General features: G+C 41.5%; 1 protein-coding gene across 1 annotated transcript; it reads right to left on the reverse strand.

The window, feature by feature from the left end:
* Positions 1–9,836: 9,836 nt before the first annotated feature.
* Positions 9,837–45,279, reverse strand: Col1a2 (collagen type I alpha 2 chain). Its single transcript, XM_028869796.2, is given in 52 exon segments — positions 9,837–10,318; positions 11,104–11,346; positions 12,022–12,206; positions 12,793–13,051; positions 13,378–13,485; positions 13,609–13,662; positions 14,148–14,255; positions 14,780–14,833; positions 14,960–15,067; positions 15,155–15,208; positions 15,568–15,675; positions 16,336–16,443; positions 17,277–17,438; positions 18,345–18,398; positions 19,110–19,163; positions 19,517–19,624; positions 19,706–19,759; positions 19,856–19,909; positions 20,641–20,694; positions 22,097–22,150; positions 22,797–22,904; positions 24,044–24,142; positions 25,296–25,340; positions 26,303–26,356; positions 26,618–26,671; positions 27,066–27,119; positions 27,585–27,638; positions 28,152–28,250; positions 28,705–28,758; positions 29,692–29,790; positions 29,902–29,955; positions 30,303–30,410; positions 30,532–30,585; positions 31,002–31,100; positions 31,224–31,268; positions 31,404–31,502; positions 31,989–32,042; positions 32,328–32,372; positions 32,476–32,529; positions 32,797–32,841; positions 34,350–34,403; positions 34,849–34,902; positions 35,248–35,301; positions 35,594–35,647; positions 35,742–35,795; positions 35,969–36,013; positions 38,876–38,929; positions 40,073–40,110; positions 40,113–40,182; positions 41,274–41,309; positions 42,582–42,592; positions 45,015–45,279. Coding segments are annotated over 52 exon segments (4,101 nt in total). The 5' UTR covers positions 45,085–45,279; the 3' UTR covers positions 9,837–10,171.
* Between the last annotated feature and the right edge of the window lie 26,810 nt (positions 45,280–72,089).

Genomic DNA, 72,089 nt, shown 5'->3' on the forward strand with positions numbered 1-72,089 from the left:
CAGATGAAAGGTGGAGCTCGTAGAAGAAAGGACTGGAAGTCCAAGTTCCTGCTGAGGAGATCTCTGAAGCTCCATTACATACCTGAAGCAGAGAGTCAGCCATGCCTCAGGCCTGGGCTCAGCAGGATGTCCTCAGCTCATTTCCCTATGCATGTTCTATCACTGGAAGTCCCTCAAGTGGGTCTCTGTTATCTACAGTTCAATAAACCTGATGAAACAGAATGATTCTAAGCAAAAGTTGGATATGGATTTGGATATGAGTTAGTATAACTCTATGAACTTACCACTGTACGGTCATTTTCATGGCTAGTTCTTTCACTTAACAATAGCTCAATATCAAATCCTTGAACACACTAATGTCTGTATTTAGTTGTTAGGCAACGAAGATAAATCAAGCAATCTCCTGAAGCATATGGTTGAATCACACTTTTCTACATGGTTGTCAGTGGCTGCAGATTGTCAGATCAATGGTGACCAGCAAGTTGCTAGGCAACTTGAAAGACAGTAATACCGAGCAGAGGAAGCTTCATTCTGAGCTGAATTCTTACTTGAAATGTTTATAAAAACTGTGAAAGGCCTGACATTTTCTGGACTTCTAACACTAAGATAGATATTAGCCTGCCACAGTTTAATAAATGCTGGCATAGACATGTGACTTCAGGGGTCACCGAGATGAAGGACTTGATTTCATGAAGACAAGGAATGTGAGCTTTTTGCTTGCTTTAGGATTCTGAGCCCCCATGTCCCATGGGGACAACGTTGAGTAACCCAAGTGGACGTGCCTCAGTTGAGTAACACCTCACCTTGGAATCTGTTTTTTACAATGTGCTCTGAGCAGGCCTGTCTGGCGTGACCTGAAGGGAGGCGTTATCGTTGATGAACTGGACAGTCACTGTCCTTTGCTCTGGAGATGAGCCCTATCTCTGCCTCCCAAGGCTTTTCTCTATCATTATCTAAACATCGTTGAGCAGATAGTGAGGGACAAATGTCGTCAATGCTGCCCCTGCTTGCAGTAAAAGAAAGAATGACAAACACCCAGGGAGAATTATCTCCGAAAAAATGCTCTTTCTCCGGGTGTTTTTTATCTTTGCAACCATTTCAAAGGTCGGCTCTTGTTCCTGCTTGCTTGAATATTTCCTTGTAGTCGATATTCCATTTACTTTAAAACCATTTTTGTTTTATTCAACATCAGGGAGCTTTTTCTCACCTAAGCAGAAAGGGGAATTAATGGAATGATTCCAAATTATCCTATAGTTTAAGGAATAACCCGAGCCTAGTGCCGCTCAGGGACCTTTGGAGTGAAGGTTGGCAGTCACCTGTAGAGTGCTGCTACCTTCTCAAAAGTGGCTCCACGGTCCCCTGCCATTCTCCTCTCCCAACCTTAAACGATTCAACGTGGCTAAACTTTTCCTCTTGATGTACACTCATGCCTGGGAGGGATGGTCCTCAACACACAGACTTAGGAAATCTGTCTGTTTCCCTTGGAGGGCTGGTTTCATGGGAGCTTGGCGGCCTTCCCAATTGCTTTCTATTATATCTGGATTCATTTTGATTGGTATTTCATTGCTCATACAAGAAATGAGATTACTGTTTTGAGCTTTGTTTCATTTCATTAAAAAAAAATCAGTTAAGCCCTGATTTGCTTTGTAAGTCATTTTCTTGGCTATCTCCTGCCTTTTCCTCATTTCTTGGAGTCATTTTGTGAGTTGATTTTAGCCATTTCAAGGGTTTTGAGTGAAAAGAAGGGACCTCTGGATTTGGGAGGGAGATAGTCATGGCTTCTCCTGAGGTCTTGTTACTGAGTAGTGTCTTGCCAGTAGATCAGGATAAGGATTATTATGCTAATTCCAAATAGCTATTAGTTAGCCATGTATTTTCAAGACCATTATTTGAATAAAAAGTGTTACTTCTAAATATTTGATGTAAATGAACACATCCTTGGATGTAAATTTTAGTAATTCTTTCAAAACTACCAAGGTAGCCATCTCTGAAGCTGTGAGTTTCCTAATTGGGATTTTCCCAAGATGACTTAATCAAGCCTGGAGTGAGGACTAATGTTACCTTATCGTTCACGCGCACGAACATACATGAGACTTCCCGAAGAAGAACTCTGAAAGTAAATTACCAGACAGACAATGTAATAAGCTCCAATTTAGGTACTTAGTCATGCACTCATGCTAATTTTCATACTCCTTTGTAATTAACATTCCTCCTGACTGGATTAATTGGGTTTGCAATAAGTAATCACATTTGTAATACTGCAACTGTTCCAAAATTAATTGCTCACATGTTCAATGAGCTGTTCCATCTCCTTTTTAAAAGCCACTTAGAGAGTCCACAATTTGAGAGCAGTCTTAAGTGTTTTGGGGAGAGTGACACAGGATCATTTAAGAACCTGGGGACAACAACATGCCAGCATGGATCCCAGACTTTGATAGTACGTGAGAATTACCTTGGTACATTAATTAACAATGCAGGTATCCTGGGCTCACTCCAGAAATTCTGGTTTGGACAGTATTTGGTGGGGTCTGGAAAAGTGTTGCAAAATATTCCACACTGCTGTGGGAAAGGGCATATCTGCAGATGTCTGATTTGCCAGTGAGCTGAAGGACGATTCCAGAGCCCTGCGGCGGCGTTAGACTAATTTTGTCAATATAGCTTGCAAATTATAACTGACAAAGGGACTTTTAAAAACAACACTTCGGATCAATTAAATCATAATATTTGTGATATAGGGCAGGAAACCATTTGCATCTTTTCTAACCTGAAAAGGAGACTAGAGATTTTTTTTAACCACCCTCCAAAATCTAGCAATCTATTTTACTGAATTAGTCTCAAGTTGCAAATTCCTCACAGCGGTGAGAATAGAGAACGGTCTGGTAACCCTGAAAATCTTAAAAAGCACATAGTTTGATTTGTGCGTTGGTGAGAAAGCACACCTTTTGGGCATCAATTTGCCTTTCTCTCTTCAAAGCTTCAAAGGATTTAGTGGAGTTAGCGCCGTTTGTGATAGATAGCCCTCTCCCGCTCCAGGCAGAAGAATTGAGGTTCCCTCTTAGAATTTATAGTGTTCAGGTGGCTGTTATTGTGATATTTTAGCTGAAGGAAAATCTAAGAAAGCATGTGGATTTGAAAATTTTAATATATCACTTTAAGCAGTAACTGAGAGTAAATATTCATTGTGAGCAATCTGGAGAAACTTGTAAAGTGATAAATTTTGTAGATATTATCTGAGGCAGTTCTTCTTCTTTTTTTTTTTGAAGGTTCATTTGATTAGGAACAAATCTTATGGTGATGAGCAAAATAGTAAATGGAAATTTTAATTTAGTTACATTGATAACAGTTTAGAAATTATTCCAGACCTCTGTATTATAAGGGAAAGTTAGATCTATAATCAGTGATCGAAAAAGCATGATGGAAATAATTATAATCAAATCATCTATGTTTCTTTGAAGTGGATACATTTATAACATTACCCATATAGCCATGCAAAGCACCAGTGATTATAGGTGATTTAATGGTGTTTAAAGCCCTTGAGTAAATTCATATAAGCCAAGAGAGTTCCCCGAGGACAGGAGTTTAATAATTATGATTATTTCTTGTGCTGATAACACTTGAGTTAGTATCTCCTCTGCCACAGTTTTAGAAAAAAATCAAATTGTAAAGCTTAAGTGTCTGTCTTCTGGTAGATACGTGAGTTATAGTTCACTGTGTGCAAGCTAGTCCTCAGGAAGCACAAAAGCTGTGTCTCCATTTGGGAACCTTCTTTTCAAAACCGAATGTGCCCAGTGGTACAGTCAGCTTACAGCAAAGTCCCTCTTTCTGCCAGACATTTTACTTTAAATTTTTTTTTTAAATAGTGAAGAAGGGATGGATAGTATATTTTTATATATTTAATATTTGAAACTGTTAATAAAAGCCAAGTATACTTTTCTTAGATGTTGGCACAGAACTTACCAGATTTGGGAGGGTTTAGGAATTAGTAGGTCTCTATAGTAGGAGAAATTGATGTGTAATTGAAATCCAGACATGTTATCATTTCATCTCACGATGACCTGAGAGGATGGTACCCATGGAAAGGTGATTACTAATTTTGATGGTGGAATTGAAGGTCTTTAGGGGAAGATTCAGCCCTTGGGGGGCTAATGGCACAGTGCTCCTGATGGTGGAGTACCTAGTCTTTACCAACCTGACAAGCAGCTCTGTGGTGCTCTGTCTTATCCTCACAGTGCCGCCACCATCACTGTGTACATCAGCACGCCAGCTTTTTACAAATGAATATCACAGAGAGGAAGAAAATGCAGACAGCTCTGTGCCAAGCCCTTGGTTTTGTTTTGTTTTTCAACATTCTCTCCTCTTCAAAATAACCTTTGCAGCTCACCCCCCCCCATCCCCTATCCCTTCCCCTTGTTTAAATCTTCAGAGGCTGGTTGCTCACTTCAACTCACCGCAACTTGGGGCAACTTCTGCAGAGTTGGTCAACTCTACACCTAGAAGGCTGTCCTTGGGACTTACCTCTGCCACTTTGTGACTGCTTATCAGTTCCATGGGAGAAATACTGACAATGGATAGAGAAGGCTACTGAAAGAGGGGCTAGGAAAGAGTTAGCGGGGGAAAGAAATGCATGGAAGTAGACCAGAAAGGGAAACTGGACAAAGGAGGTGCATCTGGGACAGGTACTGAAGAAAACTTGTTTCTCTTGTAGAAACCGAGTTTCCATTCAAATGGTGTGCATTGGGGTATTCTATGATCCAGCCAGCAGGGGGAGCAGTGGACTTGAAGTGCCGTCCTGTGGGTAAAGTTCCTCGAGTCGGTAGTGTCTTTGTCCGTGATTCTTTCTTGCCTCCCGTTAACAGAGTCCATTCGAAAAAGATTGCTTCTGTTTTCTTTTCACCTTCTTAATAGTTAATTAAGAGGCTGGTCACCATGAGAAACACTACCCTCGAAAATAGCCCTCACTTCAATGATAAGACACATTTTTGTATTAATGAATTTATTTTAATACTTGGTCATTTTCAGTTTGAAATTTATCTTTTTAGATTCCATCAAGATCATTAATTCTGGCCAAAATTGTCTTTTTTTATCATGGACTCATAATAATAGTATTGTTTAGGAGCAGTAGGATGAGGAGGCTAGGTTACTAGACATTTGAACATCCCTGGGAAGCAATTATTGTCTTATAAAAAACAGAATGCCCTTGGTGTTCTTGCCTCTTTTTTCCCCTTCTTCTTCTTCTTCTTCTTCTTCTTCTTCTTCTTCTTCTTCTTCTTCTTCTTCTTCTTCTTCTTCTTCTTCTTCTTCTTCTTCTTCTTCTTCTCCTCCTCCTCCTCCTCCTCCTCCTCCTCCTCCTCCTCCTCCTCCTCCTCCTCCTCCTCCTCCTCCTCCTCCTCCTCTTAGGCATAAACTACCAGCATGGTTCTTACAACACTGCAGTCTTTTTGTAGATTAAATATGTTTGTTTAAAGTTAAATATTGAACAAATTTTTATTTTATCTAAAAGGGATATATAATAGTGATTGACCATTATTCACTTTTCTTTACAGAGGTTCTAGCGATAGGTTCGTTTTTATGTGACAGAGTTTGAGGCTGCTTTGATCAAGCCTGTCTGGGTTCAGAACAAAGATCTTACTCCAGGGAAGTGAAGGACAAAAGGGAAACTCTAATTTGGGTGGTGCTGGTTGACTACCTCAGACCTTAGGCGAGGAAACACGTTCTGTGTAAGACATTGGAAGCCACATGGTTCTGAGTAGAGGAGCAGCGCTAATTGAATTTAAAATTCAAGACTCTCCCTAAATTGGAGGTCCAGGAGTAAGAAATTAATTGAAGATGCTCATGTGAGTGACTGGAAGTCAAGTGGCGTCGCCTGCACTTTACACAGTGCCTCCATGAGTGCTTACTGGGTTTCCCAGGGTTCTGTGACAGGGGTAGAGTAGATGTGCCAATGCAAGTGTCCAAAGGCCAGAGTGTTTGTTTGTTTGTTATGTATACAGTGTTCTGTCTGCACGCCAGAAGAGAGTATCAGAACTAATTATAGATGGTTGTGAGACACCATATTGTTGCTGGGAATTGAATTCAGGACCTCTAGCAGAACATCCAGTGCTCTCAACTTCTGCGTCACCTCTCCAGCCACCCAAAAGCCAGAATGTTAACCCCATCTTCTCCTAACTAAAGAGGCTTCCCAAAGGCCTCCAGGCTAGTAAATCTAGGTTCTTGACCACCAATGACCTGCTCATTTTCCTGACCTGCAGGGATAAGCCAGTCGTTTGGGGCTGTCTACAGTCCCATTATTGCTGCAGTTACTGGCGCCCCCTGATGGTACAGAACTGTTGAGTCCCTGGCCAGTCCAGCCACAGGGCTAGAAACGTATTTTAGTTATATGATCAGAGGGTCAAGGAACCAAGCCAGGAACTCAACATTAGCTCTTTCCTATTGGTACTGTAATAACAAAATATTTCAAAACAGATAGAGGGCTCTGGAATGGTTTAGATACATCTATGTACAAAGAAGATTTATACTTGGGCTATTAAACAGGAGTTTTAAGGCTGGTTTCAAGAGATGTGCCAAACATTTTCTCCCAAATTTTTTTCTGGTGCCACGGTCACAGGCAAAGCCTTCCCCTAGATCAGCAGTTCTCAACCTGTGGGCTGTGACCCTTTGGGGGTTGAATGACCCTTTTCCAGGGGTCACCTAAGACCATAGAAAAGCACAGATATTTACATCATGATTCATAATAGTAGCAAAATTACAGTAATGAAATAGCAACAAAAATAATTGTATGGTTGGGGGTCACCACAACATGAAGAACTGTATTAAAGGGTCACAGCATTAGGAAAGTTGAGAACCACTGATCTAGATGGATTGTTGTTCTGACCCAGAATGACATTTCCAAATTTTCTTATCTGTAATACAATTTCTGAACTTCTTCAGTGATACTAGGTAGAACAGCATTAAAAAAGTCTTTTAGCATTATAGATAATGACTGCATCCAGCATTGCTCAGACATCTACTCTTTGCCAGTACATTAAGTATACTGATTTTAGAATTTTAAATGACTTGATTAATATCACCTCCCAGGACCCCCCCCCCTCATGTACCATCCTCTTCTCTAGCACATTTACATGAGATAGAGGTGGCTAACCTTCATTTGGCAAAGGGTCAGAAAAAGTCATGTGAAGAATCTGTTAGAGCTGATGATTAGCCTGGAAGAAAGGATTGATCATGGAAAGGTCAAATCTTCAGGACATAACTCTATGGCTATTGTCTTAGCCCAGACTCGAGGAATATTCACAGTGGATCAATTGAGTTGGTAAGTACTGGTGGGTGAAATGAAATCTGCAAAAGAGACCAGTTGTCCAAATACCCCTGTTTTCTTTGAGACTGAGATTGTTCTCTCAAGAGGCGCTCTAATTTATTAATAGTGTTAATAAATTATCCTGTTATCCTCACATGGCACCTTGTCTAAAATACTATCCATCCATCCATCCATCCATGCTGAAATACATCTTAGCAACTGGGCTGTACAGGCCTTGAGGACATTGCTGTCAGGTTCAGCTTTGTCGTCCTTCCAGGTGTTACTCAAAGGGACTGGCACATGCCAGAGACCAGGAAAGCGCTCCTTGTTCTCTTCAGAAGATGCTGAGTGCAAAAGTGGGCACTTCATTTCTAGAGATGACCACTCTTCCATCAAGATTGTTATGGTTTGTTGACTACTAATTTCTTTTGAGATCATTTGTTATACATGACACAGGTCATAAGACTGTATCATAGCAAATTTGGAAAGTTTAGGAATTAAAAGCCATGACTGTCCTGAGACTTTTTTTTTTCACACATGTTTAATGTATCTGTAAAGACAGGCTTTTTAAAGCAGGTTTTCTTCTGTTTAGACATCCTCATAATTGTTATTAGGGTATCCAAACTTCAAGTACTTATTGTATCATTATCTTGAATATAACATTTTCTCATTCTTGCCTATTAATGTGTTATTTATTTGTTTCCTCCTTTTATTTTGTGATGCGTTGGTGACAGAGTGTTTACTCAGAGACCACAAGCTTGGACACTGTTGGCCCAGGATGCTCAGATGTGATTATTCTCACACGGTCTTTGAGCCACAGTTGGTACTAATGAAATGCTGGTTTTCTTCCTGAGATCACAAGCAGAAGCCATAATTATATTCAATACAGAGACTTCTAACAATTTTATCATGCACCTTTGCCCTTGCTATTTCAATTGCTAATTTAAGAGAGTCCTAGTATTTGGATGACAGGGGCTTTATAGTTTTCTTTATATTGTGTGATTGAGTATATTGACTCATTCTTGTCAGACATAGAATGTTAGAGACATCAAGGGTATGTAGAGACTTTAGGGAATGGTTTTCTACTCAGCACAGAATCTGAAGTTCACAGGATAAGTACAAGCACTGACTCCTTAGAAGACCTGGACTTGGTGGATGAGGAATGTATACCTTAGGTGGCATCCCAGTGCCCAGATTCTTGTGGGTGAAAGGCCTCAGTTTGATGTTTCCATTTGGTTAGTAGACCTTGCTAACTTTTTAGAGTTAATGCTAAAATTTTCCTCATGTTCAGTCTTTTGCTTCTAAACTAATTGAATCTTGAGATGACTTATAGCAGGTGGCAAATATTACAATAACAATTACATTCTGCAACAGGGAATAAGTACTAAATGAATCTTAACATTTTACTTGACACATTACTATGTTTAAGGGTGTTAAAGATGTCACTGAAAGGTGCAGGGGAGGGAAATGAACTTGATTTGGCAGGTAGGTGTTCTTAGTACTATTATCCACAACTGTCTATGATGATTGACAGCACACACATCATCTCTTAATAGGCATTGTACTCAGTTGCATCATATTTAAGTGTGTGGCATTTTTACTGAATATTTGAAACTGTTTTAGTTAATAATATTAATTGTGCATAGACCAACTTTCAGGCACGGTTACAAAATGCTTGGTGGATAATAAACCAAAGGACCTTTGCTTATAAAAAACAGGGATCAACAATATTCTGTTGCTTAGGTACCACATATTTCAAGTAGGACAAACGCATTACAGTGCAGAAAAGAAATCTTCCCCGTGTTATCAGTCTGGAAGCAGAAACACGGGCACAAAGGCTGACGGTCATGTAGCTCCAAGGAACACAGCAGAAACTGGAGCTCAGGTCTCCTGAGTCCTTCCTTGTTCTCTGCTCTGGCTACCATTTTGTATAATTTCTTCCTCATGAGGTACCCTTAATCTAATGGCTGGTAGAGATCTACATTCACATTGCAAAGATCATCGAAGCAAGGAATTTTACTCAATATTATTTTCTTTTGGAAAACCAAACATGCTTTATTTCATTTTTCACAATTTATTTAAACATCTCACATATACAAAATAGGTACAATTTAATTTTTCTGCTTGTCCAAGAAACAAGACTTCTTTGGAACTATGAAAAAGAGTGAAATGAGACTGGCAGAGAATAAAAGCTGAATCTAAAAAGAGAAAATGTTGGGCAAATGATCTGCATACCTTTAGTTGGGAAGAAGATGGGATATAGGACTGTTAAGTTAAAATTTAAAAACCCACATAATACACCTCAAGATGGAAGAATACTTTTTCTGTAACTCTTCTAGCACCGTTGACATTCTTCAAGTATCTGAAATACTATTAGCACCTTTGTATCACAAGCAGAACAAAACGAGTACCTCTGTCCATGTCTGTCTGGGTCGCTTCCCATCAAGGTGGTCTACACTCACAGGAAAGTGTCATGAGGTAGTTTAAACCTTTGGAAGTTTGGGTTTTAAACTTCCCCCTGTGGAAGATAGTCAGAAGCCACAAGTGGTGCAAATGTTCACGTTTTTTTTTTATTTTATTTTTCAATTTTTTATTTTGGTTTTCTTACAAAGGTTGACAATTTCCATAACAGGTGTCAGATTAAAAAACAAAAACAAAAACAAAACCACATCGCAAATATTTTGGAGAAGGGCCAGGGGAGGGGACTTAATTGGATCATATTGCACACTGCTCTGACCAGTCCTTCTCTTTTGCCCACAGTTTAAGATGTAGGTGCACAGAAGACATGGAATGATTCAGCTTTCAGTTAAAAAGAGGGAAGAAATGGCAAAGAGAAAGATTTTCAGGGTTTCTCGGTTGTTTAATTTAGGTTGAGTTCACTTATTTGAAACAGACTGGGCCAACGTCCACACTGAATTCTTGGTCAGCGCCACCGATGTCCAGAGGTGCAATGTCCAGGAAGGGCAGGCGAGATGGCTTATTTGTTTTGTATTCAATGATTGTCTTGCCCCACTCATTCGTCTTTTTCTGTTAAACAAAATGGAGAAGGAAGAGAATGCATAAGGTGACATTACCTCTGCATCTGACTTACATCTGAGCATCAGAGGGTAGGAGAGCCACTGTTCGGCAGGTCCACACTTTTCTGAGGATGTGTGTCCCTGATTAACAATGTCACTATTGACATCATTACAGGGTCAAGGGTGTATTTCAGGGGAGGGTTCCCACTTAGGATCAGTTTCAAATGATCAGTGTTCAATTTTGGACACACATTCTAGGGACATTTCTATAATATCATTTTTAAGGAGTGTGTGTGTGTGTGTGTGTGTGTGTGTGTGTGTGTGTGTGTGTGTAGAGAGCGCGAGAGAGCTGGGTAAATATATAGTAATTTTACATTTAAAATTTTATTCTACTTATAGCATATTATTTAAATAGGTTACATACTTTTTTTAAATAAAGGAAACATTCTACAAAAAAAAAATTGAATGTAAGCCATACTCTAAGGTGCAATTGAAGCCTTTTAAATCTCAAGAAACTTTAAATTCTGGTATATGCTAATCTCTCAATGTTGAAGGCAAAGCAAATGACTATGTGGACATAGGAGTCAGCTCAGTATATCAGAGTTGCTTAGAAGGCAGTATCTAATAATAATTTCTGTATTTATCAGAGAATCATTGGATGAATTTAAATGTGTTTATAAAAGAAAGGCCAAAAAGCTAGATCTCTCATTCATCTGTTCATTTAATAGTCAAACCTGGACCCCCTCACTCCATGTACTAAAATAAATGCTCTTCCTACATTTTCCTATTACTTACGGAGCAGCCATCTGCAAGGACAGTGTAGGTGAACCTGCTGTTGCCCTCAGCAACCAGTTCGACATCGTTGGAACCCTGCAGAACCACAGCCTTATCCAAGCGGCCAGTCTCCTCATCCAGGTATGCGATGCTGTTCTTGCAGTGGTAGGTGATGTTTTGAGATGCACGGTTGGCCAGCAGGCGCATGAAGGCAAGTTGAGTTGCCATCTCCTTGGAGGTTACCCCTTCCATGTTGTATTCAAACTACAGAGAAGAATAGTTGAATAAGAACTCCAGCTGAATGGAAGACTCGTATTAAAACTCAGTAAAGAAAGTCTTGTATAAAGAGAATAATGGAGTCATAGCTGGAACCTAGGAAAAGGGTGCTTTTTAAGGACACTCAGTGCACTTGTTAAAACTTCACTTGCCTTAGGGTCATAAGATCTACCCGGTGAGGGCAAGGTCATCAGAAAAGAGCACCTGACTCAGGTATGCATTCTTGTGAATGTCCCTTCATTAGAATTAGCGACCTTGAGACGGAGTCAGATCTCATTCTGTTTTCTGTGCTGTACTGAATTTTTGTGCCATTCAGTAACATTGGTGGAAAAGTTTGATTAAAAATTCAGAAAAGCTGCTCACGTTCTGAAATACATATGCATAGCTGGCGGGTATCTGCTGGCCAGGGCACCTTTACATGAAATGACATTAGCCATTTCTCCAATGATTACCCATTAAGTCAAATTTGAATAATAACGTTGAATTAGATGGATGTGTCCATTGTTTGAATGTGCAATCTAGGATAGAATTGGAACTGTAAAAAGTGCAGTTTCTTTGAATAAGCCCATGTGGGTAAAGGATTAAAGCACAAATAATTAAAAAGCAAATAATCCCAAGAAAATCATATTTATTAGAAGGAGTAGTATTTGGAGAATTTCGCACCTGGCTGCCGCCATTGATGGTTTCTCCTAACCAGATGTGCTTGTTGGCCTGGGCACTGCTGTATGAGTTCTTGGCTGGGATGTTTACAGGTTGGGCCTGGATGCAGGTTTCACCAGTAGAGAAATCACAGTACACTTTGATGGCATCCATAGTGCATCCTTGGTTAGGGTCAATCCAGTAGTAATCTTTTCAGAAAAGAAAATAGCTGGTAAACTTCTTACTACAAAATGCAGATACTAATAATAATTTGTCGTTCATACTGACTCCCTTAAAAACATCTTAATGGTGCTGTTACATCACCTATTCCATATTTAATGGGAAGAAGGGGACTACATTTAAGAATTCCCTTTGCTTCATGAAATATCCAATCAGGATGTTTTCACCAGCTGAGGCAGGGGGATCAAAACTTAAAGGCCTACTGAGACTAGAGTGAATTCAAGGCCAGCCTAGACAACTTAATGAGACCTTGTCTCAAAACAAAATGTAAAACGTGGCTTGGGGATGTAGCTTTGTGTTAGACACTTGCCTAACATGTCTAAGACCTTCTATTTAATCCCTAGTACTGCAAGGAAATAAATGAATAACTCAACAAACTTAAGGGTGGGTGTCGCCTGGGGGAAGAAAATGATGCTTCACTAACCGGGTATGATTTTTGACAGTGTAGATTTTTTTTGGTCTCAAATACACTTGCATTCTAAACATCAATGGAAATTGATTTTTGGGAAGCTCAGCTGTGGGAGGGATCAGTGTGGTTTGACTATTTTGACCCACCGCTGTTCCACTCTGGGTGGCTGAGTCTTAAGTCCCGGCATGTGCGGGCAGGGTTCTTTCTAGAGCCTTCAGGAGTGAGAAGGGTCTCAATCTGGTTGTTGAGAGACTTCAGAGTTGCATCAACTTCATAGTCCTTGGGTCTGAGTGAAGGCTGGGAGCGAGGCTGGTCAGCCCTGTAGAAGTCTCCATCAAAACCAAAGTCATAGCCACCTCCACTGACACCAGGAGGGCCAGGAGGACCTGGGGGACCAGGAGGACCCTGTAAAAGTAGGAGTGGGAGAGGGGATTTTTAACCGGTGATGGCAGGAGAGGCAGCCAGGACAGGAAAATTCAACATGCGCTTCATGTATAAACACGTCCTAATAATGAGAAATAGAAACAAGCCTATGAAAATGAACAGCTTGATCTCAGTGACACAGAGGTGGATTGAACAACCCCATCACATACAGACTGTTTACAAACTTCTCAAAGAGCAACTGAGGTGGAGCTACTCCCATGAGCCATCAAAATCTCCTCAGGACAGTCTGAAGAAAACATTCCTTTGGTCAGGGGATGCCCTAAGCCATCTCTCCAAGTCATACTTACAGAGGGACCTTGGCTACCCTGAGAGCCACGAACACCAGCAGGCCCGACTGGTCCAGGATGTCCAGATCGACCATCTTTGCCAGCAGGGCCAGAAGGACCAGCAGGACCCTATAGAAGAAGGGTACCAAGCGCTTGTCAATGAGGAAAACTCCACAGGTGACAGTAGCCCAGGGCTCATTGCCTGGACAATTCTTTAGTTCAAGAGATGAATTTTAACTTTGATTCACTTACCCTGGGACCAGCGGGACCCACGGGGCCAGGAGAACCTTGATCACCATGTAGGCCCTTTAAAAAGAGAATAGAAAAAAATCATACTTTCAGAACACATGTCAGTAGATAGCTTTTTTCTCAAATTGAATGGAAAACTTTAGTTTCAATGGACTCTGGATTGAGAAAATTGAAAATGTAAAGTGGGCTCTTTTCTCCCATTATATCTATTATGTTCAATTATTTTTTTCCACAAGCTATTTCAACAGTGCAGTATTAGTCATCCCTCTAATTATATTTATTTTAAGTGGGGTTGAAGGACACAGTTGCCAGGAGATTTTAATAGACGTATATTTCTTTCTCCTTTAACCCTTACCTCTTTGTGTTGGGATATGAAATAGCATCCTCTCTCCTCTCAGAGAGAGGTGGAGTTAGCTAGAGAACTGGAATGGCTATGGGAGGCAGAGTGTTTTAGGGTGGTAACAGTGGGTGTCTGAGAAGGGGCCTTCTGGGCTGAGGGTCTTTCAGGTTAGAACTCAGAAGGATGGTCAGAGTGTGCTTACAGAAAGGCCGGGAAGACCCTGTAATCCGTTGTGTCCCTTTAAGCCAGGGAGACCTCTGGGCCCTTTGTCGCCAGGTTCTCCCTTATCACCTCGAATGCCTTGAGGACCCTGTAAAGAAAGAAAGAGAGATGGGTTCTACCCCTTCAAAACAATAACACTTCCCGTCAAAGGGTGTGCAATTCATTTACAAAGGAAAATTAAGGCACGCAAAGGTCTAACTGGGCTGCCATGTTCTCTGGCCACCTCCTTTAACTGAGCAGCGCATAAAGGGCTACATCCTTATGCCTCACTCATAAAAACAAGCAGAATAGACTTAAGATAAATAAAGTCATCTAAATCATTTCTCAGCACGGCTTCAAATACCAAAGTCTAGCCTGTATATCATCAATTGTCTAAGCAGATGGTTTGGAATTCTTCTTCTTAATTCTTTTTTTTTTTTTTTTTTGGTTTTTCGAGACAGGATTTCTCTGTGTAGCTTTGCGCCTTTTTCCTGGAACTCACTTGGTAGCCCAGGCTGGCCTCGAACTCACAAAGATCTGCCTGCCTCTGCCTCCCGAGTGCTGGGATTAAAGGCATGCGCCACCACCGCCCGGCTATTAATTCTTAAATGTTAATTATCACCATGTACATACACTAGGACCTCTTGGACCAACAGCACCAACGGGACCAACAGAACCAGCAGGACCCTGTGAATTAGAAAAGAAAAACAGAGCTCATCAGCTAGGTCCAAGATCTTTCTCCTGATGGCCCCACAGCCTCCAAATGTGGAGTCAGAGAGAAGTCCACAAGGGTAACCACATTTTCATACTTACAGGCTCACCACGGTTTCCATGTTTTCCAGCAGGACCCACAGACCCGTGAGGACCAGGTGCACCTGCAGCACCGGTAGGACCAATGTTGCCAGGGTAACCACGCTCTCCCTGCCAGAGGCAAAAGTGAAGCTTAGCATTAATCCGTCAGCATGTCAATCACTCTCAAACTAGAGAAAGATGAAAAAGTACACAGACCTTGTGTCCAGGTTGACCATCACGACCTGGGGCACCATCGCTGCCAGGGTTGCCCTATGAAGAATACCATGCAAATGAAGACTCCTGGCGAGGGTCTGCGGTCCACTAGCCTCACTGTCTCTGCTACTCTGCCTTATTCCCAGTGTTCAGACAGTTAAAAAAATAGGAGCAAGAACCTCCCAGTTCAATTTTTTTAGAAGTATTGTAAATATGTGGGCCCCAATTTAAACTATGCTAGTTAAAGGCCATTTTCAAACCCAAGTAATGCCCATAGTTTTACTCCAAGAAAAAACTATCTGGAGAAGTAGATTATCTAGTTTAGAGACTCAGGGCATGAAGCCTCATCTCAACTAGAAGTTAACACACAATGAAATTCTCCTTGGTTTTATTTACAAACCAAGTGTTGCACTCACATCACGACCAGCTTCACCAGGAGCACCGTTAACTCCAGGGCTACCCACAGCACCAGGGGGACCACGAGCCCCAGGAGGGCCTGCGATGCCCAGAGGACCAGGTTCACCCTAGAATGGCAGAGAAGATAAAATAACATCACTATCATAAGAGAGAATGCTAACCTTACCCTCCCAAAACAACTCCCAGGGAATTCTAGTTAAGAGAGAAGGTAAATTGAATGTAGATGGGCCACAATATGGTAGCGAGCACCACGGGCGTCATACTTGCCCTCTCTACACCTAGAGGGTCATTTGTGTGGCTGTGGCTGTGTACAAGGGGGGGGGGTCTGATGGCATCCAACATCCCAAATAAAATTAATTCATGTAGTTGATAGTTTCTGGATAAAAGATGGTTCCTAGCTGTTGCCATGTATAGGGTTAAATGGAATGATTCATGGACTTTCAGAGTCTCATTCTTCTTGCCGGATAAACGATGCCAGCCTTTTATATTGCAGAGAGGTAAATGCAATTAGAGCTTATATCGTTTTTAAGCATGTAGAAAGAACAAAAATCATTCTGCATAATGTTAAGCTGTGTCTTTATGGTGTGTGTCTAAGTAAGGTGGTATTAAGGCTTCCTAGATAAGTGACATGTGATCTGTATAAAGGAAATGCCATGAATAAAAATCTTAAGTGGAGTTATTCAGTGATCAATCTGTCACATTTGAAGTGGCAGCTTTTAAAATCTTTTATTATGTTAATGAGAACTAGAATGGTGTCAAACACTCACCAGTGCACCAGCAATACCTGGCAGACCACGTTCACCTCTAGAGCCAGGGAGACCCAGAATACCAGGAGGACCGAGAAAACCCTGAGGACCTGCGGTGCCAGGGGGTCCCTAGAGGAGAGAAAAATACTGTTGGTTATTACTGGTATGACTCTATCTCCTAATACAGATTAGCTCAAGGATTGTGCAAACAAAGGATCCTGCAGTTAGGAACAGGCTGGTGACTCCTTTGATGTCTTTTCTCCAAAGATCACCATAAGTTTACATTTTGGTGTGTGTGTGTGTGTGTGTGTGTGTGTGTGTGTGTGTGTGTGTGTGGTAAGGGAGCCATTCACAGAGGTTTTTTGTTTTTTTTTTTTGTTTTTTTCAAGACAGGGTTTCTCTGTGTAGTTTTGGTGCCTGTCCTGGATCTTGTTCTGTAGCCCAGGCTGGCCTTGAACTCACAGAGATCCACTTGCCTCTGCTTCCCGAGTGCTGGGGTTAAAGGCGTGCACCACTGCCGCCCAGCTTTAATTTTTATAGACTCTATGCAGGGAAGCAAATTTTAACCTTGACTTCTAAGGTCTGACATGGGCACCTTGCAGAGCAGCAGTGACTCTGAACCAGGAATGTTTAAATCAGCAGCTTATGAAGTTTGATTAATTGACAGAAGGATGGCCACAGCAATAGGATTCTGTTCTAATTCTTGGGTCCCCTGAGAGGAGAAAGGGCTGTTGTAGTGAAGCCGCATTTCCTCATCCTCTGTCATTCTTATTTTGTACTTCCAGGGCATCTGCTAACACCATGACACCTTATTGTGTGCTGGACAGATTTCCTGGCTCAACCGAGCTCAACTTGAGAGCCTGCATCACTCACTAATAGATATGTTCCACTTGAGGATCTGTAAAGGGGCTTTATTCAAACTCAACTGAAGTATTAAGGAAAAGGAGTTTGAAATCACTTACCGCAGTACCGGGTTCTCCAGAGGGACCCTTTTCACCAGTAAATCCAGGGGGGCCGGATGCACCCGTTTCTCCAGTTCGACCAACTGGACCTTGGTCACCACGAGGACCACGGACCCCTTCTTTACCAGCAGCACCAGGGGGACCAGGAGGGCCAGTAATACCCTGTGATCAAATATACAAAGTTATTTATTTTCTATTTGTTACAGACCTGGAGCCGAGCTGTGCAGCTCCTAGAGATTAGGAATCAAACAGTGTTACTCAGAAAAAATAATATCTCAGCCATTTTTGGAAATTGTAAGACTCTCATAGGTAGAAGCAGTTCCTGTCTATAACAAAGCAAGCTGAGGAGGCAGAGGCAGCATCGGTACCTGGTATATTGGAATCAGCACCAAGAAGAGACTTAAGTCTTTGATGTAAATGAAGGGGACTTTGGGTTCCTGCAGACTCTGCCCATCCCTTCTTAAGCAAAGCCAACCCTGGCATTCTGTTCATAACTGAGGAACTGCATATGCTCTTGACTAGGTTTAATTAAATGCCTACAAGGAGTGAGGATTTTTCTGTTATGAATCTGTAAAAGATTCCAAGAAATCAACATCTTTGCTATATTTTTCCCCCTGAAACCTTAACTGGAATACTTAATCCTTGATAATTAATTAAATTCTCTTGAGTCCTGACAGGAGGGACTGAATGAGAATTAAATTAGAGGCCAAACCACCTTTAAATTCAGGAACAATTATAGCTTGAAAATGGAGGCAGAATGGTAGCTATAAAGGGTAATTAGATACAGAAATATCAGATATGGGACCAAAGATTCTGTTTTTTTCCTTTTAAAAAGAAATTGTGCATTCCAAAGGGTGCAGGTATTTACATGAATAGCAGCTACTAAAATTGTTATTTTAAAATATAATTTGTAATGATTTTGCCTTCATCCATCAAAGATAATTTTAAATCAGGAAAGCACTAGCAAATATTAATAATTTGTTTTGATAGCTTTTTCTAATTTCCTACTAGAGGTCAGGCCTTATGGTAAGTGTAAATGGAGATATATATTTGGAGTGATGTACGTACACTGGGTCCAGGGGGGCCAGTCCGTCCAGCAGCACCAGGGAAGCCGGTCATACCCTAAGAACCAAGCACAGTAAAACTCCACGGTCAAATCAACTCCAAGAGTTAGGATAAGATCAACATTTTCTCTTTGGAAAATCATCACGGGACTAGAGATGGACCACAGAGGAGGTAGCACTTAGCTTCAGGTAGGGGGCCACTTAACTAGCATAATGCCAATAGTCGTAATGCCCATAGTTTACATTAAGATTGATAATACTTTTTGAAGTGCTAACAGGTTATCTGATGGTGATAGGGGAGAGCAGAAGATGTTTTCATTATGAAATGTGAATATCTGTTGACCACTTGGCTGGGTGGAAGGGAAAGGATACTAGAAAAAGCAGTGTTGTTTATAGAGAGCAGTATAAAAACGAGCCAGGGCAAGGGTGGGGAGGGTCAGTCAGGAAAAGTGAGACATTAACAAAAGGATAAAAGGTAGGAAAGAAATTATTTATTTCCCAATTAAACTCCCTGGGTTTGTGCTCATCCCCTTGAGTGAGACAGCAGCAGCATCTGCGGCCCTAAATTGCTTTGGGGATTGAGTTAATGCCCACGTAGCTGACTCTAATCTCAGTACCGTTTAACTTCACACTCTTTCTGACTAGAATGAACACGACTCTCAAGCATCCCCATTATTACAGCTCAAATTTATCAAGATCTTCAAACTTTCAAATTGTCACTAGTATGTAACTAAGAAAGAAAAGTGACGAGTCAATTGTAAATACTCACCGGGGGCCCTCCATCACCTCGACTTCCGATAGGACCAGGTGGGCCATTGGGACCCTAAATGCAAGGAAAAAAAGTGGCATGAAATCATAAAACAAGTAACTCGTACAAAAGTTGCTCTTGTTTTCTGACAGATCATTCTCATCTATTTCCTCCATCCTTGAAGAAAATTTAGAACCCAAATACAATTATCTATGTCACATGAAATAAATGTTCTTTTCTTAGTATTAACTATAGATTACTAAGAATGAAAACAAGATATTTACAAAACTTTCAAGTGGTGTTTAAATGTGAAGTTTTAAAAATAATGTCTTTTGTCTGGAATGCTTAGTGGGCTGTAGGCACCTACTGGGCATGCATTGGATTATAAAAATGCTGGAGTATGTCGGACAGCAGAGAATTTCACTTACAGAGGGCCCAGCAGCTCCAACAGGCCCAGTAGGCCCGACGACACCATTTTCGCCCTTAGGTCCTTTGGTTCCCTTCTCTCCTTTAGCACCAGGTTGGCCAGCAGCACCCTGTTGGAGGAAGAGAGGTGAGCACCGGCCTTCCAATCCACTGTGGTGTTGTCAGATTCATCTGCCGTAAGCGATACTCACAGCAGGTCCAGCGAATCCATTGGGGCCAGCAGGACCCACCTCCCCACGTTCACCCTAGGCGGAAGGGAAAGATGTTGTTACATTCGCAGTTTCATGAATGTGTGTCAACCGTGAAATCCGAGTATCCAGAAGGCTCTGATCTCTACTTACAGGACTACCTCGAGGACCAGCTGGGCCAGAAGGACCGGCAGCACCAGCTTCACCCTGTAATGGACCAAAGGCCAGAGATAAGTCGTTTAATGTACCTCCCATAGATGATGAGAGGAGAGAAGAGCAGCAGACAGGCCATTTTAGAGTTTGCAGTTACTTTGGAAGAGACTAATGCACATTTTAGAGAATAAAATGAGGTGAATTCTTCCTCTGCTTAAGACTGGATTCATTTTAAAAGGTGGAGTGGTATTGGTTCTTCACTTGCAGAAACACTATTAATCAGCCCCCATAATACCAGGAGGAGGACATTTTAATTTTTAGATGGACACAGGACTGATCTATTTGCTGCTGTCTTCGAAATACAATAAATAAGGTCTATTTTAAATGGACTGTTCGATGTGAAATGGGTACACTATGTATTTTATTGATTTTTTTTCCTTTTTACAATTGAAAGCTTTGAGAAGGCTATGTGCATTAGGATATTGTTAATGGGCAACAGGGAAAGTCTTTAAAACAAATGATAGGGATCATGGCATAGATCAGACAGCTGGCATACCCATAGGCCTGGGAAGCTAACTCCAAGCAGCAGCATTTGTTTCTTGCCGCTCTCTCACACCAGCTAGGGTTTTTTTTTTTTTTTTTTTTTTAAATAAGTGTGCTTTAGACCCAGCTATAAAAATGAATAGCTGAGGCTCTTTGGGACTTGGGCAAGCAGGGGATTTTAGATAGTTCTGTCAGCTCAGAGAACTACAACTCAGGGAAAATGAGTTCGAATGCATGCTTACCCGGTCCCCTGTGGCTCCACCAGGACCAGGGGCGCCTACAGCACCAGGAGCACCCTAGAAGCAAAAAGGAAGCAAGTCTTACTGAAAACAACACACAGCATCCAGACTGAACTCCGTCCTGCTCCTCAGGAAGTGTCAAACACCTGCATTGCATACTATGGCAGGACATCAAGAAAGCTCCCAAGGCCCAGCAAGATGATTCAGTAGGTGTTTGCAGTCAAGCCCGATGACCACATAAGAAGGAGACAAGCAACATTCACCACTTGTCCCCCGATCGCCACATTTAGCTATTATACAGGCATATATCCACTCAATAGGCACATGCACTCTCTCTGTGTCTCTTTGTTTCTCTGTGTCTATCTGTCTCTGTCTGTCTGTCTCTCTGTCTCCCTGTCTCTCTCTCCATCTCTCTGTCTCTCTGTCCCTCTGTCTCTGTCTCTGTCTCTGTCTCTCCTCTCTCTCTCTCTCTCTCTCTCTCTCTGTCTCCCTGTCTCTCTCTCCATCTCTCTGTCCCTCTGTCTCTGTCTCTCTCTTCTCTCTGTCTCTGTCTCTGTCTCTCTCTCTCTGTCTCTCTGTCTCTCTCTGTCTCTCTCTCTCTCTTTCTCTCTCTCTCTCTCACACACACACATTTGTAATAATAACAGAGAAAGAAAGCTCTGGATTCATGTCGGTGCTGTTTATCACGGCCCCCCAGAAGTTAGCTCAGGAAGCAAGGCCTACAGAACAGCTGAGGAAAGAGCTGACAAAGGTCATGGAAATGTGAAGGGCCAGAGAGGAGCAGGATTTGGGAGCTCTGAACTCTGTCACTCTTTCGACATTCCCTGGAGGGAGGCAAGTAAGTAGCCTTGTTTGGAACTGCAGGAGCTACGTGACTCAAGACAAAGAATACCAGGAATGTGTTCCAGAGGGTTATCACCTTGGAGGAAGAGGTGACAGAGCAGGCTAAGGAGGAAGTGCCACAGTGCTGGCAGCTCAGGGGAGATAATTATCCTTCCTCAGGGTCATCTGTGACACCTATGGTAGTCACAGCTCATCTCTGAAGCTGCCCTTAGATCAAATCTTGGGGCAGAAAAGTGAGGCGTCTGGCATCATTGGGGTTGTGGCTTTTTAAAATGTAAGAGAATGTTGCTTCTCTTAAAAGCCTTATTATCACTTAAAACAAGCATTCAGTGTTCTTCTGCCCTACAGCCTTTGATGTGCAGCTAGGAGTTAGCATATTGAGTGTGAAAGACAGCAGAAAGGAAGTCAGGATGTGATTTTTCAAGGTGTATCATGTTTAAATTCTCTTTTGGAGTATGTAAAATGAGAGTAGTGACCTAGGAAGTAGTGGATTGCAATCTTACTAAAATTGAATTATTTTGTACTTCTACCTTGGAAATGTGCTGAATTCAAACTGAGTAAAACATAAAAACAGGATTTAAGCACAAACAAACATTAAAAACAAAATTCTACTCACACGAGCACCATCTCTGCCAGAATTTCCAATTTCACCTCTGAGACCGGTTTCACCCTGAAAGTACAAAGCAAGGGCCACATTTTTGCTTTCTGACTAAGTTTTTGAGTGGAGATGAACTGTAAAAGCTTTTACAGAAGTTTCTGTATCTGCCATCATTTAAGGATTTTAGTGTTTTCAATTTCCTACCACTCTATAGAACATTGAATGGGGAAGACAGTATGAAACTCATCTTTTAAGTGCCCTTTCAGATTATTATTGAAGATTATAAAATAACTATCCCTCTGATTCATAATGAAGCAAGTTTGAAATTGATGAGGCTGGAGTAACAAGGCAACATGGCAGTGGGCCGTGGTGCCTGGTCACTCTCACAACATAACGAATGCCGTCGCACGCTTGACAGCTGTTCAGTGTGGCTTCCTCCATTAATTAGGGCAGGATGAGGCATTATTGTTAGTGGCATTCAAATGAGCCTCATGTATTACTCAACACCATCTGCTTGCGTGAAATTCCATGGTAGCAAGGAATTTTGCCAGATTAGTGAGTTTAGACACGAGTAGGTGCTAGGTGGCAGAGGGGTATGCACACAGATGTCAAGATGCTACTGGACCACCTGCTAAGGATGGTGAACAACTTGGCAACCTCGCACAGCCTTCTTCCTTGGAGTTCATGGACACTATGTATCAAGGTCCAAAAGCGGTACCTTTTCGCCCTTGCCTCCAGGGACGCCAGCAGCACCCCTCTCTCCTGGAAGACCACCAGGACCAGAGGCACCAGCAGAGCCCGGAGCACCGACCGCACCAGCTTCACCCTGGAATCAAAACCACGTGAAATCAATTATTTCAGCAGCAAAAGAAGAAAGCCAAGATGCAAACTCTTGAAGAATTCCGATCGAAACATTTAATAGCTGGCATTCTTGGCTGTGTAGAGTCACAAAGGAGCTCCTTTGAAAGAAGGAAGGGTGGGGCAGGGGCCGCTATCACAGACCCGGTGACTAAAGAGAAGAGGGTGGAGAGTGGGCGGCTGGTATTCTTCTACAGCCTGCGTCCTGTCCTCTGAAGGAAGACAGACACGGAAAAGAAGACAGGACAATGGAAAGGAGAGATTGAAAACTGTTTGCCCACAACCTTTTCAATGATGAGTCTCTTAGCCCAGGCAAGTGGCATGGGAAGAGACCTCATCAACTGGGAGATGATTGTCTCCATCAGAGTGGGGCCGTGGGTTCCATTTTTATATTAAGCTTCACAGTTCTCTACAGTAAAACCTGTTAGCTAGCTACTGAGATGAATAGATCCCTTTGAAAGCACTGCTGGGTGTCACCGTCACCATGGTCCTCTCGTCTCTTCTCCCTTACGTTGTTTCCATCTTCCCCTCTATACGCTTCCACATAATGAAATAGCTTTTTGAAACTACTCTTTACATTTTTTCCCCCTTGAAGGTAAGAACTGGGAGACATACAAGTCGCCTGGTTTTCAGAGATTTGTAATCTTATCTTTTTAAAAACCTAAACTAGAAATCTGCTTTGGAACATAAACTTGTAGACCTGTGCCTTTGGGGTAAAGACTTAAATCATTATAAATTTTACTATTAAAATTTAGACTATTTTTTTTTTTTAGCAATTTTATTGTATGGGGTTGGATGTTGATAAAGCAAAAACTATTTTCTAAAAAAGTAAAGGATGGCTCTAGGTTTAAACAAAAGCATAAACAGTGTAATCAGAAAATGGCAAAACCATACTATTTATTGCTGACTTCTAGAACAAAGATTTTCCTCCCTCTCCAAATTTTCTTTTGAAATAAATAATATTAACTGGAATCATATTGTTAATAGGTAGAAATCACCACACAACTGGAAAAAATAAAAACTTTCAAAAACAATCACTCTTCCGTTGGATCTACTTGTTCTTGAACAAAGGGGCCCATTCCATCTGTCTATAGCTTATAGCTTTACCTTATTTCCATCAGGCCCTGGGGCTCCAGAGGGACCACGGCTTCCAACAGGACCAGAAGGGCCAGCCGCTCCACTCTCACCTGGGGGACCACGTTCTCCCTGTAAGACAGCAATCAGAGGTCATTCTCTGGCACTTTCTGGCGCAGTCTTATTTGCTTAGAGTTTTAGATTGAGTTCTGCCACATTTTAGCAAATTACATGGTTTTTTTTTTTTTTCACTTCTCATTTTTCTTCTATGATGAAGGGAAGGCGTGAGATAATCTTTAAGATATCATATACTTCTGATGTTCTGGGACTGCGATTCCACAGTTTGTTGCTTTGGAAATGTTACAGTCAACTTTTGGAATCCATTTACTTTTAAGGGGATGATATTTTCTGTGCTACATTCACAGGTAAAATCAGATGTCAGTCATGCTTAGTAGTCAAAAAGGAAGATCATGGAGTTTTAGTTGAACAGCCATGTCATAAACAGATAAGATTATATTTTCATATTACTGCCCCCTCTACAACCTTGTGTAGTAATGATGTAACAGGATATTCAACAGAGGTCAAATGTGTGTGTGTGTGTGTGTGTGTGTGTGTGTGTGTGTGTGTGTTCATTTGTGTCTATTTAGCTTAAAGCCTCTGACTTTGCAATCTAAACATCACCACAACATAACATTTTATAGTCCTGAATATTTATCCCTTAGTTTCACATTACAATTATATCAAAGGACCTTGCTCTAACTTTGTTCTATGGCACTATTTTTTTTTCATTAACTTCTGGCTTCCTAGGTATGTGGTAACTAACAACATAATGGGATAATTTTGTTAAAAAAAAAAAACTATCCAATCATTCTAGTTATGCTAATATGCATAGACAAGTAGTTTTTCCTTCATAAAACTGGACTCATGAATTTAGCTTTAGACTCCCAACACCTACATATTCTATAAATATTCACCTTAGATCTTAGGTATTACTTTTCTTTGTTCAAAATCAGCAGCTGTAATAAGTGCATCACATTTGTCTAAGTAATTTATTATAGCACATATATTTGTTCATTTATGTTTCTTGAAACCATAAGGTCATTGAATAGAAAACACCAGCAACTAATGAGAAATTTTTACTATTAATTTAGAAGCCCAATGGTATCTACAGAAGAGGTTAGGAATGTCCTTTAAGGAAGGTCATCAGTGGTGTTAGGGACAAGCACTACTTCTTTTTAAAAACATGTTGTCAAAAGTTAATGAAATTTAACCAAGTAACACTTACTCTTGGGCCAGCAGGACCAGGGAGACCAAATTCACCTTGAAGACCCTAGGTAAAAACAGGACAGTAAGTACATCATGAAATCTATGTGTGGTCCCTACAGTCACTTGTGGCTAAGGTATTTAAAATATTCTGAATTACAAAATAAAGCTATATGGGCTCTACTCACAAAAACACTTGGTATACAGGCTAGACTGTATAACAAAACCTTTGGCTCTACAGAAAGACACAAAAAGAGCCTGGCGCTGCTATCAAAGATGTGTCCAAGCCAGATCTGCTATCAGAAAACTCATTTCCCATTATTCAGCTTACTATCTTTTTAAAAAGCGACAAAGCAGGCTACCTCCTTTGATAATGTGATAAGTAGTAACAAACACAGCCAGGCATTGAACATTTTAGCTATATAACGGACTGCCTTCTTAATAGAAATTATCATATTCTGTACATTACCTAGTTAATTGTATACCCATGTGAATCTCTTTTATTACTGACCAGCTGTCTCTCTAATGTGGCCCACTGTTGACAAAGGAGACCAGGCCACAGAATGTAACTAAATTGAGGCGCATTCATCACAATTAGAGAAAATGACTCGAAACTCATGCTCTGATTGTGGATAGCGTGTAATGTTTGAATGCCAAGAAAAACATTAAAAGCAATTTTTTTCAGGCTCTGGTTTGATGGAAAATCGGTGCATTTACGTTTCCACTATGGAGAAGGAAATAATTTGTATTTTAATATAGCAAAGAACACACAAAAAGTAAGGCTATTACATGAAATAGTCAATAGGTTTTGCTTTCATATTGTGATGTTTCAGCCAATCCATAAAATAAGGCAATTTGAACAAAATATAAATAAGTTGTTTCATTCCCTTGTTCAACACCAACAATGTAGGCTGCTATAATTAGTGTGCGAAATATAACATTTTCGTATTGAAATTACATGGCAAAAGGGAACTTAAAAAGAAGGTAATGCTAAGATTTGGTCACGCCATGATCACGTGGTTTACTCACCCTTTCTCCTGGTTTGCCGGCTTCTCCAGCGGTACCTGAGGGACCAGGCAGACCCTAAATGAAGAGACATGAAAATCTCAGTATTATGGCTATATTAATGCTAGTAATTGGGCTTGCAAAGGGAATAACATCATGAACATGAACACTATTATGTCTTGTTAAATTACTCCAGAAAAGTTTGCTTTGAATAACCGTGGCGTTTGCATGAGTTCTGAAGCCATATTCTGGGTGGTGGTGCTTGGTGGTAGTGATGTTACAGTGAATTAGATGGAACAATGAGGTTGAAGTCAGAGTCTTGCATGTTTGTTGACTTACCTGGAAGCCTGGAGGACCAGCAGGACCCTGTTCACCTTTGCCACCCTGGACACCCTGGAAGTGATAGAAGAGATAGCATTGATGTTAATGCCTGTCCTTTGGCATCATAAAAATGTGTTGGTATTGTGAGTCTAAAGCCAAATTCATGAGTCCAGTTATGTGAAAGAAAAACTACTCATTTGCCTATGCATATTAGCATAGCTATAATGATTATGATGTTTTATATTTTAACCAAAGTATCTTATTACATTGTTAGTTACCACATACGTAGGAAGCCAGAGTTAATTTCAAGAAACAATAGTCCCATAAAACAAAGTTAGATAGCATTGATGTCAGTGATGGAACAGATAGCTCTGATGTCAATTTGCTGCCTTAACTATGGAAAGAATAGCCGCTCTGAAGGACAAGGCTTACTTTGCTTTAGAAAGGAGTAGGGCGAAGTACACACCTGGGGTCCAGGAGGTCCCTGAGCACCATTGTTTCCATCAGGACCTGGAGCACCCTAAATAAAATAGAAAGGCCGGTGGTTACACACAAGTCAGGCAGCTTAATATGCTTCAAGGCACTTTGAAAGCTAATTCCTCAAGACAAGTTTACCGTTTTTTAGGATTAAAGCAACCCATTGTAAGTTTCACCAAGTTCTAAATGGTGCTTATTGACTTTTGATGTAGTTTAAGAGAAGTCCACAGATAGAAGGCAGTTTACAAAGGACAGAGAATATCAGTACGTATTCATAACCTCTTAATCCTAATATGAATACAAGAAAGACCAGATGTATCTGTATCTTTGAATAACATGTTCTGATTTGTTATAGTTCACTGCCTTTTCCATGTTGTTAAAAATAAAGGCATTTGAGCATGGTAAAAGGACCTTTAGGGTGCCACTTGGAAAGTAACAATGATAGCAGAAGACAGCCTCAAACAAAGCACTTTTTGGGGGTGATTTCTCTGTAGAAGTTAATACCTACCCGAGCACCAGCAAGACCAGGATGACCTTTATCACCAGCTTTGCCAGGATCACCCTATTAAAAAATTATACACACATATATAATTTCATATATATACACATGTATATATAAAGGGGCCATGATCTCAAGAGGGGACCAAGTCAGAGGCAGATACAGTGGAGGGGTTGGAGGGAGAGAAGGCAAGAGGGAAATGATGGTGCAATAAACAGAACATGAAAAAATTATATGTTCAATTTTCCCTGACAATTTTGAAATGTTGATTTTGTTGCTTGTTTGTGTATTTTTCTGACATTTCTCAGCTTTGAATTTATTATCCAAGGCATGCTCCAACACTGTGAAGCTCTGTACAGAAAGGACTCTGTTTGTGGAGGTGTGCAACTCAAGTAGGTTTCCAGCAGGGTATGAGGCCACAATGGAGGTAAGCTTTCATGGAATGAGTGCTCTACACCTTTCTTGTGTTGAAAGGCTCTGCCTTGAGGTAAACTGCTGAGGACCAGGAGAGAAATGTGAGACTGTGGCTGAGATGTGGTAAAGATGTATTGAGGGAGGGGGAGTCATGATCCTTACAGATGGGCCTTTGGGTCCAGGGAATCCAATGTTGCCAGCTTCACCTCTTGCTCCAGCGGGGCCAATTGGGCCAGGTCTGCCGTCAATGCCAGGGAGACCCTGAAACCAGAGTTTAAAGTCTACTTACCATCCCTATGGTTTCCTGCTTAGGATGTTTTCACATGATGGAACAGGGTAGTTTGCTGAATGCACAAAACTTCCCCTATAAGGTGTCAATAAATTATGACTCCATTTCCTTGTTCTTAATAGGATGTCAGTGTAGAGACAGGCAGTTCAATCTCATATGTATGCAATTTGCCCCCTTCCTTCCCTTTCCATCCCCCTGTCACCTGCTTCAATTTCTCCAGTCATGGTTCCTTATCCCTTCTCTGCTTTCGGTCCTGCATCCATTTAGACTCACTAATTAGAATCTATTACCTTCTGTTCCCAGATGATGTAGAGGTGGCTGATATTTATTTTCAATGTATTCATGGATAAATAAGGCACAAAAATAGACTTGATGAGGGTGCAATAAGTGTTCTTGAAAATGTAATGGAAAATGAGCAATACTTACCACAGGTCCTTCTTTACCAGCTGGGCCAACATTTCCAGGAGACCCAGGAAGACCCTGTAAAATGAATGAGGGTCCTTTCATATTGGTACTTCAGCTCCCACACTCAAGGCTCAAATTAATTGAAATCTCACACAGCACTATGTCCTCACTTCTTGTCTGTTGCCGAGGGTGAATCATTATTAATATTAGCCTTGCTGGAAAGTACAAAAAGAACTCTGAAATCTTTCTTCTATTTTTTTTGTGTGTCTTCCTTTGTATTTTATTTCTGTGCAACTGATCCATTTAAAGGTATCAGAAGAAACTGTTAAGCAACATACGGTATGGGCAAAATGTACCATGCTATTCACTCCATGATAGGAAGAGAAAAAACAACTAATACTTTTGGCAAGCAATTTCCAAGGTGGATTTTTTTATTACTATATTTGATGTTCCCTATTACTTGTTTATAGTATGAAATTACAGTTGATATTCACCCATAAGAGATAATGGAGCCAAAAAAAAATGATTCCATTGCTATGGATTTGAGTAAATCTGTATCAAAAGGTCCCTCTTCTATAGCTGGTGTGATGCTGAATACATTATAGCATTTTATGATTGCTGGAAAAATGGTTTCACCTATGAATCTAATAAACTAATAATGTATAGCCTTAATATATTTCATGAATTCCTTATAGAAAAGCTACAAAATAAGATAAAAGATGTGTGCTGATAAGAGAACCAAACTAATTTGAATATTTTAAAATAGATCTAGCTTTCCAAAACCTTCATAGTCACTGATTCAAGTAATACACAGGACACCTATGCACTAGCCAAACACACAGAAACTTCCATGGAGCTTTGATAAAGTAAAATAAAAAAGTAAGCATCAACAAGTCTACTAATAAGCTTACTTTACAATGTTTTTGTTGTTACCATCAGTGTTCAGAAGCCCTTTAAAGAAGGCACCGATTCTAGACAGGCCTTTATGAGGATTTATCTGAAACTTACTCTGGGACCCATGAGACCAGGCTCCCCAGGGCGACCAGCATCTCCATTGGGACCTCGGACTCCGGCAGGACCACTTGAGCCACGATTGCCAGGAGGGCCCTGTTAATGGGAGAGGGGCTGAATAAGGGGGCTGGTAATGTAATGCTGAGGACGTCCTCTGTACCAGCATTGCCACGGTCCTTCCTGGTAAATGACTGAAGGCCAACTTACCATAACACCAGCTCTGCCATCAGCTCCAGGAAGACCACGAGAACCAGGGCTGCCCTGTAGGAAAGGACATGGGGGATTAGAGAAACCTTTGAACCTCACAGGGTAGAGTTTACAAACACAGGGCGTGATTTCTTCTGAGAGGAAGATATCGCTGCACACCAAGCCAAGGCGTCTTACCCAAACGCCAAGGGGATGCACAGATAAGCATCTGGCAAAAATAGGTCAACATTGTTTCCAGACCAATTTAATACCATACCAAACTGAGAGTCACTGATTTAATAAAACAGATGGAAGGCAGATGCTCTTTCATCTAGGAAATACACACAGAAATTCTGACCACTTCCCAGCCAAGGGGAGGCATGATAGTCTTGCTGTGTCTGTCTGGAGTATTCAGAACTTACTCTCAGCCCTGGAGGCCCTCCAGGGCCTGCAGATCCAGGTTCACCAGGGGACCCCCTCTTTCCTTCTTCACCACTAGGGCCAGGAGGACCTTGGGCTCCAGCAGAACCCTATTCAATAAAAAAGAATAAGAAGAGTAGAAAAATATTTTTATATCATATTTAGCCACTGGAATTGGATTGAAAACTGGTAAGGCTCAATGAACACAATTGTGATTATGAAACCACTTACAGGCTCGCCCTTGTTACCAGTCTCTCCCTTGGAGCCAGCTGGACCGGGTTCACCCTAAGAACCGAGAGAAACAATGGTCACATGACAGAAAGTGTGTCAACAGTCTCCAGCAGACAAGTCTCTTGGGACGTTTAAGCTAAAGTCATCTGAAGAATCCATACGTAGGAAAATGATACTGGACGGTTAAGATTCACACATGGTGTTGACCTCATCTACCTTTTTTTTTTTTTAGGCTGCTAAGCTAGCAGAAGGAAGGTGACGGAGAGTGTGTGTATGTGCAGAGGGACGGTGACGAAGAGTGTGTGTGTGCAGAGGGACTGTGACGGAACGCAACACAGCAACACAAGAAATATAAACGTTTGCAAAACGTTACAGAAGGAAGACAAAAAATTGCGAGAAAAAGTCAAGGAACATATAAACCACTAAAGCTAGTATCTCAGGATATGGACGTCCTGGTGGCGACCACTTACAACAAGGCCTCTGGCACCGGTCGCACCAGCAGCACCGACGGGGCCAGGAATGCCACGGGGCCCAGGGAGACCAGGAGCCCCAGCCACGCCAGGGAGGCCCTGTGGGGGGAGAAAAACCGACCGTCAGGGGGCAGCAGGCTGCAGAGGCAGCCTTAGGTAAGTGCCTCTCACCCGGAGCTCGAACCCGGAGCCGCCAAGGGCCAACTCCCCAGTTGTACTTACAGCAGCGCCCTTGGCGCCAGTGAGGCCATTGGCTCCAGGGTTGCCCTGCAGGGAGGTGAGGGGGAAGAGGAAAAGGAAACAACAACAACAAAAAAATCACTGAATTAGAGCATTTCTTACCTTCCCTGAGCCCACCTTTGGTCTTTCTACTCAAAGATGTTAATGTCAACGACTACTTACAGGAGGTCCAACGGGGCCAGAAAGACCTGGAAGACCCACTTCACCACGGGGACCAGCAGGACCAGAAGGGCCGGGGTTACCAACAGGCCCAAGTTCACCCTAAGAATGGAAGAAACAGCGGGGAATTAGCAGTCAATAATGAAACAGCACGTGTCTGTTATTATAGCACCAAATTTTAGGGAATTTCTTCAGGAGAGCAACCACTTAGCTGGTCTGGCATGTTATCACGAAGTTTAGGGTTGACTTTCTAATTTGCAAGCTTAGCTCTGACTTTCTGGCATTACCCCTCCCTCAGCTGTGACTCGGTCTCCACGTGAGTGGTCTCCACTCAGGCCCCCCTAACTTGGGAAGCACATTCTATAAGGAGTCAGTTGCTAGGCTGCTGCTGCTCTGTCTGTACACAGTGTGCAAGCACAGAGAGGCGTGTTGCAAACTTAGACTGAGAAAACTCTTTTGTTCCTGTTTAGAGGGCGAGGCTGACTGAGGGAATTGCTATGAAATTGTCTCTCTTCCTGCAAACAGTACTGATATTTCATATTATGCTAAAGAATCTATCAAGGTGGGAACAGCAATCAGTGTTTTTACCTTGGGACCAGGAGCACCTGGAAAACCAGGAGGGCCAGCAGATCCAATGGGACCCTGAAATCGAAGCAGAAATTTCCCTGAAGTAGATGAGGAAAACAAGCAGGAAGTTCTATTAAGGAGAGACTTCGAGGTCTCCAAACATAGGATGAGTTTTATTTTATGCATCATTCAGTAGCTCCAGGAATTTGAAATAGCCTCGGCTACTTATAAATGGAGACTGCCAAAGACCTCAGGGAACATTTGGCAAAAGTGTTCAAAATTATATCACTTCATAAAAGTTAGGGAAGATAGCTCTGGCCCCACTTTCAAGCCTTTCAACACCCCAGTGTCAGAACTTACAGCAGGGCCGACAGGACCAACGCTGCCATCACTCCCACGGGCTCCCTATGAAGGAAGAAAAGATGGACAGTCAGGGGGAGGTCAAACAGCTGGCATTAGACAGTGTTGTAAGAAGACTTAAAAAGAAGAAAAAAGCTGGACCACTTACAGCTGGACCAGGGGCTCCGACTCGTCCTCTCTCTCCAGGAAGCCCACGGGCTCCCTAGAAGCAGAAATGTTGTTAGGAAAATCCAGAATCTTAAAAAGTCACAGGCAGCATGTAACTTTGCTCAATTTCTAACACATACAACAATTCACTAAAAATACAAGTCTCGTTCTAACACCAGGTAAAAGTTGAATATGCAGAGGGACGTAAGAAAAATATCAAGGATACAATGCCAAGGGAAATGGTAATTAGCAACAACTTGAAAGACATTTCAAGATGCAGAGAGTGCACATTTAGGTTTCCAGTGAACTGATCAATACTTACTGCTTGCCCTGGGGTTCCGTTTTCACCAGGGGCACCAGGTTCACCCTATATGCGGAAGAAAAATTGAGTCTGTGTTCATTATATATACCAGTTTTTACCCTCTTATGTCAGTTTGAGCCTTTCATACATTTTAAAACATCTTTTTATACATTTAGATTGTTTCTCAATGGTCTCATACACATGTTTTTTTTTTTTTTTAAATATAAGAGTTCTATTTAAGTATGTAAAAGGTTGTGATTATTTGGTTGTACTCCTCTCCAATTTTCTCTTTACATTCTATACATTTGGAACCAGCTCCAGAGATTAGGAATATTATTTAAAAAGAGAAGACAAAGGATACATTTTCTTTCTTTCTGTACAATTAAATTTATCTTCCTCAAAGATATTTGAATGATATTGGAATGCTCAGTGTTATCATTTTCATTGAGATACATGGAGAGTCTAAGCATCCTAATAGTTTTTAGAGCCATCAAATTTGGTTCTGATTGTGAGTGCTAGGCAGTGGTAGGTAGTTTCCTACTCGGGGGATCGAGAACTTTTCTTCAAGATATTCTAGTTTAGAGAGAGATGCTGAGGAATAAACCCAAGGCTTGGCACACGCTAAGCAAGCGCTCTACCACTGAGCTGCTTCCCCAGCCTTGGGTCGAAGACTCCATGGGAAGAGTGTTCTTAAGGAATGAGTAGCATGGGATTTCTTGAGTTTGCTTTTCTAACCACTAGAGGAATGACTGGGCCAGTCACCAGCTCTCCCTGACCTCAGTTTTCCCCAGCCACAAAATGAGGGCACCTACAAATATACCTTTCAGCTCTAATATTTTACCTTGTTGTGATTAGTAGTCTGAGCTATAGTACTGGGCTCGTGGGAGAATGGGTTTGACCTTATCCACTTGTGTGGCAGCTGGAAAGCTAGACCAGATTCTCCATATTCATGTTCGTCTCTGGCCCCGCTAGCGTTCCTTACTCATTAATTTGTAATTACGTTGGTATTCACTTTAATATCACATTATCTCCTTAATAGGAAAGAGAACATTTTATGGTTGGGAACGCTGTCAGGGAAGGGGCTAAGCCAAGAGATAACACACTTCTGAGACTTTAATTACCTAATTAAAAATTTTTTGAGTGTGCACAGATAAATCAGAGGAAAGAGGTTGAAAAATGTATTGTGACATGAATGTACATACCTAATTAGTGCAAGCCAAGGGAGGATTTACACTTTAAAGTAGCACACTATGCTCTAATACTTGGTTATATGTTTATTTACCTTTGTTTTGGCTACAGAGACCGAGTGACATTGCAAGAGGAGGAGAGGAGATGGGGAAGAAAATAATAACACTAGTTTTCATTTGATTATTTAAATAAACATTAAGTTAAATATTAGTAATTGGCTTTTTGTCATAGGCTCTCAGTGTTCTACCACTGAGGGATTTGAAGGATAGGTGAGGAGACAAGATATTTTTTGAAATGCAGGTTGTCACCAGTAAAATAGCCTTTTTGATAGTAATGACAGATTTAAAGGAATTGCTTATAAACCGTGTCCTGAACTCAGTATTTACCTTCACACCCTGTGCACCAGGCTGTCCCTTCAGTCCATCCAGACCATTGTGTCCCTGAAAGGCAATGGGCACTTTAAAAATGCTGTCATGCTGTAATTTCCATCTTTGCAATTATTATGTCTCTTGGACAGATCCCGTGGCTGCTAAACTAGAACAGAGTCCAATGTCCCAGCTCAAGTGAGCTGGTTGCACTACCCTGGGTCAGTCACTTCATCTGCATGCAGGTGAGAGGGAAGGATGCTGGACAAGCTTCCTTACGTCCTTGTCCTCCTAACCATTTTATGGTTTTCAGATACTTCTAACTACTTAAAAATAATCCGTAATTTACCCAGTTTTTGGTGAGTTTTGGCTCTGCTTAAATTTCTAGCAGTTTCAAAATTCAGAGATGTGGAAACTAGGATCTGTTCCCAGGAATGTAAATACAATGGAGTTCTTCCCGCCCCCAGCCCACCCCCATCAGCATTTGCGTTTTTCTCATTTAGATGGAGACTGTCCTCACCCGAATGCCTTTGAAGCCAGGAAGTCCAGGAGTTCCCGGGAAACCACGAGCACCCTGGGAAAAAAGACAATTCAGAACCAAGTGAATAAGGTTTTTCTTAGAAGTTAAAAGGCAATGCTTTCCTCTTTCCAAATCAATTCTCTCCTCAAAGCTCAAGTTTGGAATCAAAGGCTGGTGTGTTGTAAGCATGGAGTCACAAAGCAACAGCTATGATATGAGAAACAAAGATGGCGGCATTTGTAGAAAACGTAGTTTAGCTTTTCATAGTCTGCATTCCTTCCTTGGTTCTTTCCCTTGCCTTTAATCCATGCCACAAGTGTGAGTGGCATCTGTCCCACCATCAGATGCATGCTCCCTTACAACCGACTCTGGACTACACATTGTTGTCCATGACCTCACCTGTGGTCCGACAACTCCTCTCTCGCCGGGTCGTCCAGGTTTCCCAGGGTGACCCTAAAACGTGAAAGCAGCATAGAAAATGTGAAAGCAGCCTTTACTTGGGAAACCGTGAGGAGAGAAAGGTGCACCTAAGACTGTGGACTCAAACACATGTTTAATTAACAATCATATCTCTTAAGTACAAGCAAGTTAATTAGTATTTCATTAAAGTAATATTTCCCATATGGGGAGGCTCATGTTAAGTATATTGAGCCTTCAGCATAGAACTTAATTTGGATTTACATGCTTCTGTTGAGATGGGAGTATTTAAAAGTTGTTTTGGAAGAGCTTGAGAATAAACACTTACATCCTCACCAGCCTTGCCAGGAGGACCAGCTGGACCACGAGAACCTGCAGGACCCTAAGGAAATGGAGATGCATTGTGAGATGAAGACTGTTCACAAACCTCCCAGCAAAGACTTTTTTTTTTCCACACAGGGAGAAAATGTTCTCACCGTTTGACCAGGTTCTCCAGGCTCACCAGCAGGTCCTTGGAAACCTTGAGGGCCCTAAGGTAGGGGAGAAGGAACATTTATTTACTTATTTGGAAGTTATGAAATCAAGCTCAGATCACTGCACATGGTAGACAAGTACTTTGTCCTTGAGCAGCATCCCCATCTCGTGAGAGTAATGCTTAACCTTGTATTTTATGTAAGAATGATTGTAAGATTTTGGTACTTACGGGGGCTCCAACAGCACCAGGAGGGCCTCTGGGTCCCATTAAGCCCTGCCAAGAGCATACACATGGTTAGTGCTAAGAACTCAGGTCCTTGTTTGGAGTAGCGTTAGCTGAACTGGGAAAACTAGAGTTAGAAACAGTACTGCTGAGCTGCTGGCTGTTTTCGATGGACAGATGAGCAAAACCATCCTAGTGTTATTTCATAGTTTTTTTTTTCTCCTTCCCAAAGAAGCATTTAAGAACCCAAATTTGCTGTACCCCCCACCCTTTCTTGTCCTTCACTTCTTTTTTCATTCAGGACTCTGAGAATTGTATGGGGGAAGCCACAAGTTCCTCAAGCTGTGAAACGGGGCATCGGGAGAGTGTTCGGGGCAGTGAGGTGAATTGATCTTTGCACCAGAACAGAAGATATAATGGCTGACAAATCGTTTCAGTTAGTTCTCTTCGTCCTATGTCATCTCTCCATGTCATACTTAGTTAAGAAATTGATACCTCTATTGTCACAGGGGCATAAATTGAAAAGGATCAAAATTCCTTCTTAATGATTAAAAGGAGGTTTATTATAACCGTAAAGCTCCTTTCAGGGCTGTTGGTGACTGACGAAAATGTCAAGCAAAAGGGGATGTAATGAGGGATGAAGGAAAAATCAATGATTATTGAGGCAGCCTATTGGAAGAATCTATCATAGGATATTGAAAACATAACACAAACGACAGTGGTTTGTTTTCCTTTTTCTTCAGGAACACAAATGAAAGGTAAAACAGAATATTATGAGCTTTTGAGCTAAATGTGGTTTTCTTTAGCCTCTGCAGTAACCAAGCCTGAGTATTGTATGGGATTGTGTCATCCAACTGTAGGACCCACTCCTCACACAGCTGGAAATACCTCCTGCCCAAGTTCTGAGTAATTTGTTCATAATAGATCAACCATGAGGACTCTGCAGTGAGCTTATCTACTTTATTAAATGACTATAGTGAGACAATACATATTTTATTTAAAGAAGCACATTATTTTAATTATGGAAATTATTTATTTTGTTTTAGAAATTGCTTCAGTGTTAAAAAGAAGCTGTCGCTCTTCAATAAAAATATTTTTTAGGTATCCATTAAGTATAATTTTCTTTGACATCATGAATTTTTAATTATATTTATTCATCTTTCCATGTATTTGCAACAACTTCATTTACATAAAGGATATTTTATTTTGTGGAGGCTGTAAGATGAACTATGATTAATTCAGAAAAGGACCCTATGGGGTTTGGTAGTTATTGATTTTCTAACATGGAAAATTATTTTAACACTTTAGTGCTGCCTATCCTCTCTATTTGTTAAACACATATCTGTTGATTGCACATGTCTGTGTCAAGTGTGTAGATGTACCAACTTAAATTATATTTCACTGATATTTTAAAGTGAAATATTTTGCTTGATTCTCCCCAGAGAGAGGCTTTAAAGACAAGAAAATCTGTAATCCATATTAATTTCTTCCAGCTTTTGTCCACCATTTTAATTTTTAAAATAAAGTGACATCTACTTCTGCTCTATTTCCCACTTTGTCTCTTCTTGAGAAATGGGTTCTACTTTACAGCTGAGTAATGTCCAGCATTAGCAGAAACATCTCATTTCAAATGTCCAATATAAACAAAGCCAAAAGAATGCTTACATCTTTCATTTCAGAAATGAACATTTTAAATTACCGGGAAAATCAGGAAATTGGAAGTCATCAATTAAAGCTACATTATTTCCCGAGTGAGAGTTTTAATTTACAGAAAATATTGTCTTGCCCTTATAGTACATTAGTTTATTTCGGCCCATTAGCTTCAGAATATCTTGTGACGATAGAGCACCAACGTAGGGCCCAGGTAAAAGTTGTATTTTAAAGACCATGATAACTAACAGATAAATGCCTTTGGAAAACATAATTAGAATCACCAACTTGTGTGCTTGCATATTAAATTCTACGTAGTTAATCAATCTAATGTTTTTATTTCTGGGACATTTTCATTCTCTCTTATAAACTATTATATATTTTTCATGATTATGTCTATTTTTTCCCTATTACATCTCAGTGATGTTTGGTAGAAGCTTCATTTGTTCGCTAGGTCATAAATCATTACAAAAATGACAGGATGCGTGCTGATGACATAAATGCTACACTCGACTCATTCTCTTCTATATTGGATTTTAATAACTAGACAAGAAAAGGAATTTTCATCAGAATGGAAAAAAAGAAACACTCCTTATATCATTAAGTCCTTGAGGGTGAGCCAGAGGGTGAGGTCATTTGCTGCTGGCTGAGTAAATCAATTTAGTAGTAAATTAAGAATAGTGTAGTTCTGAACCTGTTGGGGGCACCTCTTAAATACTTGTGATGAAGGACGTGTTCTATTCAAGGACTAACTACATGAGCCATATGTTGTCTCTCAAGCATCGTGCCTACAGGTTAAGTCTGTCCTTAACTACCTGAGTGATTTTGGGAAAAAGGCCCCAGACTCTCCAGCCACAAGATGAAAGGGTTGAAGCAGAACTTGATGGCCCTTCCCAACAGGTTCATGGAGCATAACCAGTCCCTGCTCCTCAGTGCTGCTTCACAGCTTAAGGAATGTGGAAAGATAAAAAAAAAAAACCAAACGTGTAGATGTTAATCTTTTGATTGAACTGATCTGCCTGAGTTATGGTCAGTATGTCCAAAGATTATTTCTTAGACATAAAAAGCTGACCTTTTTATGAGGCATGTTTGTAGAGAAAATTGAAACTCCTAACCTTGACTTGAATTTTGATATCTAAGTGTAGAAAAGGGAGTTGTTTTCACTTATCTAAGTATGGAGTGTTAACTATCATTGTGGCGTTTAACATCAAGTTTCTATACAAGCCTTTTTTCCCCTTCTAGGATAAAAAGACACAAGCATACCATTGGTCCAGGGCCAGATGAAACTCCTTTGTCAGAATACTGAGCACCAAATTTCTGGAGGGGTAAAGCACACACACAAGTATAAATGTCAAATGGTCATACACTTCTATTTTCCATTCTGCTTTTAATAAATTTCCTGATAGCATTGAAAGAGAGCCATGTTTTAAGTAGAAATGACTTAGAATTCAGTACTGAGTCCCCAGCTGTCACCTACCTCTAGAGTAAGGAGGAATGGCTTCCTCAACCTTCACAGTCCCCCAGAACCCTCACCACTGAAGCAGAGTTCAGGGGAACAGGCTGTACTAGCAGCCTCTGCCTTAGCCCACAAGCCGCTAAGACACTTCCTTGTTCTGGCTGGAGTTTCAGAAAAGGATATAAAGAGTTTTCAAGTTATAGGAAAATTAAAATGCCCCTTAGAAGATTAAGCTTTTAAGAAATAGTTCACAGTAATAACTTCCCTGTTAAAGATCTCCCTTGGAGTGGTAGCTGTATTAAAGAAGGTGCTTTTTAATACACTCAGTAGATAAGCAATCATAATAAGATCTTTGGGAGAGAAAGGTCTTATTTTACTGGCATACAGTTGGGTATTAGAATCAGAATTCTGATTCCTAGTGCTAACCAATTAAGCAGCTATGTTTTCCTTCCTGCCGTGAGGCCATTTGGCACTCATACCATTGTCAAAGACATAAAGCTAGAAGAAGATATTAATGAAGAAGGGAAATGTACTTTTCTTAAATTAGTTTCAAGCAAATTAAACCTAAGACCGCTTTGAATGTTGGTTCAGCAGACTCCAAGCCAAGGAGAATAAAGAGTGTCGGTTGTTTGTGAAATTGCTTAAGATCAGGGGCTTCACTTATGTAATTCAGTCTAATCAAACTCTTTAATAATGCAACACCTCTCATTTGTGCCTTACTGATAAAAGATATTAAATCCCCAAATTAAATAATGGTGCTGATGGCTGCAGCTAACTTCAGTGAACACAAAGACCCAGCCTGTAATTGACAAGGCCTCAAAAAGAGGACAGGCAAAGCAGAACCTTGAATGAAGAAACTAAAGAAATAAGATAAACTATACGAATTTCCAAGTAGAAGATTTTTTCCTTAGCTGCTAAAAATAAATTTCACAATTAACATTTTTCTAACAGAGCAAGACACTAAAGTCAGAAATAAGTTTAAAAAACTACTTAAGAAACCTTACCCCACTAAGACCAAAGAGACCAGGGGGGCCAGGGGGCCAGGGGGGCCAGGGGGGCCAGGGGGGCCATCGGGACCATTTGCACCATCTCTGCCTCGGGGACCTGCTGGACCCTGTCATAAAAAAAGGGAATTAGGGAAGGGTTAGAATAGCCCTGTCAAAACCTGTATAGTGTGTGAAAAGAGACCTAAGAACACATATGCTAAGGTCAGTTGTTTAGACTTGTTGATGTGAATGGGTGGAAAGATAATATGCTGTATCTGTCTTTGATTGACATTCAACATAGGTTTAATTTAGAAGGACGTTTAATGATTGATGTGTGAAGATAACAAGCAGTGGCTAACACAGGGTAGACACTGAATATTAATTCATAATGGAACTGATTCTGTGAATGTCACATGTTCCACAGTGTATAAAGAGACACTTTGTAGGTTGATGCTAGTTTCTGACTCTTGTGAAGATCAATTGTTTCAGTATGTGATTTGTGAAGAGTAGCTTAACTGATAAGATCATTTTATCACAGGATAGGAACACTGCTTTAACATTATTCATGTTGTTAGGATAATTAACTGATATAATTATACAACTAATATATTGAGTATAATGTGTGTAAGTCCACATTTTATGACAGATACAAGATAGTGTTATTTGTGTATTGGTAAAAATGTTATATAATGCAAACCATGCAAAACCATGTAGTTACACATATCAAAGAAATGTAGAACAGAATTAGCAAGTAGAATAGCAGCCTGGCTTGTACATGTATGAATAGAGACAGACAAACATGTTGCTGCCGACTGCTTCATAATTAATTCCAATCTATACAAAGGTCCTTTTTTGTTGTTGGTTTTTTTTTCCCCCAAAAGAAACAAAACATGTTACAAAGAGATTTATGTGGTAGGGGATACATTTTCATTATATATGTATTGGGCAGGTCAGATTAAAATAAGAAAGCTAGGCTTGCAAAGAATTGGGCTGCCTATAATAGTGTTTCTTTTTATGAAAGGGTAATCTTGACTGAAAGAGGATATTGATTATATATAATAATGTTCATTTGCTTCTTCTGTAGGACATTATCTACTTAAAAGGTGGTATAATTATCTGAATACATAATATTCTTACACATTGTCAGTCTTCTGTAGCTTCTAATACATAGTTATTCAAATATGGGCCAAAGCCCTTTAATGGTTCAAAAATTACATACCCTTTCTCCACGTGGTCCCCTATCTCCAGTGGGGCCCTAAAGGAAGACAAAAACAGCGAAAGGACACAGGTCTAAGTAATTTACAGTGCACAGGCAAACTTATTGTGAAAATAGTCAGCTGTTCAGACTGAGCTCACTAAAATCTTATTAAACAACAGCCGAAAGACCTGGGATAAAACAATAGATGACAGTGCGTTGTTTTTGTTAAAGCTGTGTGTAATTTTTTTTTTCCAAACTAGAGAACTAGAGGCTGCTATCGTTGCTAGTGGTCAATTCAATATTATCCATTGCATTTTTTAGTAAAATGATTGGTATAGATAAAACAACCATGTTGTTACATTTTTACTGCACACTTACAGAGTCACATCTTTACAATAAACTTTGATTTACCATTAATAATTAATACAATATTCATTCTCCCAACAGAATATAAACAAATATTTAGAAAGTCTTTTAGTAGTAGTAGGTAAATCATCAATTTATATAACATAAATGCAATTAGAGATGCTTCTGGAAGATAACAAAACTTCATTACATCAAACATTAACACTATTTTATTTTATAGTTTGGTGAATACATATTTGCATGGGTAAAATCTTAAAGTATTTTATTTCTATAATTCATATTCAAATGTAAATCATTCTGGTAATATCAGGTATTTATGGAGACACATTAGACTCTTACCTTTCTTGAAGATCCCTAGAGAAGATAAATGACTTTTATGGGAAGAATTATGTATATATCCATAGATTAAAGGTGATTAATATTTTAATATTATATACAAATATATCTATAGATGTCACTACATCATTCTCTTTCTATTATCTTAATCTAGCAATTTGAAATAAAATGTAAAATTTTACAAATAAACAAAATGTTATCTACAAAATCATATATATATACTTATATTTATATTGCAATTTTAATTCATGCACTAAAAATTTATTCCTAATTCTTTGCAAATGAATCCAAAGAAATTACAAAAAAAAAGAAAGAAGGAAACTCTTTGACTCAGTGAGATCTTGTGCTCTGAGTAGCTGATGCTAAACCCAAGCTTCAACTGGCCCAATTACTCTCCACTCCCTATGGGTATTTTATGAGACCAGCCTTACTTAGTAGCGCCACCCATTTTGGAAAATGGGGTGGGTATTTCAGTAGAAGCCAGAAAGGTTTGGACTACTATACCCCTTCACAATTTCCTTGGGAAACCAAACTGTCCAATTTCCCTCCCTAGAAAATACAATAACTACTGTGATCAAGACAATCAAAGTATGAACATCATATTTTTCTGAAAATAGTTTTACTCACCGCTTGTAAAGCTGTAGAGGAAAGAAGAAAATAAGAAATAGTTGTGATATCATCTCATTATCAGTAGCAGTAATTAACAAATGATACACAGGTTTGTAAGATTGAATTACCTGATTAAAATACCCCTTCTATTTCTTCTCAAGAATATCCTAATGACTTCCAAATTATTCAGGTCAAAAACATACCAGGGAGCAGCAGGGTGATTTGTTTACAGTTTTAATATGTAAATATATTTTGAATTAAATGGTTAATTATTTACTATTTTATAAATGCTGTGAAATATTAATGTGTCTGGAGGACATTTCTAATGCTCAGCAATTATGGGGGAAGTGGTGTAGATGAATCACTGTCTCTCACACCAATTGATTGATGAGGAAATAATTCATGGTTTAGATCACCTTTAATACATAAGAATCTAAGAACACTTCCGAGAGTATGCACCCTAAAGCAGAGTTGGTTTTTCATAAAACATTGAAGTGACTTAGTCCTTTCCCCCAAAGGTCTAATTTGCATACATGAAAGCAAATTGATTCAGGAATCTGATTTTTGTTTTAAGTAGTTCACTTAAATTAGGTAAGGTCATTTGATTAACGTGCATCGAATTTGTTACCTAAGAAGGATCATTTTTTGTAAAGAGAAAACTTGAAAAGATCTTGAAAAATAATGAAAAAAATACCTTTTTGCTACAATTGCTATAAGACGTTAAAGATTGGGTTACCTTCCTACAGTATAATAATTATAGATTAATGTGGTCTATAATTGTGGTCAGACTTGCTCCAGGATGATTCACCCCTAAAAATTGCTTGAGTTTGGTGGTCAAGAAGTATGTCATTTGGAATGAGAACATCTGTTGCAATGGTCACCATTTGGGAGGGTACACTGCCTCCAACATTAACATTTATGGGCAATTGATGAGAATTACTGTTAAATTAGATAAATGATAGGTTTAGTTTATTGTGTCCATCAGAGGAAGAGTAGTTTGCTTGAACTGATAAACAGAAGTCTTACAGCCTTACAGCCTTTGGAGACTTGCCTTTTAATTACTCAGTTATGAACCATTTTGAACAATGTGTGTTGGGCAACCTTTTTCCACACAGTGGTTGGATGTTGATTAGAAGGTACGTTGACAATCACATCTCCACCTTCCCAAGGTCTATTGTATTTTTCTGTGGGAGTCCACACTTCTACTCTCTGTTTTCATATAAAGCTAACTTGTAACACTAACATGTTCAATGCAATTCCTCCTCCGTATCCTCAGTGGGTATATGAAAGTGGATAGAGGGAACATACGTGCATCAGAAATCAGGCAATGGTAGACTCGTGGCATGTGGGTGGAGCTAGCTTTTGAAGTGCTGGGTGTGGCCAGGCATCTCTCAACCCTCATCAAGCCAACAGCTTTGTCTAGTTAAATTAGGCAGCCATTTTCAAGATGAAACCCGACTGATTTTCTTCATTCTTTCTACATCAAAGTCTAGTCATACAAGCTAGAAACGGAAAGTGGTCTTGAAGTTGGCACATTTAATTTCCATCCCACATTTTAGAAAAAGGCCCAGTTGGTTTGTTTGAAGCCACACGGCAAATGAGTAAGATACTTATGGGAAGAATTCCAGGCTCTCCAATCTCAGGCCAAGGTTGATATTTCCCAAATCTGCTGTTTTCATGTCTGAGTACTGGTGGGAACATGTTGATGGCTAACTAAACAAGAGTTGATTTTAGCTAAAAATTACCATTTCTATGACCATGAAATGAATTGGGAAGCTAATCAAAAGACCAAAGTAGAACCCTAGACACCCCACTTCTCCAGATACTCTGACTGAGACCTCCACATATGGCCCAGAAGTGTCAATCACTCTATGGACCAAGGGAGTCTTTAACTGGAAAGTCCATTAGCTTAAGGCCCGGTCCCTGTACTTTCACGTTACCCCCTCCAGGGGGCGCCTTTTCATCATTATCTCCATCAACGTCATCCAGACCAACTTTGACGCCCACAAGAAAATGGAGACGGGTGAGTTTGTATTGTTACATTAAAGGGATTTCTAAACTAGGCCTCAAGGTTCACAAGGTGGCCATGAGCACAGTTCTGGAGACTGAAGAGTGGAGTCCTCTGATTCTTTCACTCTGTCAGTAGTGTTTGTCTTATCTTGAGGCAAAATTCTTTGCCTCCTTGTGAGCGTCAACAACCTGGAGATCCAGGCCAGCTGTCTGGTTTTAAGGGAAAACTTTCCCAACTCTTGGCAACAGCCAAGCCTTCTATGTTTCCATTCTTTTAAAGTACTTTCCTTGTTTCTCTTCGCCGGGGCGTTTCCCCACAGGCCAGAGAGCATCCTCACAAGCTGTATATGGAAATGGGAGAAGTTTCCCCTTGACAGATCAGGGTGCCCATCTAGCTAGCCTCTCTCCTTCATCTCCCCCCAACAAGCGGAAGACACTTACATTGGCATGTTGCTAGGCACGAAGTTACTGCAAGCAGCAACAGAGTCCGCGTATCCACAAAGCTGAGCATGTCTACCACTTAGACATGCAGACTCCTTGTGTCGCAGAGCCCCTGGGTCACCAGCGGAGGTATCACCTGGCGAGCGCAGGCATGCAATCGTCACTGGTCCCTCCAACTTAGCCGAAACCTCCTGCTGCCGTGGTGCTAAAATAATAAAGCCCAGACCTGCTCTATTTATATGGCAAAAGTTTCTCCGATCGGTGGGTGCCTCCAAAAACGTCTCCACCAATGGGAGGGCTGGGGCCAGGGGCCCGGGCCACAGTGCTGGGAGGAGACTGCGGGGGCGCAGGGGAGGGAGCCGAGCGGGGAGGGACGTGGCCACGGGGCTTCTTAAATTGGTTCCATTCTTTTTGAGGACGTGGACACTTTTGAGGCTTTCGAGGGGAAAGTCTGACTCTGTCTGCATACCTCCGCCCTCCCCAGGCACCCGCCCTCTCCGGCTCTTGCCAAGTTGGGAACCACTTTAGGACACCTACGTGGGCACTTTACAGATCTCTGGGCAGCGGGGCAGGTGTCAAGGGACCTGGAGATCTAAGATGAAAAAGCAGGAGCTGTCCAGTCCTGCCTCACCTTGTGCCCTGTGGGCCATCTGCACCCTGGAGGGGGCTGGGGCGCGAGGGAAGGAGGGCGACAGCGTGGCGAGATCTAGAGCTGCCCTCCCGGGCTGACTCCACCCTGCCCCCGCCCCAGCTTTTCTCCAGCTTTGGGGCCCGGGCCCAACTCTCTCTCTCTCTCTCTCTCTCTCTCTCTCTCTCTCTCTCTCTCTCTCTCTCTCTCTCTCTCTCTCTCTCTCTCTCTCCTGTTGTTGGAGGGGAGCAGGCACCAGTGGACATTTCCCTCCAGAGGATAAGCTTTGCACTCTTAGATTTGGTTTGGTCAAATCTCCGGGAAGTCCTTCCCTTCCAAGTTCCAGCCCTGTCTACAGACCCTTTGCAGGATTACCAGCCTGACTCTGAGCCTCGACCAGATAACATATCAGTGAAAACCCAGCCCTCCCCCTTTGCCTTGCTGCCCATTCATGGCCTCTTTCACTCATAGAAAGCTGCCTTCATCATCACACCTGTCCTCCTTCTGTTTAGGAGAAAATGTGGGAATGAGTGTAAACCTTTTTATTTGGCACCTAGGGTATACACAGCCTTTTCCTTAACATCCCCACTGCCCTCTCCAGAACAGATGTGAACTCTCCCGAGACTCCCCTCTCGCCTCCCTGGACTTTATACACTAGGATGAGACTTTGATCCTGAAGCACTGGAGTAGGGGACCTTGGCTGTCCAGGATGGCGGCTACGACAACCTCAGTGCTCCTTCCCCAAGCCTCTTAGAACATCTTCCAAGCTCCTGGGGGCCCCCAGACTGCTTTTGGCCTGTCAAGCATCCCTCATGAGGCAGCAGAGACCTATTCAGAGTCTCATTCTGTCCCAGAAGTCATGCCCCAAACAGCATCTTTAGGTCAATTTTATCTCCTTGAGGCAGAAATGGGTGGGCTCCCCGGGAACCTTCTCCTTTCTTCCCCTACCGCCTCCTTTTCTGCTTCCTGGTGAGGAAGACTTTCTGCCTAAGTAGGTTGACTCCTCCAGCAGCTGCTGTAAACCAGAGGGGCTGGGCATAGCTAATGGGCTTCTCTTTCTAAATCTAAAAGGAAGATGTTAGAAATAGAAGAAAAGAATAACTAAAAATTTCAATAAAGTTATTTTAATCCAATTAAAAACACTGATTTAAGAGACAAGTTGGGAGAGTTTCTGAAATAACGTGGAGTGAAAGATTTCTGAAAGCATACCAAGGAGAGCAAAACTTCCAGACCCCACATCTGATTTTTTTTCTGCATTAATGAGAAGCACGAGTTAGCATTTTTGCCAATGTGCTGGCTTGTTTCTACACGCTTTCCCTTGTGCCTCTGTCCTCTGTTCCTGAAAGCCAGATACTAATTCTGAACGAAAGACTCAGGTAAGAAAACAGGTTTGTGAAGGAAACTCCTTAAATGTACTTCAGGGAAGTTATTGGGTAACTTTCTTTAGGGTCATCTTGGCTGAATTACTTGCTTTCTAATAGCTACCGAAGACCTTAAGCATTCCATTTTGCTCTGTGGTTTTCTGTGATTGTCAAAATAGTCTCAAGAGTAGAACGTCCCTTGAAAATTTTATTATATTTTCCTTTTTAGAAAAAAAAAAAACAATAAAGGAAAGAAAGAAAAAGGTCCTAGGTGGATTTTCGAGAAATAGAGAAACCAGGTTTCAAACACAAGTATATAAGTACCTCCACCCAGGGCCGGCGAGTGAGCTGATAACTTGTAAAGCATTCCTGGAAACTGATGCAAATACCAAATGCTGCAGGGCTCCCTCCCTGCTGATGTGGCAGGGCCGAGTCAGCACTTGGTGGAAAGCCCTAGACAGAGCAGCCAGAGTGAGGAAAGAGCAGTCTCTCTCTCTCCCTCCACCTCTTCAGCCCCCGCCCACCCGCCCGCCTGTATCTCTGTCTCTGTCTGTCTCTGTCTCTCTTTCTCTTTCTCGTGTGTGTGTGTGTGTGTGTGTGTGTGTGTGTGTGTGTGTGTGTGTGTGTGTAAAAGGCTAGAATTCCAGCCATTTTATGGATAATTTGGACGGTCTCCTCTCGGTGTTCATCTTTTGGGGACAGATTATAGTTCATGAAGTCTTTGTCTAAAAGGAGGCACCCTCTCTAACATTCTCTAATGCTTGCCTTTAATATTGTCCAAATACTTTATGCATTAACATAACAAATCTTTTAAGTCAGTTCTTTGTTGTTATAGTTGGGGGTGGGGTGGGGCTGAGGGAACTGGAATGTCTGAGGCAAACAGCTGAACTGAACTGACTGTCCAGGTCCAGATGGTATGTAGGGAGAGGGAAGAAACCAAGATGGAGTAAGTGGGAAAAGGAGCAGGGAGTCATCAGAGCCTTCCATGGCTTTGCTGCTCGACCCCTGACACCTGTACTCATATCCCTGTATCATTTTCAGAGGAGAGAAAAGCTCTCCCAAGCTTTCAGCAACTGGTGGGAGCTGAGTAGGCCTGATGGCTGTCTTCCTTCTGCTGTTACATTTATTTGGAAGACCTGGAGATTCCTGGTGTCTATCATGTCAAGTAGGATACTCAGTTTTCATTGAATATCTAAGTAGAACTGGAGCTGCATTTACTCAGGCAGTGCCTAGGACTGTGCTAGGCACTGGACAAGTTGGAAGCACTAGAAAAGGATGACCAGGCACTGCCTTCGGAGGGCTTATGGGTCTGCTGGAGGATAGAAAACATACAGGGAATAATAGTTCTGAGTTTAATGGGAGCTCTAGGTCTAGGTGGTAGAATCAAGTTAGGCTTCTCTGGGGCTGCAATATCCTATCAAGCCTCCATATAAAGACATTTTATAAGGAGGATAGAGAACCAGCATGGAAGTTAATCCCTATGATCTTAGCACTTGGAAGGTGAAGGAAGGTAAGAGGGTCTCACATTCAAGGCCAGTCTGGGATGCATAGCAAGGTCCTGCCTGAAAACAAAAGGAGAGGCCACAGAAGCTCTCCAGATGTTGGCAGTCTGAGGCATTTGATTTTGCATGATGAGACCGTGAGGGCTGAAGGTGAGAGCAGAGGAAGGAGTTAGGGCCAAGGACGGCAGATTTACAGCTGCCATGTGGAAAAAGGACCTTTAAGCTGTTGGGTTGTCATGTTTTCCTCAGTCTTGTGAGAGCATGGATGGATGATTTTGAGTGGAGAAAGTATGCCATCAAAGACTGTTTTAAAAGCAAGGACTTTGGCTGCATGCTGAAGGGATGATTAGGAGAACAAAGTAGAGATGGGAAACCAGTGAGGAGTAATTTGAAGGAAATTGGAGGAGCCTGGACTCGGGTAGTGCTGTTAGAATTGAGAGTAGATATTGAACTACAGGAATACTTGGCAGGTGGAAGGAAACTGCTCGGATGTTTGATTGTGGAAACCAAGGTGGAGGCAGGGGGATGCAAGAAGCACCAGCAGGTTTCTGGCCATGGAAACTGCTGAAGTGAGGGTCCATTTAATTGGGAACATTTGAGAAGAGGATGATTAGGGTGAGAGAGAAGAGGACAGACAGGTCATTTTGTATACAGACTCATCTAGCTACGGACTATGCAAATGGCTAGGTCTCGCAGATATGTCTGAAGTACACATTTCATGTCGGTCTTGATTTATAGGTCAAAGAGTCATCAGATTCCTGATATCATGATAGGAAATCCTGTAGATTGTATATGCATATGGAAATCGGAGAATAGTGGGAAAAAGGATGCCAAGCTCCAACACTGAAGGAAAGGAATAAAGAGGAAGACGTGTCTTCACTGCATTGGGTGAAGGAAATCCAGGATGTCTCTGTCACAGAGGGTACAGGGCACAGGTTGTTGGGGTGGAAAAGAGAAAAAGTTTCTTATTTGTCTAAGAGGCCAGATCAAGGTTACGGAACCATATAAACCATCATCTTGTAGGATATTGGTGAAGGAGCTTTCCTGGAATGGAATTCAGGGTGGAATGGAAAGGGAGTGAGAGAGAAGTGAGACAATAAGCCACGTGCTACAGAATTTTAGCTACATCAGTGGCTGCAGTGAGCCAGGTGTAGTCTAAGGGTAAAGTGGGGTTAAAATGCAAGGGGCTTATCCTCATGTGGAGTAAGATCACCAGGAGTAGCTGTGTAATTCTGATGCTAAACCCCACTTTAAAGTCTTCCAGGGAAACCTTCAGCTTCTTCACACAATCTCATTTGCTTTCCAGTGTTGAGGCATGGGACATTTAAGTGCATATGGATTTTTTTTCCAAGTTGGTACTGAATGAATAATCAAGTGTTTCTCGTGAAATCTCTTTCAAATGAGTAAACAGAAAATTTATCTCACCTCTTATAGATTCCAGTTTCATCTACAGTGCCTCATTTTTCAAGCTTAGAAATATGGAGTAGACACTACTTCCTTATTTACGCTGATGTCTGAGTGTGCTTGTCTACAGATGGTATGGAAATTATTGTTTTGCAGTGTCTTGTTATTGACTATACTCAGCCCCATAACTCAGAAGGATGCACCGGGACTCACAAATTTTAACTTTCAATTAAGCCCACCTCTTTTTTGAGAAGATACTGATTGTCTTTCTCCAGCCAGTTCCTGGGCCATTCTTCAATTGAAGAGTCCCAGAATGCTGATGCATTCTGGATGTCCTCTCTGACTTACAAGAACTTTGGTTGGCTTGATTTCCAGACTCTTAATTTTAAAATCTTTTCAAGGGTCTGTGGAAAAAAATGAGACTTTTAGTGCAGTTGCAAGAAAGAGTCTAAATGTTAATAATTGATTGATTCAGTCATGAATGAGTGAAGATATATATTCTGTGGTTAATATATTATATATAGAAAAAGAGTTATAAGGATTTAATTTTATGTGCTATCACACATTTAGTATTCTCATAATCACATTTTATTGAAAATAACTAGCAAATTAAACGATAGTACCAATGAGCTTGTTAAAGTCTAAAATTCCAATTAATAATGAACAACACAACTGCCTATTATGTTGTATGCTAAGTGCTCTACGGTGGTAGAAATTTTAAATTATCTGAAACCATCAACAATCATTATCTAAATCTTGGTGGAGTATGTTTTGTTATTTCCAATTTTAGGAGGAAAAGTACTGAGACTCAAACTTCCTTGATATGCCATGAGGGGCCAACTCCCCACAGCACTCACATTCCTAAGATTCTTCATTCTTCTAATATTCAGTACCTATTATCTACCCCAAGCCTGCTTGATTGATTAATTGAAAGGATAAATTGTCCATTGCTTGGCTTCTTTTATTACACGAAATTGCCCATTTAATTCACTCACCTATTCTTAGATCTAGCAAAGTGTCCTCTAAGTTAAAGATATTCAACCAACATTTATCCAATAATGAAGAATGACTTGGCAGGACACAACTGCAGAATATAGAGTTCAATATAAATACTAGCTGTTTTCTGTCAGTGATTTTTTTTTTAGTATTTAACTCACGCACACACACAATATATATATATATCCAGTCAAGCTAGTTCTGAAAAGTAGCATCTAATTATTTCCTAACATGTTATTGACCTTTTATTTTGTTAAGACAAATGTATGAAGAACAGATGCTTAAAGGTTGGAGGGTAACTCCAACATCTTCCAAATCACTGTAGATACAGGATATACAGTTAAGACTTCTTCCTGACATGTTTCTAACAAGGGTCTGTAAATGCAGATGTCATTCAATAGTGTTGATTACACAAATTGATACATTTTATAAATGAGAAACCAGGAGAGGGCAAGAGACTAGCCAGTTCATGGTAGATGTGTTAGACAAATGGCTGACCTCTTATTGCAGTCTTTGGCCCTTTCCTTTAAACTAAAGCAGCACTGAACATTTGCATAGGATGTTTTGAAATCTTCAACCCTTGCAACAACCTGAAGAATATCTATTCTTTTGTAAGGAGAAAAATGAGTCCTGTGAGAGATAAAGCCTCTCTCTACTGGTGTGATTCTTCAAGTGTGGTCTCTGGACCAGTGTTATTGACATCACCTTAGAATTTGTTAAAACACGAATGTCCATGTCCCATGTCAGACCCAGCAAATTAGGAACTCTGGGTCATCAGTAATCTATGCTCTAACAAAGCCAGCAGGCGATTATGATCAGACAACATGTTGAGAACTGCTAGTACTGAAGAATGACTTTGCAGTTATACTTGGATTAAGACAAATCACTTCGACAGCATCGTGGAGAGTAGATCTGAACAGTACAAGAAAGAATGGGGGTGGTCAGTAAAGAGGGCATTTACTTTTCTCTTCTATAACTCCCCAAATCCCCTCCATACCTAGTTGTACTAATTTTTTAAAATTTATCGATTTACTTGATGCTTGTTTAAAAAAATTGTTTCTAAAACTTCAAAAAAATTGAAAATCTAATTCTATGGTTGTGACACCAAGATGGGAGCACTGGGTATGTGCTAAGTATGTCTGAGGTCCTAGGTTTCCCAGCATGCCCCACATTGTATGCAATAACGACATATGATGTTTACAATGTGTTTCAATATGTATGTTTACCATGAAATGATCGCAGCAGGTTAGTTAACATAACCATCAACTCATTATGCAGCATTTCATAATGACAAAAACATTTAAGAGGCTGGGGTGATGGTTCAGTCCACACAGTGTTTGACTTGCAAAAATGGAGACAGAGTTTGATCTCTAGAACTCACATACAGAACTCAGGGGATGGTGGCACAAGGTTGTAATCCCTGTGCTGGGTGGCAGAGGCACGTCCCTGAGGCTCACTGGCCAGCCAGCTTAGTCTCCTTGGCCAGTTCCAGGTCAATGAGAGACCCTGTCTCCAAAAAATTGTTTGGTACCTAAAGAACAGGTTGTTCTCTGCTCTCAACATGGTTTTACACACACATACATCTGCACACACTCATTAGTACATACGCACTATGCACTCACATTTAAAACATTTCAATTCTTCTCTTTCAGTTATGCTGAAATATATAACACACTATAAAATATAAAAAAAAAATATGTAATTACAGCCACCATGCTGATGCCTCTTAATTGAAACTCTCTGCTCTTGGATAATGTTTTGTTTTTTTTTTTTTTTTTTTTTTTTTTTTTTTTTTTTTTTTTTTTTTTGTCTCTATTCCTTTTCCACCACTTGATTCTATTCTTGATTCCCTTTGGTTATATTGATCATAAGAGGAATATCTGGAAATGTTATTAGTTGTTCCTTACTGGCAGCATTTGTAATGTCAAAAGAAGACACTTTTCATCAATTCACATTATCATTTGGATAACAAGGCTTACATGGGAAAATGGATGCCTAAAGATATAATTCCTCTCTTCAAGCAGGTTGACGGATGGGAACGAACGCTGAAGCTGGAGCTATTGAGTCTGGTGACAGCCTCAGCAACTCCACAGACCTTCTGACTCATCCCTGGTGCAGTACCTCCCATTACAGCCCACCATGGGCCCTGGGTATCATCACTCCACAGACCTTCTGACTCATCCCTGGTGCAGTACCTCCCATTACAGCCCACCATGGGCCCTAGGTATCATCATTACTTAAGCAGATCTGAAAAGTGAAGGAAGACTCCTGATTAACTACAAACCCATTCATTACTCTACAAGATGCCCTCAGGGGCCCAGGTGATACATCACAGACATATGTCTTTAATCTGTTATTTCTATACCATGTTTCAATACTTGAACAAAGCTAGCACTTCAGAACCTTGAAAAAGATGTGTGTGTGTGTGTGTGTGTGTGTGTGTGTGTGTGTGTGTGTGTGTGCATTGTGGGGGGTCTTTTGGACCTCTTTCTCTTGTCTGAGCTGAATGATTCACTTAGTTTTACATCTTGCCTTCCAATTCATCTTTTCTTTTTTCTTTCTTTCTTTTTCTTTTTCTTTTTTTTTTTTGGTGATGTGCCTAGTTCCTCTATGTCTGATAAAACCAATCACTCCCTCCCTTTGTCTATTCTTTTAATCATGTTATCATAGTCTGTGCAAGACAGAGTGTGAAATACTGGGCCTGAGACATGCTCTTGGCAGCTCTGCCAACCTTACCCCTTTCTTCTCCCCGGGAGGTTGGGACCCCTCAGGCTTCAGTGTCACAACTGCATGTTCCTGGCCCTGGCTGTTGTGGACATGCCTGCCTGGGTCACCTACAGCACTTCCCCAGGGTTCTCTGCTCCAGCACATGTTCTAACACCTGCAGGTCCTCCTTGCAGGACCCCTCTGATGACAGTCCTGGTGTATTGTCTTTATGCCTTCCCTGCTTCTCACTGCAGCCGCTAGCTGCAGCTGGTGGTTTCTGTTGTCCCTGATCCCAATCTCCGTTTTTCTCTCAGAATCTCCATCTGAGAGAAGGGGATGAGTTTTGGCAGGTCCCCCCCCATATCTTGTTTGAACTGTATATTCAACAAATAACCGTGGAGGTCTTATCGTGTTGCAGGTGTGGATGTGGAGACAGAGGGATAAGATAGCATTTCCAATCTCAGGAGAATGTCACTTGCACAATAGATTTTCTCCAATTTCGAGGATAAGGAAAATCTTTTTGCAGATCGAGGTACTTAAGATTTTAGGAGGCAAATAAAATTAGGAAGAGATTAAATGCAAACCCTTATAATTCTTCCTTGTTTTATCTCTGAGATAGAATCTTCAAGACAGCACACCAAAGGAAGCCTCACTGCCATCGTCGTGTCTTTAATTACTAACAATGCTTGTGGGGCATCTCTCACTCAATACAAATTTCTCTGGGTCTTTCTTCCCCGCTATTTCAAAGAAATGCCCATAAATTTACTTTGTTGTGCTGAAGACAGTATCCATGTGAAAACATCTTGGCAGGATCTAGTCCCCCCTCCCCCAAGTGTCCAATGCCTTTCTGATTGCTTGATTCGGAATTGTTAACTCCTGCACACTCGGTCCCACAGAGAACTCCCCAAAGCTCATGCCATCAGGTCCTTCTTAGACAAATGCCACTTCCCTCCTTCTTCGCAGCTGTGGGAGTGCCATTTTAAGGTCCTGGTTTACGTCTCCTCTGATTCCCCTATTTCCTGAAGCCCGGAGGCAAAACCCCCCTCCTCCTGCAGTGCCATCTGCTTTACTCTGTGTTTTTATTCCCAACACCCAGTTTCCTTTTTCCTAATTATCCCCAACAGGAGTGACTCATAATTCTTATATACTGGAGTGAAATTTCTTGTGGCTGGGAGAAAGCACACAAAAACTAAATTTGCATTTACTGAAATTCCTTGTTCCCTAAAATCTAAAGTGAAGGTAATTCACTAATGGGGACGGATTAATTTACCTAAGCCGAGAAAGCAATGCATTCCTCTTTTAAAGCACAGAGACTTGGTATTTATACAGTGAGCAATGTATCACAAGGCTCAAAGGCCTTCCTAAGGAGGAAAAGAGAGCGAGAAGTAACTGGTGCTGATGGGGAGCCTTGAGGAAGCTGCTCGGAGGAGGGAATATTGGAGGTGAGTGTTGGAAGACTTCAAGGGGCAGAAGGGAAAGCTTTCTAGGGAGATGACACAATGTGTGCGGAAGGAGATGGTGTCTATCATAAGGCTCACTTAATAACCACTGTTGTAAAGATCTCCCACTACAACAGTGACTCTCAGTTTACTGTGATCTTGTTCCATGGGAAGCTTTCGGCAGTCTTTGGAGACATTTTTGATGGTCATGACTAAGAGTAGGAGTGTGTGTACCTGGCATTTAGGGTAAAAGCTGGGACACTGCTCATCATCCTTCAGTACATAGGATGGGCGCCACACAAAGAGTTCTCTCCATCCGCATCAGCATGGACACAACGGAGTACAGCGAGACTCCTGAGGGCTGGGACTTGCCTGTTTCATTCTCCACCATGCCTGTATGATCTAGCAGGTTTGGAGTCATCGTTGACACTCATGTGACATTATTTTGAGAGATCAGAGACAATAGATACTTAGAATTAGAAACTGAGACCTAATTAAAGAGTATTTGGAAAATCAGGTGGTCAGTGGGAAATCAGGAAGGGCATCTTGTGGCCTATTCAGGAATCTTCCTTCAGTGTCTAGTCCCTGGAAGACCACTGGAGGATTTTATGCAGGAGACTGTTACTATCTGATTTATGGTTTGGTAAGCAACAAAGTAGCAGCGGGAAGAGCCCACTGCTTTTTTCTTAGTATCACTGTTAGAATGATCTCCCACCAGAACAGTGGCCCTCTGCTTAAGGTGGTTTTACTCTGTGGGAAGCATTTACTTAGTAAGGAACTATGATCCTGCAGGCCAGATAGTCTAGTTCTCTCTCTCTCTCTCTCTCTCTCTCTCTCTCTCTCTCTCTCTCATTATTTATTTATTTGTATTTTCTGTACATTGGTGTTCTGCCTGCATGCATGGGTGTGTGAGTGTGTCAGATCCCCTGGAACAGGAGTTATAGACAGTTGTGAGCTGCCATGTGGGTGCTGGGAATTGAACCTAGGTCCTAGGGAAGAGCAACCAATGTTCTTAACTGCTGAGCCATCTCTCCAGCCCCCCCTCCCCGTTTTTGAGACAGTGTCTCTCTATGTAGCCCTCATTGTCCTGGAACTAGCTCTGTAGACCAGGCTGGCCTTTTAACTCAGAGATCCACCTGTTTCTGCCTCCCAAGTCCTGGGACCAAAGGCATGTGTAACCATTGTCCAGTCTTGTTACTTTTCTTTTGCTGTGACCAAAAACAACTTTGGGAGGAAAGGGTGTAATTGGTTTATGCTTCCAGGTCAGTTTATCAATGAGGGTAGTCAAAGCAAGAACCCAAGGCAGAATCTTGACCCAGAAATAATGGTTGCATGCTGAATCATTTCCTGGGTCCCTCAACTTTACTCTCTTATATAGTTTAGAATCACCTGCTTAGAGATGGTACTTCCTACAGTAAACTGGGTCCTTCTACATCAACTAACAAGCAAAACAATCCCTAGCAGACATGACCACATACTAACCTGATAAATACAGCTACTCAGTTGATATTCCTTTGTCAGAAGATTTGGGCTGTGACAAGTTGACAATTAATACTAACAAGGACACCAGAGATAATGAGAACCTAGCCTAAAGCTCAGCAGAGGAGATAGAGAAGAGAGGACAGCTGGGACACATGCCAAGGAGTTAGAATTGATAGGACTTGGTGGCTGAGTGAGTCTGGGTGATAGGATGAGGTTTTTGACATGGGTGATGGTATTACTACATAGGATAAAAAAGACAGGAAGAGAATCAGGGTTTGTATGTTTGTATTTATGAGTTTGTCTTTGAACATTTGTCAAAGCATTAATTTAGATCCCCACTTTCAATTCACATTTGATTAATCAATTACCTAAGCTTTGAGGATACCAATATACATAATCCTAATTCTTAAAATGTTGCCATGTCCATAGTCTAGTCACAATAGACAAAGATGGGAAGAACTCCTGTCTATTGATAGGTGGATCAAGTAAATGTAGTGTATCGATAAAAGAGAGTCTTATGGAATCATTGGAAAAAATGAAGTAAATACATACTATACAATGAACCAAACTTTTGAAAATATGCCAAATGATGAAAATCAGTTACACAGGTAAGATAGTTAATGACATACTTACATGAAATATACAGAATAAATAAATCCACAGAGATAGAAACTATTAATGGTGGGCAGAAACCAGGGAAGGACAATGGGGAATGATTTCTTAATGTACATGAGACCTCTTTTGAGGATGATAAACTATTCTGGCTCTGGGTGGTGGTTATGGTAGTGCAGCATCGTGAATGTATTAGAGGACACAGAATTTTACACATTAAGGGAGTTAACTATGCTTTAAGATAGTTAATTCACATAACAAAAATCATTTTGGAGTTTCAGTTGAACACATCTCTCCTTTTATTATTATAGGGAGCACTCAGTCTTAGGAGAAAGACAGGTGAAAATGCAGTGAATCAAGGAAGACACTCTATAACTATCTCCGGTAGCATGCAGTGTTCTTCGAACTGAGAAATTATCTGGATCAAGCCCCAGCAACAATGGAAGCCTATGGCAGGAGCCAGAGAGAGTGAAGTGAGTTAAGAAACCATTTTCTCTATTTTCCTGGTCCTGATTGCTACACTTCACGCGAGGCATAATGGAGTTATTCTGAGACGTAAGTGGTTCTGCCAATGTCATGTGACCAGCCAGTGGCAGAGGTCTGAAATAGGCAGATTCACCATGTCTTAGAACTTGAATCTTTTTCCTTTTATAGCCTTGATCCCCAAGATAGTGTCAGAAAGTAAAGGCAAATGATGGCAGTAATAAGTAGGATTACAGAATTCAAAAATTTGTTTAAAATCAAATAGTGCAAACTTAAGATATCACCTAAATTTCCTTTAATGTTTCAGATGCTTTTTTTGAAGAATATTAAGAATTCTTAAATATCTAACTTGTTTAAAAAAAGTAAGGAATAGGAGGAGGCTCTGGAAATGGCTCCGTTGGTAAAGTGTGGTGTAACCTGAGCTCAGATCCCCAGGATACATAGTAAATAAATTAAAAAAAAAAAAAAAAAAAGAATGGGCAACAAGTTTATGGAGGGAATAGTAAGGAAGGGGCAGAGTGGTTGCCACAACCCATTAAAAACAACCCCCCAATGCAAAAGATGATATTTATGCTTTTATTTTCTGTTCTTTTAAAAACAAAAATGTTGATTTTTATATGTTTATAAACCTATTGGATATGGTAACAAAAACCTAGAAGTGCTGAATAGTCAGGACAGCTTCATCCCTTAGAAAAAGAATAGATATGCACCTAGTTTTCCAATGAGTGAATCATTCTTTCTCCTCCCTAGCAAAGCATGTATCAAAACATAGGCACCGGCAGAACAGGGGGATATGTTGATGAGAACTGCTTTCGAGTTGTTCCTAGTTAAGTGTGATGATGTAACAAATAAACAATGTGTAGAGATTGGTATTAAAGGTCTTTGCATGGGAAAACAGAAATGAGATGTCTAACTTGGCCAGAGAATATTAATGTCATTCCCCAAGGGATGAGGCTAAGTCTTGATAGGCCAGAATCTGCTGGGTTTGCATTCCAGGAAATAAGCAAGAAAATTAACAAGCACAATAATAGGGTACAATCAAGTTATTTCTTCATTTCTTCATTAAGTGTGCCTTTTATGCTTTCTATGGCTCAGATGTTGTGGCAAGCACTGAGAATCTAGTCAGAAGGTTCCTGCCCTCATGATCTTATAGTCTATCAAACAAACAAACAGACAGACATTAAGCATCCTGGACAGTAAATGCTGATGAGCTGTCTTTCAGCAAGCATGCAGGACAGCATGGGACATGCGACAAAGGCTTGCCACACAAAGAGGGTCTATAAGGAAAGGACAAACTCGGTGGCATCTCAGTTAGCCTGGTGGAACAATAGACCACACACCAGGTAGCTTAAAACAACAGATACTTTTCTCTATTGTTGCTTCTGAGAAATCTAAGATCAAGGTGCCAGTGGAGTTGGTCTCCAGTGAAGGTCCTCTTCCTGGCTTGCAGAATGGGAACTGATGAAGAAAATTAGCTAGCCTTGGGCTGTGAGAATCAGAACAGAGAATGGATCACAATTGACTTCTGGTTTTCTGCCTTATTGTAGTAACATTTTGAAACAAAGAATCCTGGTGGAAAAGACAATATGGGAGTGTGAAAAAATTAATGAGTTATCTTGTCTGTTGGTTGTATTTTGTATGAAATGCTTGCATGTAATTTCCCATGGCTGGAATGCAGGTCATCAGTGTTGGCCTTATATACATAATTATCTCTGTATACTATTGTTTGGGTTTTATACCACTTTCTTGATTTGACATATTCACACCTTAACTTTCCAAAATTCTTTCATAATATTCATAGTCCTTATTATTTTTTCTGGGTCTTGGAATGCATTAATGTTTTTCTAGATGTACACATGTGAAACCTCACTTCCAGTTCTTCTACAGTCTTAGTTTTAATTATAAAGTCATTTTGTTTACATTTATGAATTCTTGTTTCACCCTTGTTATGTTGCTGGCTCTATTGTTACTAAATAGGAAAGAAAAAAATTACTAAGACATTATAATGTATCAGATATTCAAAAGTGATCAGAGTATAGGACTACCAAAAGGACAAACAAGAAACCAAAATGACAGACTATGATGTAGAATGGCTGTCCTAAGGAAAAATTAACCAACTGAAGTCACGAAAGTCAAGGAAAAGTTGATAAGAAAAGCAAAACTCCAGCTAAGTATTAATGATGACTAGGAAGAGGATGGCAGAGAAGAACGAGGAGGAGGCAGAAAGAGGCGAAGGCCCTGCATGGCGAACGAAGCCTCCATCCACAGCTACCATAGCTAGGGTAGAAACCGTGTAATGGCACATTGCAGAAAACAAGGCTCCATCAGGAGCAGATCAGCACTCCGTGATAGGAATGCGCTGCACCACACAAAAACTGGCACCCCAACGTCCCAGCTACTCTTGCCATTTCTATTGTGGCTTTGATGTTTGACAAGAGTTTACTTTACATAGTGTTTAGAATGATCTTTCAAAGCATGTCCTATACATTATCCATTTGGCCATGACAATGTTCCTCTGGGATATACTTGACAATTTTGTCAATAACAGCAAGCAGCCAACTTGATGCCCTGTGTCTTCCAAATCAAATTACCAAGGCCTCATCATTCATCTATCCACTTTATGCATTTCTGCCAAACTAACTGTGTTACAGCTATAATTCTGTTGCTCAAAAACTTCCATTGGCTTCTTATGTTCTACATCAGCAAGAAGAGTCTCTTTGCTTGACATTGTAGAGAGTATCTGTAACAATTAGAACCAGCATATGTATCTAACCTTATTTTCTACTAAAGAAAATGCTTTGTATTGTCTGTTGCTGCAGAGGAAATAATGGGGCTTTCAAAAGCAGCATTATTATATCTTTTGGGTTATACCCCTGGAATTAAAGTAGGGCTTAGATGGACCATTATTCTGCTTTACCTTGCATTGGCTGTGGTCACTGGGGGTCATCTGGCAGCTGGTCTGGGAGGAAGTATCCAAGATGGTGTGTTTACATGTCTGTTGCAAAGGCTAAATAGACCAGGTTCAGCTGAACTGTTGACTGAAATGCCTGTGTTTGGCTCTGAGACAAATGTGAGCTCCCCCACCTTTAGCATGCAGAGATAATACTGAAGAGAGGAAAGTGAATATGGCAAAACTTACATCTTATCCTGGGAAGTTAGATATCATCCCTTCCATTGTATCCTGTGATAAGGACACCCACACTGCTGACTGAGATACAAGAAGACAGGTTATACAGTGCGATCGCCTGGAGGCATGTTTCCTTAAGGAGTGCCCTTTGAAGATGAATAAACACACTTGACTGTATTCAAATGAATTTTCATTGCACTCCCCTGTGCTGCATCTCGAGCTGTTTGTATCTTTCCACCATATTACATCCTAACGCTCAAGGATTAGTCAAGGTTCACACCGAACATTTTAAATCACTCAGTGGATTCTCTAGTTTTCAAAAACCATTTTCCTCGTTTTTTGAGAGATAGTACCATTTTTTAATCTGGTAGTTGGGATAGAAAGATAAAGACTGGTATTTGTATGGAAGCATTCTCATCTTTGGGTATCGTAGTGAAGGGCAGCAGTATGAACCAGAGATGACATGGTCACTTGCCATAGCTACCATTCATAGGATTAGGAAACATCAGATGAGCAGTGTGATTGGGAGGGAAGACTAAGGTCCCTTAGGACATGCTACTCTGGAGGTGTGGTGGGAAGACACCTAAGGAATCTTGCAAGTAGTAAAGGAAGAGGGAGGGCTCTGGGAAGAAGGTGGGAGGAGAGAGAGAGGTCTGGAGTTGGCTAGGGAGGGAATTCTCTTTGAAGCTGTGGGATTGAATAAATAGTCTAGAGTAGAATTTGTGAAGACGAACTTAAAATTAGTTAAAGATGAATTTGATGAGGATTTTTGTAACAGAAGGTAGATGAGGATTTTGAGAAAAGAGAGAGAGGAACAGGTATAGGTATGGTAGGTTTCCATGATCCAAAGGAGAATGAGGTTTCAAGATAGAAAAGAGCGTCAACTGTCCACTGTTATATGCTGAAGCAGAGCAAAGAACCTGAAATTACAAGCATTAAGATGCCGTTGACTTATTGACTATTGAGAGAGGGGTCACTGAAGGAAGCCAGATTACATCTACTGTGATAGCCTGTGGGCTCAGGAAGCAGGAGCACTAGGATCACTTTTTTCCCCACAAGTTTAGCAGTAAAAGTAAAACTAGAACATCTCTACAATAGACTTAGGAACCAACTACTTGCTGATTTATTTCTTTAGCATTTCTGGTGCCAGAGACTGAAGTCAGGGCGTCTTCCACCCTAAGCAAGTCTTCTACCATTGAGCTACCTCTCCAAGGCCTATAAGCAGAACTCCCAGTGCTAAATGTTTTTATCTGATGATGTCATAAAGGGTAGGTGTGCGTGTGCATGCGTGTGTGTGTGTGTGTGTGTGTGTGTGTGTGTGTGTGTGTGTACACAATGCAAAATCCAGTTCTGCATTAACCTTACTAGAGGACTATTACTTCCTGTTGCTTTCCATGACTCCAAACATTTTAGAATGTGTTTATATTTTATTGCATGTGTAGGAGGGCTTTGCCTGCAGGTATGTTTGTGTAACATGTGTGTTCGTGGTGTCCACAAGGCTAAAAAGAGCATGCCCGACCCGCTGAAACTGGAGTTCTGGATGCCCATGTACCATTATGTGGATTCTGGGAACTGAACCTGGGTTTTCTGTCAGAGCAACAAGTACTATTGAGTACCGAGCCCTGTCTCTCAGCTCCCACAATGAGAATTTTTAAGGGTGGCCCCAAGCATGTGCAGGATAAAAAGGGCTTCCAGATTGGCTTTCTGATTTATGGATACCTAAGGACCACAGACTTCACAGAACTCTGTGTGGATGAAATGAAACTAATTTTAAAGAATTCAAGATGCAAAGAAACGAAACTGGAGACAAATATCTCTAGTTGAAACACACTGCTTTGAACCACTACTTGATACAGATTTTTCTTCTCTCTCTCCTTCGCCTTTCTTTTTTCTCTCCCCCTTTTCCTCCGTTGCCTCTCTATTCTCTCCCTACCCACCTCCCTCCAGCAAGCAACGTGGACAATTTTGTGAGATTCTATCTTTAGAATTTCAAGTTGGTCCCCACCCCCCACCCCCACCTCTCTCTCTCTCTCTCTCTCTCTCTCTCTCTCTCTCTCTCTCTCTGTAATAGGCTGGGGGAGGAGGTAAAAAGAATGTGGTCTGTGAGTCTGTATCTCAGGAATCATTTCAAACCAAACAGTTTCTAAGTATTTGATGTCTGGAAGACTGGAATGGGGGGCAGGGGAGTGGGTAGAACTTCAGCTGAGGGACCATTTGTCATTTCCTGGGAGGTACTCCAGACTTAACCCTTCAGGGAAGGGCTTTTCAAAAGAGTCTAGGCTTTGGCCAAAGCAGGTCCAGACCTAGGCTCTTTCTTTCTGCTTTCCAGAATCTTGATTTCTTTCCTTACAGTTCTTGAGAAGATGGTTGCGTTCTCTCCAAGGAAGCAGGTAGTGCGGTCATGTGGATGGCGAGGGCCAACTAGAGTAATGTTGCTTCTGTGTTCTCACACTTAATTGTGACAATCCAAGACACATACACAGACACAATGACACACTGTACTAATCACTGTTACACATTTATGGCACAGAATTATGCTGCATGTATGTTTTCACGAGAAAAATCTTTACAAAACCAAGTGAGTGCCTAACTTTTATCTGGAAGGTGCTGGGCATGAAAGAGTTACACAAGCCTGTCTCTTGATGTGTAACAGCTGTAAGAAAGTACAGCATCTCCCTCACACTCAGCTCGGAGTTGTACAAAGTAACTCACCCCCATCCCCATCCCCCACTGCCTCCCTCTGCGTACTAAGATTCCTGCAAAGTTGAAATCTGGTGTAAACAAAGGCAGCAGCTTCGGGATAGCTAAACACAAGCTGGAGTTAAGAAAGCAGCAGCAGCTCCTTTGCAGTCTTGCAGAAGAGCCATTTGTGAGCTGTTTTCTGAAAGGAAGCATGTAAGGTGAGCAGTGGTGGCCTTACAAAGAAGACCCCAAACCCAAAGTCACCTGCAAGCTGGGAAGGTCCACACATTCAATCAGTGAACAGCACTGGGCAGCCTTTTGCTGTACTCAACTCACAGTAGATAACAGCTTCCATTGCCCCTCTAATCAGTGTCTTACAGAACTGAACTTGCTTGCTACAAATAAACAGGAACACAGAGATGAAGTGTTCAGCAAAGGGCACACCCTGGGGTCCGCATAATGACCACTTAGGTTGTGGAGAAACCCACAAGATTCATGAGGTCCTTAACTAAACACACTGAGGAACTTTGGATTACATTTTCTCCAGGTTGGAAACAGTGCTTTAAATAGTACTCTGAGAGAGAGGCTAGCATGGCGAATCCGCTTGCTCTCCCCTCCCCTGCTCTCCCCCCCTGCTCTCCCCTCCCCTGTTCTCCTCTCCCCTGCTCTCCCCTCTCCTTCTCCCCCCTCCCCTGCTCTCTCTCTCTCCTGCTCTCCCCTCTCCTCCCCCTCCCCCTCTTCTGCTCTCCCCCTCCCCTGCTCTCCCCTCCCCTGCTCTCCTCTCCCCTGCTCTCCCCTCTCCTGTTCTCCTCTCCCCTGCTCTCCCCTCTCCTTCTCCCTCCTCCACTGCTCTCCCTCTCTCCTGCTCTCCCCTCTCCTCCCCCTCCCCTCTTCTGCTCTCCCCCTCCCCTGTTCTCCCTCCTCCCCTGCTCTCCCCTCCCCTGCTCTCCTCTCCCTGCTCTCCCCTCCCCTGTTCTCCTCTCCCCTGCTCTCCCCTCTCCTTCTCCCTCCTCCACTGCTCTCCCTCTCTCCTGCTCTCCCCTCCCCTGCTCTCCCCTCCCCTGCTCTCCTCTCCCCTGCTCTCCCCTCTCCTTCTCCCCCCTCCCCTGCTCTCCCTCTCTCCTGCTCTCCCCTTTCTCTCTCCTCTTCACCCTGCCTCCTGCCCTCCTGCCCTCCTCCCCTCTCCATCTCCTCCCCTCCCCACTGAAGACAAAGTGAAGAGTACTCCTCATCGTTTGTGTAGAATAACTAAATTCCCATGGATAATGTGAGTGGTGCTAGCTTGCTACTCTGGTGAAGTCGGGGAGAAGGAGGGAAGGAGGAGATGCAGGAAGAGGAGTGGGGGAGGGGAGGGCTGGAGGCCGAGCACCAGCTTCCCGGGAGGAGCCTCCTGAGCCACGCTGGCTTCCTTTTGGAAGGAAGGTCTGAGGAGCTCTGGCCAGGCAGGGTTCCAGCCAGTCGGTCAGCGATGTGGCACCACTGCTATTGTTGAACAGAATTCTTTCCCCATGACACATCTGTCTTCTCAATTCAATAGAAACTCCAGTTCTTAGGACTTTACTTGCCATGAACTTGAAGGAAATCAGAAAAGAGAAACTTCTTTTCCTCTCATTTTGTAAGGGACTATTTGCTGAATGTGTGGTGTGAGGCTACAGTGTATAAGGAGAATTTTAAGAACACAGGAAAAGAAGCTTGTTTGATCAGTCCCATTAGATAGATATTCAAAAAGAACCCATCGTTTATCATGGAGAGCAGTCCGTTAGTGTTGATCAGCTGTGTTTAACTGACTCTATGTGGTGCCTTGCTTTAAATTGGTTGTGTGAATGTAAAGATCAGTGTCCGATTTCTCCTATTCTGTCAGTTAAGTGGTAGCTTCTGCAGCTAGGTTATTAATCTTTTGGCAAATTACTAAAATCCTGGCAAGAACAGATGTGAGAGAAGGGTAAGACCCCCACAGCACTGCCGGCATCATCTGTGAATTAAGAGTGATGTTTATTCAGCCTACATACAGAGTGACAAGTAAAAACAGCATTTGGGAATTTGTCAATTGCTTTTTAAAATCAAGTCAAGAGGCTTTGCAAATTATAAATCGGTGCTTCTCAATAGGAAGAACAAGACAGGTGTCACTTAGACTTTGAAGTAAAGATGGTAGCTATATTTGAGGACACTGGTTCATGGTCATTGCCTTGGGGTTTGGATTTGAGGCCTCAATTTCTGGTTAATAAAAATCCCCCAATAAGACAGAACTTTGTGTGCTTGTTTATCATCAAGGTGGTATTCTTACACATTCTGGACCTAACCTAAGACACATCAAAAGGAGATTTCAGGGTTAGCCTCAATGACCTGTGTTTTCATGTCTTCCAGTGGGTTCTGATTCTAACTTATGAAGCTCTGGGTCAGTAATCCCACTGGCTACTTGGTCATTTCACTTGCTTCAGTTGTTGCCATAACTGCCACCTCTCGGCTTCTCCCTTCCCCTTCTCTCATCCTGTTTTGGATTGCTCCTATCAATTTACATTGATACCACTCCTCATGTCGTTTCTTCTCCACAATGTCTCAGAGCCCTCAGCTACTGACCCCATATATATGGATAGCTATTCTACCTAAAAGGGGTGCAGCTAGTATGCACAGCCACATATACTGAAGAATACACTGGGGGAAGAGGGGTGCCAGAGAAACATGGACAAGCAAGACTTAAGTTTTCTACACAAAATTTTCCTATTGGTCTATAGTTAAAATATGCTGTATGCTGCTTTGGGAAGAGGGAGACTTGGGCAGAGGAATCACAGAGGAGAAGCATACAGCCTGGGGTTTGTATTTAGAGATGCAGTGAATCCAGGATTTAAGCCCCTGCTTTGTAGTGTTTGGTATAGATAAAGCTCATCCAGGCCACCACCTACCCCACCTTCCTTGAAACTAACTTATGGGGTATGTCAGCTTGCTAGGGCTGCCCTAACCAAGTATCATAGATCTGGAGGCTTAAACAAGACAAATGCATGGTCCTACCCTTGTAGAGGGTGGACTTCTAAGTTCCAGGTGTTGGTACAGCTGTTCTTTTCCTGGGCAGTCTACTGGGGGCTGGTGCAGGGGGTGGGTGGTGGGTGGGTGGGGCTATCTTGGGCAAATTGGACAGGGCATCCATCTTCTGTGTCCTCACATTATCTTCACAGCCCTCCACCCACATTAGTCTGTACACAAGCTTCCTTGTTTTATAGAGACACTAATATTGCCCATCCAAATCACCCAATTTAAAATTTATTAGGTCTTTGGAAACCCTACCTTCAAGTAAGAGTAAACTTTGAAGTACTGAGGATGAGGGTTCAACATGGGCTCACATTCTTCTCAGATGATCCCCCCAAAATAACATGGGAGAGTGGGATAGGTGGCATTCAGGACACTTAAAAAAAACTTTTATATGGGATTCAATTCTGGGCTTTACTGTGATTCTAGAAACAAAGACGGTAGATTCCTTCGGCTGAAGACATTTTGGCAAAAGGCCCCGCCTATACCAGGAACTTCAGCAAAACCAACAACCTGAAGAGACTTCACTTTCAACCCAGAGCTGTTTAGTAAGCCATATCTTTTAGAGGTGATGGGCTGACTTCCGGGACTAACTCCTTCTTCAAAAACTCTCAGCCATTTCAGGTTCCCATGTTGTGTGGAAGTGTCATCCTTTCTTCTGAGAACTGTAAGCCTTATTCTTTCTTGCCTGCTGAAGGGGCCAGTCACCTTGCCACCCAAGACAACCGGGTCACTATGCATTGCTAGTGATTTCAAGTTTCTTTCTGCCATATATATATATATATATATATATATATATATATATATATATATAGTGCAGGGCTGTATTTTCTTTACAGCATTACTCTAACATCCCGTTGGTTGGACTCTTGTAATAATTGGCATCACAGAAATGGAGATTGACCTTCTGGGTTAGTCCTGGTCAAAAGGCGTCCATTTCACTCAGGTTGTCAAAGGAAAAGGACACAGGTTTAGACAGCTTCTTGTCTTCAGTGCACACCTACGGAAAAAGAGAAGAGTTGCTGATCAGTTTCTGCCCTTGAAAAGAAGTAAATAAAGGCTCATTAATTCAGATTTAATTGTGAGTTTGTGATTATGTGAACACACTGAGTATTATAAATGGGGTCATAAGGGGAAAGATTAATGAGAGGAAAAGTATTTCTGAGTAGACAAAAACCAGGTAGGTGAAGCAGTATTTCTGTCTGGTTAACAGTAATACCCTGGGCATCGAGCATACTGCCTACCAAGTAATATCTGTTCAACAAATTTATGTTGAAGGAATGAATGGGACAGATGAATAAAAATTATCACATACAATATTCGCAGATGTTGGCAGCTTTTGTGCTGGTACCCGGCTATGATATTCTAATTGCAAATCTTCCCTCGTTATTTATTAAATCTGAATCTCAATGAAGCAGGTTCTCAGTCGAGTTTTAATTACCATTGGTTCTTTAAAGCAATAAACCTGAATTTCATTAAAAGAATTACATTACCCAAATTTCATTAATTCATAGTCTTTCTCTCCCCCTGCCCTTCATTTAGAATGGCATGGTGAGGTCTAATTTCATTGAAATGACCCAGAGGGAAGAAAGTGATACCAAATAGGAGACATGAAAACCGATTAAAGGAAAGATTCCAGTGTTTGTCTGAAGCTGTCTTCCTTTATGAAAGTCAACCTTACCTGAGAGAGTTGGAAGGCCTAAAACGTAGTTGTAAGGAATGCAGATTGATGGCTGACTGTCGTTCGGGTACCCGAGACATTAGTAGGAAGTACAGGAAAAAAGTTGCAGCTCTGAAGATAAGAATCCTGAACCTCCTCCTGGGAGAAAAGGAATGCTGTCACCCACATGAATGAAGCAAACTTGTAATGTGGCTGGTGAAGTCAAGTCTATCAAAACAGCACGGTACTTCATTCAGCTGCACTAGATTCCATAAATGAATTAAACAGATCATTGCCTTTTACACTGTGTTCACATTCTTTCTTTCATTTCAATGCCTGTGCCTTCACAATTACAAATGAACTAGAAGCAGGTAGGTACGTCCTCTTGCTTGCTCTTAGTCCTTGCAAGGCAAAGCCAGAATTGACTTTCTCGGCAAAACCACTCATTACCACAAATGGCTAACAAAGACCAGTACTGGGGTTTCCTTAGCTGCAGCCTTCATTTCCTCATCCCAGGAAGAATCAAAGCTGATTATAATCAAGAGAATTGAGGAGAGAGGTGGTCACTGGTTTCCTGTGGTCAATCTCAACATCCACTTCATTTGGGCCTACGATCCAGTCTTCCTTAGCTAGCCACAGTGCCCCGGTTCTGGGTATTTGGATTTATTTTCCATGTTTACCAGGAATGCATTTTCTGTGCTGTGTTCCATGCGCTGTAGCTTTTTACAGGAATTTGTTTTGCTCTCCTCTGAACGTAAGTGTATTGTCCATAGACTCATTCTCTCACACTAAGCAAATCAAATCTCTGCCTCAGCAAGGCTTTTTGTATCCCTGATGATTGTCAGGGACAGTCTATTGGGTGGAATGGAAACACCACTACAATAATAATTAGATTTCATACAAATGATAATCAGCAGGTTTTTTTTTTTTTTTTTTAATTGTGGAGTGTGACCAGAATGGAACATTTTGCTGCCATAGAATACTAAGAAGAGCAGCCCTTTATTAACAGCACTTTTTTTCCAGGCATGTAACATGCAACATGCCTTTATGGTTCATCTCTGCTATGGCCTAAAGATATTTGATTCCTTTCATTAGCTAAAAAAGACTGGAGAAAATCTGGGTATTCAGACAGCCAACCCAATGGCAGGCCTAGAAGAGAATTCACTCTGCTTAACTCAGAGCCCCACAGACTCTTGGTCAGGAGTGGCCCCTCCATCATCAGCAGTTCAGTGGCAAAAACCTATTTCCCAAGTGTTTAGATCACTTGAAGCTGCCCCTTCAAAATGTCATTTTTCAAGGTTGTAAACAAAAACTTCGACTCCATGGGCTCACTTTTAATTTGGTGAAGAATAAAATCGAAGTAGAACTGTGGGTTGGTTAGAGTTTCTTCCATCACGTCCCTGGGGCACTTCACAGGCCTGCTGTTCCTTTTCCTCCTCTGCTGAGGGGAGTGGGGTGACCAAAGTGAAAGCAGAAACAGATGTGCACAAGTCTTGGTGACTTGCCGAGAGGCTGCTAGTGTTTTATGCAGATGCCCCCACAAATACAGCAGACAGACTCTCTATAGATCTGTAGCTGTCTCTCTTCACCAGGCCACAAACAGTGCCGAAAGTGAGCATCTTTCAAGGGGACTCTGCAAGGCTAGGCTCTAAGTAAGGCTTGGCATGCAGAACTTCATTTCCCTTCCAAATTGTCTTCAACTTCTTTTGCTAAGCATTCTGGGACTCACTTCTTAACTGATTGCAAATGTTTCTGAGGCAAAGTTTTCCATGGGAGTCACCAAGTGGATTCAGTAGTGCTTATTCTTCTGAGGTAGAATCTGAAAAGACAGTGTGGGTAACAATGAGATTCCCACCCCACCCCACCCCCACCCCACCCCAAACGTTGTCAACTTGTCAACGGGTTTGTTTTCTGTCTGTAGACTGCAGGGTGGGTGCTTGCAGAGAGCAGGTAAAATCATATAAAAGAACTTGGACGCTGACTCTGGCTCGGCCAGACGACTTCCAGTGGTTTAGGAGTACAGCCCAAAAAAAGAAGGAGCGGTTTCCAGAGAAAACAGTGTAAGCCGCCAAGGCAAGCAATCTGCTTAAAGTGGGTAAAAGCAGGGCTGGGAGCCTGCAGGTTGGAGGCAAGAAACCTTCCTTGCTTTCTCGCCTGCCCTCGTGGACCTGAATACTTGGATTTTTAATAAGGCAGCGCAATTGAACTGCCAGGAAGAACAGAGCTATCACCTGCCGTGTATCTTCATTAAGAATTGAAATTCTTCACAATAAGCGTTCCCATTAGGATTAAAAGACAGAAAATCTATTGTCACAATTTCTGGATGTTTGTTCTTATATTTCCCAAGGGTCAAAAGTCGTCATTAAAACATATAGTTCTCAAATTGGACTTCCTTGAAAAGAGAGTTATTTTTAAAGGTATCTTAAGTAGAGAGAACACAGAGTTTGCCTTTCCAAAGCAAAATCATAAAATAGTAGGTAGTTGATTAGTACATTTGCCTAAAACATTCATGTTTTTGTTTACTTTTAAACAAAGGCAGAGAGTGAAATTATTGGTTATTTGAAGTCTTTTTTCTTTGCTCTCTAGAAAATGCCAGGGATGATTCATTTCCCAGTGCTCAGCCCGCAGCATGACATATAGGTTCAGACCCTTTTTAAATCAGGGTCTTACTAAGTTGTCCAGGCTGGCCTTGAACTTCGTGACCTAAGTCTGCTTTGAACTTGTGATCCTCCTGCTTCAGCCTCCTGAGTGCTAGGCTAGGGCTGTGTGTCAGCATTCCCAGGTGAAGTTTTTGCTGTTATTTTTAAACCTTATCGTTTAGGGAAGAAACCAACACATCTTGTGTCTTCTGATGGCAGTGTGGTCTAAACAGGAATGGAGAAAGCTCTTGGGGTTTGCCATATTCTTTGTAGGACAAAGCAGGGGTGGGTTGGATCAGACTCATACGCCTTTGGCTCTTAGCTGTATCTTGTTGCTTGTTTCTGTGTGTAGAATGTACTACTGCTGACCTTTATACATAGGCTTAGTCTGTACACAAATCCCCTCATCTTTAAATGTGACATCAACACTGAGGTAGTTTCAAGAACTAGGAGAGACAGAACTGAGACCCTATTTTCCACAGCTTTTAAACATTGCCAGACTTGTGTCATTCATTTTCTCAGCTAAGCATTTAGACTCCGTTGTTCTGTGTAGATTCCTGTGAGAAAGCCTTGTGAGGGGTTTTCTTGGGGTTTCTTGACTTAGCACCTTGTCCCAACCAATGAATAGCCATGGATACCACAGATCTGTGGTCCTGGTCACTTCTGCCTTTGTGGCTTGTTTGTGGGTTTTAGGTTAACAGGCAGGGGACACATCCAAAGAGATGCAAAGGCCAGCCAGGAGCAGTTTACAAAGGACAACAACTTTGGCACACTGCAAGTTTCATCGTGTTATCACATTTTCACTGGAGGCCCCCTTCACCCCGGTCCCATTTAAATCCAGGCTGTACTGCCCTCACAGAACTTCCACATCCAGGAAGTCAGATCTACACTTGTTACACCAAATGTTCAGTTTTCCTTTTATGTTAGATTTAAATTCTCACCTCTTACTCTACAGTTCTAGACTGTGTAAAAAGGTAAGTGAGGTCAGCTCAGCATCCTTCCCGCTGAACATCATTCCATTGGTACACCCCCTCAGTTGCAGCAACCATACATTGAACACATCGATCTCAAACTGTCCAGTGACGAAAAGCTTTGCAGTACAGCTATGTGCTGCAACTAAATCAGGACCTATGCTCCAGAAAAGCTCCCACTTTCTGGCTAGCTCCAGCCTTGGTTTGAAGGACTCTATAGAGAGTAGGCATTGAGGGGTCTAGGAATGTGGGAGCCCATTCTCAGGTTTCCTAGTGGCTTTACCAAGCAGCTCTGCATAGAGAGGATGATTAGGACCTCGGGCTGAGTGCAAGTGTCTGAGATGGTCTGCACTTTTCTGTGC

The sequence above is a fragment of the Peromyscus leucopus genome, chromosome 3 (genome assembly GCF_004664715.2).
Source record: "Peromyscus leucopus breed LL Stock chromosome 3, UCI_PerLeu_2.1, whole genome shotgun sequence".
NCBI classification, from domain to species: Eukaryota; Metazoa; Chordata; class Mammalia; order Rodentia; family Cricetidae; genus Peromyscus; species Peromyscus leucopus.